General features: G+C 36.6%; 2 protein-coding genes, 1 long non-coding RNA gene, 5 other non-coding genes and 1 pseudogene across 13 annotated transcripts; 5 read left to right on the forward strand and 4 right to left on the reverse strand.

Moving 5' to 3' along the window:
- The first annotated feature begins 12846 nt into the window (after positions 1-12846).
- On the forward strand, positions 12847-12990 carry LOC145103346 (U4 spliceosomal RNA; annotated as a pseudogene).
- A 329-nt stretch (positions 12991-13319) lies between these two features.
- LOC145103331 (U2 spliceosomal RNA) lies at positions 13320-13515 on the forward strand. The gene has a single exon (XR_013706432.1). It is a non-coding gene; the product is annotated as a U2 spliceosomal RNA (small nuclear RNA).
- Positions 13516-14242: 727 nt separating this feature from the next.
- Positions 14243-14406, forward strand: LOC145103329 (U1 spliceosomal RNA). The gene has a single exon (XR_013706430.1). It is a non-coding gene; the product is annotated as a U1 spliceosomal RNA (small nuclear RNA).
- A 3886-nt stretch (positions 14407-18292) lies between these two features.
- On the reverse strand, positions 18293-22842 carry LOC145100382 (uncharacterized). 6 transcript variants are annotated; one of them, XM_079037681.1, is made up of 11 exons: positions 21881-22842; positions 21605-21770; positions 21408-21525; positions 20757-20906; positions 20504-20681; positions 20097-20277; positions 19771-19904; positions 19455-19684; positions 19224-19271; positions 18908-19022; positions 18293-18499 (listed from the first exon to the last, which is right to left on the reverse strand). In XM_079037681.1, the coding sequence occupies exons 5-8, from the start codon at positions 20518-20520 to the stop codon at positions 19633-19635; spliced, it is 384 nt and encodes a 127-aa protein (XP_078893807.1). In that variant the 5' UTR covers positions 20521-20681; positions 20757-20906; positions 21408-21525; positions 21605-21770; positions 21881-22842; the 3' UTR covers positions 18293-18499; positions 18908-19022; positions 19224-19271; positions 19455-19632. The 6 variants fall into 6 exon arrangements, with proteins under 6 accessions (XP_078893807.1, XP_078893804.1, XP_078893805.1 ...); XM_079037678.1 differs by having other exon boundaries at positions 18295-18499; positions 20553-20681; positions 21605-21712; XM_079037679.1 differs by having other exon boundaries at positions 18295-18499; positions 18995-19022; positions 20553-20681.
- A 623-nt stretch (positions 22843-23465) lies between these two features.
- On the forward strand, positions 23466-26331 carry LOC145098886 (uncharacterized). The gene is made up of 4 exons (XM_079036481.1): positions 23466-24077; positions 24431-24747; positions 25023-25189; positions 25640-26331. Exons 1-4 carry the CDS (start codon positions 23466-23468, stop codon positions 26329-26331), a joined length of 1788 nt encoding a protein of 595 aa, XP_078892607.1.
- A 34723-nt stretch (positions 26332-61054) lies between these two features.
- LOC145103332 (U2 spliceosomal RNA) lies at positions 61055-61250 on the reverse strand. The gene has a single exon (XR_013706433.1). It is a non-coding gene; the product is annotated as a U2 spliceosomal RNA (small nuclear RNA).
- A 4472-nt stretch (positions 61251-65722) lies between these two features.
- LOC145100383 (uncharacterized) lies at positions 65723-67107 on the forward strand. Its single transcript, XR_013705005.1, has 2 exons — positions 65723-66067; positions 66819-67107. It is a non-coding gene; the product is annotated as an uncharacterized LOC145100383 (long non-coding RNA).
- Positions 67108-68267: 1160 nt separating this feature from the next.
- On the reverse strand, positions 68268-68431 carry LOC145103318 (U1 spliceosomal RNA). The gene has a single exon (XR_013706419.1). It is a non-coding gene; the product is annotated as a U1 spliceosomal RNA (small nuclear RNA).
- Positions 68432-69158: 727 nt separating this feature from the next.
- On the reverse strand, positions 69159-69354 carry LOC145103333 (U2 spliceosomal RNA). The gene has a single exon (XR_013706434.1). It is a non-coding gene; the product is annotated as a U2 spliceosomal RNA (small nuclear RNA).
- Between the last annotated feature and the right edge of the window lie 2735 nt (positions 69355-72089).

The following is a 72089-nucleotide window of genomic DNA, read 5'->3' on the forward strand; positions in this document are numbered from 1 at the left end:
ATCTCAATCTAAGACAATCAAGATCGGCACTCCATGCCGTGATACCACCTCGCTCACGTACATCTCTGCCAACCTCTTCGCGGAAGAGCTCTCATTGATAGGAAGGAAATGAGCGCTCTTCGTCAACCTGTCCACAATCACCCAAATTGCACCGACACCTCTCGCAGTCCTTGGCAATTTGGTGATGAAATCCATGGTAATCTATTCCTATTTCCACTTGGGAATCTCTAACGGCTGCAACTTACCATGTGGACGCTGGTGCTCGGCCTTAACCCTACGACAGGTCAAGCGTCTCTCCACAAACCATGTGACATCCCTCTTCATACTAGGCCACCAATACTTCCTCTTCAGATCCAAATACATCTTAGTGGCCCCGGGATGGATCGAGAATTTCGATCGATGAGCCTCTTCCATCAAAATGGTACGCTTCCCGCCTACAAACGGTACCCATATCCGACCCTAAAATGTCATAAGCCCCCAGCTATCGGTAATGAATTTCGATACCAGCCCGACAACTCGCTCTCTCTTCTGGTTTTATGGCCTCGCGGCCTTAGCCTGATCCCCATGAATAGTGTCCAACACCGGAGTCAGCACTGTCAATCTCAAACAAACATCTCGCATCGGGGCGCCCTCTGCCCTACGACTCAGTGCATCAGCTACAACATTAGCCTTGTCCGGGTGGTACAGGATCTCACAATCATAATCCTTCACCACATCCAACCATCTCATCTGGCGCATATTCAGGTTGGGCTGATCCATTAGATACTTCAGGCTCTTGTGGTCTGTGTATATGGTACACCGAACCCCATACAGATAGTGACGCCGGATCTTGAGGGCGAACACCACCGCCCCCAACTCCAAATCGTGGGTGGGATACCTCGTCTCATGAGGCTTCAGCTGTCTCAATGCATATGCTATGACATGCCCTCTCTGCATCAGCACCGCTCCCAGTCCAGATATCGACACGTCACAATACACTACGAAATCCTCCATCCCCTCCGGGAGGGCTAACACCGGAGCGTCGTATAATCTCTGGCGAAGTGTCTCGAAGGAGGCATGCTGCTCTGGACCCCATGAAAAAGCAACGCCCTTCCGGGTCAACTTGGTGAGTGGCATGGAGATCTTGGAGAAATCCCCGATAAATCTCCGATAATAACCAGCCAACCCTATGAAACTCCTGATCTCGGTAGGTGATCTCGGCACCTCCCAACTCATCACTGCCTCAATCTTGGCCGAATCGACCAATATCCCTTTGTGGTTCATGAGGTGCCCTAGGAACTGGACCTCTCGCAACCAAAAATCACACTTGGAGAATTTGGCATAAAGCCTCTCCGATCTTAGGACTCCGAGGATCTCCCTCAAATGTTCCTCATGCTGCTCTCTGGATCTCGAATACACCAATATGTCGTCGATGAACACGATCACCGAGCGATCCAACATCGGTCTGCACACTCTGTTCATGAGATCCATGAACACCGCCGGTGCGTTGGTGAGTCCGAAAGGCATCACCACGAACTCGTAATGCCCATAACGAGTCCGGAATGCTGTCTTCTGGACGTCCTCATCTCGCACCCTCACCTGATGATACCCATACCTCAAATCGATCTTGGAGAACCAAGATGCTCCTTGCAACTAATCGAGAAAATCGTCGATCCTCGGCAACGGGTAACGGTTCTTGACCATTAGCTTGTTCAACTCTCGGTAATCAATGCACATCCGGTGTGAACCATCCTTCTTCTTGACAAAAAGGATAGGCGCCCCCCATGGCGAACTGCTTGGCCAAATAAACCCTTCCCCAGCAGCTCCTGGAGCTGCGAGGATAACTCTTGCATCTCTGGAGGCGTAAGGTGATAAGGTGCCTTGGCGATAGGCGCAGCTCCCGGAACCAAATCGATACTGAACTCTACCTGCCTCTCCGGAGGCACACCCGACAACTCCACTGGAAACACATCCGGAAACTCACGCACTATCGGGACCTCATCCACTGACTTCGGTCTCTCTGAATCAACCCTCGCATCCATCACATATGCCACAAATCCCCTACAGACCTGCTGTAGACTCTATCTCGCTCTGGCGGCCGAACAAAATGCTGACCCAGCACGTGTACCCTCGCCATACACCATAAGAACTCCCCCACTAGGGTCTCGTATGGTCACCAACTATCTCTTGCAGTCGATAACCACTCCCACTCTGCTCAACCAGTCCATGACCATGATGACACAGACATCCCCCATCGCAATAGGAACCAAATCAATCGGAAACTCGACGTCAAAAATCTCGAGTACACATCCTCGGATTACCTCGGCGGCATACACCGTCCTCTCTTCAGCTATGGAAATCCTCTGAGGTCGACTCAACGCCTCTCGACTAATACTGATGTGCTGACTAAAAGCCAAACATACAAAAGACCGACTTGCACCCGAGTCAAATAACACCAAGGCAGGTACAGAATTTACAAGAAAAGTACCTACGCATAACATAAAATAAACACTATATCCCAACATCAAAATAAATACAAGAAAGAATACATACCAGCCACAACGTCGGGCGCAGCGCGGACCTGCTCCGCAGTCAGCTGAAAGGCTCTCCCTCGTGCCTTCGGTACCTCGGCCTTCACTGGCCTGCTCTCAGCAACTCTGATAACAGCAGGGGCAGATCCCTGAGGTGCTCCCTGAGCTGTCCCTCGCAACTATGGACACTCTGCCTTGCGGTGTCCGGTCTGGTTGCAGTGGAAACACACTGTAAACCCCTTGGGGCAATATGTGGCCATATGCCCGTCCTTGCCACATTTGTAGCAAGATCCCGCTCTGCACACCCCATCGTGGCTCTTGCCGCACTTACCAAAAGTGCGACCCTTTTGACCCCCATATCTCGAATTAGCGGGCTTGGCCCGCTTGGCTGCCGGCTGAGACTGCGAGTTCGCCGATCCCTCCCCTGAGACTCAACCTCCTCCCTAGCCTGAGTCTCCAGCTCTATCTCCCTATTCCGGGCATTTGCCTAAAGCTCAGCAAATGTTCGGTACGTCGAGATCACCACGAACTCCCGTATATCCCTCCTCAAAATGCTTAGATATCGGCTCATATGTGCCTGCTTGGAGGACACGTGCTCTGGGCAGAACATCGCCCGCTCATGGAACATCCTCGTAATCACTGTGACAGACTCAATACCCTGCTTGAGGGTCAAAAACTCCTGGGCCAAACGCTCCCTCTCCACCTGGGGAATGTACTCATCTCGAAACATAGCATTGAACCTCTCCCAGGTTACTGCAGCAAGCTCAACAGGCGTATAATGCGCCGTCACAAACTTCCACCAGTCCTTTGCTCCCAAGCGAAGCTGGTTCAGCGCGAACTGGACTCTCAAATGCTCAGGAGATGAGCAAGTAAAGAACCACCCCTCAATGTTTGAAATCGACCTCATCGCTGCAATCAGGTCCTAGGTCCCGTCAAACTCTGGTGGTTTTGTGTTGTTGAACTCCCGGAACAGCAACGCATCACCACCCTGCGGTCTAGCCGCAGCTACAACTGCAGTGGCCGCAGCAACAGTAGCATCAGAAAGAGCAACGTATCTCTCGTCAAATGTCTTTATCAGGGTGGTCTTGATAGACCCGAACATCTCTGGAATCTCAGCGCGGATGGCAGTAGCCACCTCATCATGAATCATCTGGCGGAGCTCCTCGTCGCTCACACCCCCTCCACTAGTCCTTGGTCTGTGGCGTGTTCCCACCATGATACCTCTCTGAAATACAACACAAAATATCAAGACTCGCTCGAGCGTGCACACACTCGATACCCCCAATCCTACTTGGTTCCCAGAGTCCCACATTTCCAAGCACTCTACTATCTTAATCATGTTCTACTCATAAGTAGATATCTCATAAACACCTCGCTGCTATCTAAACACTCTCAAACATTTCTAGCAGCAAAAGCCCCTAGACTAAGGCATCATATAAGTCTAATATAGCATGCATATCATAATTCGTCATATAGCATAACATAACATATCTGATAGCACTTATTGAAAGGGTATTTTGGGAAATCATCGTTCGGGCACTGGCTGATTGTACACACGGCTCTGCTCTGTTTATCTCAAAACTCTTTTTACTCTTTTAAAAAAAGTTTACTTTATTACCAAAATTCTTCTCAAATCCTCATTTTGAGTTCAGATACGCCCGAAGATGCATCCGAATCCCTCAAACCAAGGCTTTGATACCAACTTGTAACACCGTAAAAATTCAAACAATTTTTCGCATTTTAAAAACCATGTATTTTCATTTACATCCACATTTTAAAATATTGTATCATCACTATCTCAATACAAAACCCCCAAGATCAAAACATATGAACTCCAGTTTGCGTGTGTACGAGTCATGCCGGCGCCTTCTCGCGATCATCATTGGTACATGAAACACCACACATAACACTGTAAGCATAAATGCTTAGTGAGTTCCTCAAAATACCACATAAACACATATCAGCCACTCAAGGATGTAACTCTGTTGACCCTCTGGTCGAATATCTCTGTGGGACTCTCTTGGTCCCATAACTTTGTGGACCCACTGGTCCTAACTCTGTAAACTCTGAATCATGCATATCACATATCACAATAAATCACAACACATAATATCATACAAATACACTGGCATATAACTCTAGAATACTCTGTCACATAACTTTGTTACCACACTAGGTAAAGTGTAGTGAGAAGACTCACCTCAGATGTCTCGGTATATCTCTGAATCGGTAGAAATATGATCTAGCCTCCGCCTAATCACACAAAGTATATATTCTCATAAATATAACTCTCGAGACTAGACTCAACCCCCTCTAGGTGAAACACCATTTTACCCCTCTATTAGCTCAAAGGCCACATTGTTGACCATACCCTAAAAGTCAACGGTCAAACTTTGACCCGACTCGTCAAGTGCACTTGGGCGACTCGGCGAGTCTACACGTGTCTACTGACTCTCTTAGTCCCTGTTGGCACATCGAGTCCCTCCCCCGTACTCAACGAGTCACACCTGGCATGAATCGCGGGGCCACCCTGACTCAACTCGTCGAGTCTCAAGAACAACTCGGCGAGTTCCGCCTTGAACTTCAGTCCCCTAACTCTCCTTGACTCACCGAGTTATTTCCCTAACTTGACAAGTCTACTCACTGAGTGATTTACGGGAAACCCTCACCCTACTCGCCGAGTCTGATCTTCGGACTCGGCGAGTTCATGCCATGCACAAACTCCATAGACCTCCTGAGGTCAGATCTGTTCCTTTAATCCATAGATCTGACCTTCCCAAGCATGATAATCACGTAAAGTTCAGACCTTGACACTCATATAACATCTAAATGGTCTAACTTGGTGATTTAGCCCCAAAAATGACATCCTAAGCTTATGGCTCCCAAAATAACTCATAAAGCTCCAATGGTTAAGGTCTCTGGACCTCTTTGGGTCCAGATCCAAAGCATAAACTCGAGAAGGGACCAATTGCTCCACTTATCCATCCTCTAAAGGGATTAGAAAACCCTAACTCTAAGAATCAACACCAAAACTGAAAAAGGTCCGAATAGATACCTCAATATGAACTCTATGAACTCCGAAGTCACCAAAATCGCACCTCCTTCAGCCTCGTCTTGCCTTGGTCACCTCTTTCTTGCAAATACACCAACAAAAAGATCAAGAATGGCCTCTCCTTCCTCACAAACGCTTTAGATCTCTTAGGGTTTCTCTGTGTGGTCTGGTAGCTGCAAATGACGTCCCTTAGGGCCTTTAAATAGGTCCCAAACCCAGGAAATTAGGGTTTCATTAAACAACGTGGACTCGCCGAGTCCGGCCGTGAACCCGGATACTAATCCGCGACCATACTCGGCGAGTCTAAACACCAACTCGCCGAGTCCCCTCTCAATCTCCAAAAATAAAAGGAATAATTAATATACCTGTGAATCCGGGTGTTACAAATAATCACAATGCTTAACTATATATAGTTGGACAAAAGAGGACGAAAATCTACTTGTCTACACGTTTATTTTACATAGAAAGAATAATCAGCTTGTTGGTGGAAACTAACAATTAAACAAGGATCACCTTAATTAAGTGAAACACATGTGGTTTATTTATTTAAAAACCACCACATTGTACAAGAAATTCTCTTTTTCAAACAAATTTTATAGAAAACAAATGAATATTTATTTAAGTTTCCTTTGATATTGTTTGAGTTTTTATGAAAACATGGCATAATGACAAACATACCCCATGTTTAGTTAAAGTAAAAAATGATTCTTGTGTGTGTGTGATATGGTGTTTGAGTGTGTGTTCTAATGGTGAATGTTATATAAGCATTTCTTAGTCAAAAGGTGGTGGTTGCCGCTGTGAGCCACTATCGACCACCACCGAGGTGGCAGTAGGTGGTGGTCGACCTAGTGGAACCCTAATCAACCTAAAAACCTAATCATTGGACCTAATTGGCATGTGTTGGGTTGGAAACCCTAATTACGGCTTAGAAAAGCCTAATATTAGAGACTCTTGTTTGGGACTTACCGGGACCCGCATTTTGGACCGTTGGATTGGAATAATGAACTATGTCCGACCATATTGTATGATTGACCTACTAGAATGATGGGCTTAATGTATTAAGTCCTTAATGGGTTAAGAGATTCTTACTTAGACCTAATCGTCATTTTATGTGAAACCCTAATCGTGTCTGGGCTTCAAGTTAGGCCTTTCTTTGGGCTTAAGTATTGAGGTTCTTGTTGGGCCATATGAGAACAAGTGTATAAACTAGGCTATTTGGATGGGCTTTAGGGTAAGGCCTATGTAAGGGGTTTGGGCCCAATTTGGAAAATTGGGCCATGATTGAGCCTTGGTTAATTATTTGGCTCTTAGGCCTTCAGAGTGTATGTTTGGGCCTTGGTCTTGGACCAAGCTTTGTTAGGGCTAAAATGGTCTTTTTACCCCAAGTATGGATTTATGGTTATGCATTGGAACCCAATTGTTAATTAGGTGTTGTTTTGATGTTGACAATTCATGGATCTGTCAGCCAGCAGTCAGAATTTTATCCACGAGACTTCAACAGTACGAGGTGAGTTTCCCTTCGTAGAATCCGTGGGTCGAAGGCACCAAGGCTGGCCCACTAGTATTGATATAGATTAATGATTGTCTTTGTGATAATTATTAAGATGGTAGGTATTGTTTTGATGTTTATGTGAGATATGCATGATTTTATATGGTAGTGGTAAGGGTGAAATAGACCCCGTCATGGGTTGGAATAAGACCGAAGGGTAGGTCGAGCATCCATATATGCTCGACAGGGTAGGTCGGGCACCCAAATATGCCTGACAATATGTTTGTGTTGTTATTATGTGGAAGTGGTAGGGGTGAAATAGACCGGAGGTTAGGTCAGGAACCCAGATATGCCTGGCAGGGTAGGTCGAGCACCCATATATGCTCGGCAGGTGTAACGTCCGTAGACCAGACTAGTCAATTTAGAAACGATAAGCATCAAAAATGACTTTTTAATAGAAGATTATTTAGAATGAATAATCTTAACTAAGTTGTTGTATATGTTATAAGGATTTCGTACATGTAAAGAACGTTGAAATCCGAGTTATAACAAAGAAGTTATGATTTTCTGAGTTTCAGCTTAGCGGTATGCAGCCCGAATACTCGATTTGAGATCGAGCGATTTTTAGCCGAAACAAACTAAACGAGAATTGAATATCTCGTCGATAGTAGTCCAACGGTGAAAAAACAGACGAAAACGGATGTCGGATGAAGAAGTTATAAATTTATAACAGAGTTTTCCTGTCTCGGCCTACTAAAAATAATATAATAAAAATAAATTCGAAATCATCCGATGGAGTGTAAACGAAAGTTGTAGAGCATAGTCTCACCTACGCATGGATATAAAGAATGTCGAAATGGAGCTCGTATGCGAAAGTTACGCAAGTTTGAAGTCTGCTTAATCGAGTACGCCCAACGTAATTTTGGAGTACGCCAGCATACCTGGAACCGCCTCAACTACGCATGCAATGACGTCACTCGAGTACATACGCATGCAATCGCATACGCCCAACATACCGAGATTTACACCCAGTGTAATCGAGGTTTCAGCACCCTATAAATAGATGTCGTTGGCTGTCGATTTCTTTTGTTCAAATTCTTCTCTCTCACTCGTTTTTACCCCGTTTTGCATGCAAGAAATATCCCAAAGCCCCGGTATCATTCCCGAGCCCCGAAGCAAGTCCCGAAGCCCTGAAGATCCCGAGAAGTAAAATTCTCGAGCTGAAGCTCTGCCCGCGAGAAGCCAATTTTTGTGAAGATCTTCCTGATCTACCGAAGAATACTACTTTTACAAGCCGTAATGTTGTCCGATCATCTTCTGATCAAGTGAGTGTATAGTCACTTTCATCTTACACATAGATATGAAGTATTTTATAAAATACGTGCTATGTGTGTGTGTGTATATATATATATATATATATATATTGTTATAGTCACTTTCTTCTAACACATAAATACGAAGTATTTGCTATGAAATACGTGCTATGTATTTATATATTGTTTGTCTGTTTGGGATGGGCATAGAATTGATGTTTTATATAGGTGTTAAATGATTTAAATTGTGTAAGTATTTATCTACGAAAATGTTGGGTAGAACATGGGTAAATGGGATAGTTGGTGACTATGGAGTTAGCGCCTATTGTATAAACCTTGGTGACTATGGAGTTAGCGCCTACTGTTAAGTAAACCTTGGTGACTATGGAGTTAGCACCTATTTGATAAACCTTGGTGACTATGGAGTTAGCGCCTATTATATAAGCCTTGGCGACCATGTGACATCGTGCCTATTTGATGAACCTTGGCGACTATGGAGTTAGCGCACGTTGAGTAAACCTTGGCAACTATGGAGTTAACGCTTGTTGAGTAAACCTTGGCGACTATGGAGTTGATGCTTGTTAAGTGAACCTTGGTGACTATGGAGTTAGCGCCTGATAGCTATGGATTTAGTACCTGATAGATAAACTTTGGCAGCAATGGACTTCGTGCCAATTCCTTACGTAAATCCTTAGGAATAAATAGGGTAAACCCTTAAGAAATAAAGATAATGGGGATGGGCAATTGAGTTGATTGTTTGATGAATGAATATATATATATATATATATATATATATATATATATATATATATATTATTATGGGTTGAAAACCCTATATGCTCACCAGGCTCCCAAGCCTGACCCACTTAGTTTGCTTTGCGTTACAAGTAATGGCACAAAAGTATAAGCTGGTGGACTTGAAGAAAGATTTTGGATTATAGATCAGTAGTTATAAATAACTGTTGTAAGGTTTATTTTATACTGTTTATACTTTTGGTCTGTATCGGAACACGACATCCCGAGATTTTGTTATTTAATAAAAATACATTCTCTTTGAGAAATGTTTTGATAAATGGTTATCATATTTTGTTTTATGAACAAATTCCGCATCTGTTTTCTATAAAAGATTACTCTGATTTTAAAAACAAAGCATAAACAAATCGGTCTTTTCTGAACGTGAAATTAGGGATGTCACAGCAGGGTAGGTCGGGCACCCAAATATGCCTGATAGTATGTTTGTGTTGTATGTAGTATGTTGAGGGGAACTCACTAAGTTTCATGCTTACGGTTTTCAGTTTATATTTCAGGTACTTCTGGTTCCTAAGGGAAGAACTTGAGACGACTGCATCGCACATACCACTGAGATTCCGCATATAATATTCTACTCTGATTTTTATGACATTATACAGTGGCGAGTCCACATATTACAAAGGTAGGTCACTTGACCTACCTTATTATTATTTTTTTAATAAGAAGTATAGAAAATGAAAATTGTGACCTACCTTAATTATGTTTAGTGAACTACCCTATTGTTTTGGCAAAAGAAAATATGTATAAATCAGGATTTTTAAAGCTTATATTTTATATTTCAATAGCCCAAATAAATAATCTATCCAAGGTGGAGATGAACAACGTCGGTTTTGTATATATATATATATATATATATATATATATATATATATATATATATATATATATGTCGGGTATAATTGTAAGAACTTTAATTTTTTTTTTTTGTTTATATGATTTGACCCGACCCGAACTCACAACTAGTATTTTTTTTTCTATCGATATCATTTTAATAGTGAACCATGTCGTTTTACGTTCTAGACTCGCCACTGACATTATACATCAGTTTCTTTTGAGTTGTAAGTGTGGTTTTTGAAAAATAATATTTGATCTAATTTAAAAATAAAATTTTGGGACCATATTTTTTTGGATGTTACCGTCACACTCCACATGTTGTTGGCCAACCCTGAATGAGGAGACGATGTACATCCTCATAGGAGGTATGGATAAAAAACAATGAAAATGAGGTTACAAATCATTTTCAAGTGACCAAAGTTATGAATTAAATAAATAAAATCATCAAAATCGGTTGAGTAAAAACTACAAGAACAAGAACTATAGTAACTAAATTTCATAATTAAAAACAAATAATGTGAAACAAACACTTGAACCATGATCATTGGTGGCGACAAAGTCGTACAAGTTGAAATTTAGAGTTTAAGTGGCCAATTGGTGGCATCGAGATTTTGTCTCAAAAGTCGCAGATAACAACCACTTGAAGTGACCAACAAGTGGCCAAGATGCCTATTCCAAACTTCTGTGATAATTTTCAAGGTGGTCGTGACGTCGTGTGTATATGCATGGTATATTAAAATTACAACACTCTACATTAATACCAATACACCGAAGAATAATCCAAATAATAAACAACGTGTGATCTTCTTTCTTCGGTGGCTTTCTTAAAGCTCTTTTTATTAGGAACCTATGTGAACCACATATTCCAATAATCCACATTGATACCAAAATAATTTAGTTTTTGTGGTTATTATTGTTATTGGTCTGTGATAAATGAATAAACTTCCTGGAAAATCTTCATTATCAGACTCTTAACATTGATCGTTAATTTTAAGTTGCTTAACATATGATATATTCCAACAGTCTTGTACCTCACAACTTAACTCACATTGGGTGCTCACCTTGTAAGTTGATTTCCATGTCGCATTACACATCACGCACCACATAATAGTTATGACTTGTTTTATTACTAGACTACTTGTGCGTAAGTCTCATTTGTCTTGACACTTATTACATAAAATTTCTTATGTATAACCACAATATATCATGACATACACTTTCCATAAATTTTTAGCTTAATCAAATTCCTTCCGAGCATTGCACTTTCATCTAATGGTTATTAAGGTAGCGTACCTTGGTTTATTGCTTATTCAAAACGATCGAAAATTCACCATTTACTTATTGCAATATTTTTATCTTTCCGTATACTAATTCCATGACTTTCAATCCGTTCACTCATTATATAATGCATAACATCACACTTTAATTCCCATTTAAGTATACTATTTTCAATATTTATATTTTAACTAACTCATTATCGTTTCATGCATGATTCCATGCATAATATGCAACAAACTTTCCATAAAATCAACGCTCAATACCATTCCATCATCTTATCCTTGTACATCTATTATCCTTTTTAAGCATCATACTTTTATCTCTTTGTCATCTAGACATTATGTCTTAGGTTTTATGATTATTCGTCATCCAACATTATTACTTTATGTCATTGGAAATATATTTTTATGTTTCTTATTACAATTACCATGTTTTCCATATAATGGTATGTAAAGGACAACTTACAAGTGCATTAGGCACAACTGTTTTTTAAATCCATTTTAAGGAACTTGTGATTAATCATGATAACTCCAAATACAACCATACCTAAAATCATAATTTTGTGGATATTACATCTTTTATCTCCTCATTTGGCAAGAAATAATCCCTCGTTACCAAATTATGAATATCGTAATGTTACTTTTACTATTTAAGAAATTGTGTGTTTCCATCAGCTTGTGTAAGATATGGGTATTCCATTTCATCACCAAATGTGATCGGGTGTCATAATAGATGTGTTACCCATATTTCCTATAATTACATGTTTTATGAACACAACAAGCACCGTAATATTGACAGACCGTTTCTATCGAAAATCTATCACTAGAAATATAGTTTGTCTATCTCCCACCTCCTCTATCCGCTAGGATACTTATGTATTTATTAAAGCTTTTATCACCAGGGATGCTTCTCTACTCTTATTTCCAAAAAAATTATATAAAAATGTAAATCATAATAACTTTAAATGACTGGGGCGGTTGGGCAACATATGCTTTTTTGTTAATTAGCTCAAGCCATGGGTTTACATCTCTAATGTAAAGAGTGTGGTGGTATTGGAACTTGGTGTCACGATGGAAAGCAACCGAACAAATAACACTCCAGAGGCTAATAATGAATGGTCCACACGATATAACTAGAAAAAAAGAAGCAGAGCTTGTGCGGCGTCTCCCTTAAAATCACAGTCAGTAGATATATATATATATATATATATATATATATATAAAAGAATAGTAAAAAGCTGTAAACAGAAAAAAGAGGGTTGGGAACCATAAATAAATAAACAAATAACGTTGGTTGTCAGTTAATTCTGAATTAGTTACCCACACAGGCAATAAAAAACAAATGAAAAATAACAACTTGTCATTTTAAAGAACTGTATATTGCATGTTATTCAATTATAAACCGAAAAATAAAGGATGAGGTAGGTATATGATGATGCCTGCGTTTCTGTAGAGGGACTGGGAGAAATTAAAGAGTTTTGTTAGTCCCACATCGGTAGGAAAGTAGAAGGTGTTGAAAGAGAGGGAAGAATAAAAGGTGAGGTGGAGGAGCATTAGAAGCATCTTTGCGCTTGGGGCAATGACGCAGCTAATGAGGTATTAACCGAGGCGCGTCAATTGCTGGTTGAAAACTATTTCCAAACCCCCTCTTTGGCCTTGGGTCTCCCTTGGCCATCGAGAATTTCTGGAAGGGTTTCCTTTGACTGGGAAGCCCTAAAAATTCTTAGTTTGTCAAAACTTTAGTATATCCTAATCCTCCCTCCTAATTAGATGGCCTAAGAGTAATATTAATAATCAGACAGTTTTCATGTAATCAAAAAAAAGTCTGTTAGTAATTATGTGATTTTTTTTTTGTATTGTAATTAAATATGGATAGTATTTTTGAGCAATTAAATGCATTGATGTTTGTGAAGTCTACATATACGGGAGATTAAATCAGCAAAAATGAAGGTTTGCTCTCCCACATCGGGTGAGAGAAGATTACATACAAGATGGCAGTGGCTATAGAAACCAAGCCCCAAGAAAACAAAAAGCATACCTTTCTCGGCCTTTTGGCTAAGATCAAGTGTAGTATCTGTTCTTATCAGTTTAATATCTGATATGTAGGCCATCGGCCTACTCGATATTAATCTTATTTTTTATGGGGGAGAGTCCATCACAGAGGCTTGCTGCTGGGTCTCTCGAGTGTCGCCTTAGCGTTGCACTACAGCCAGGGCGTGGCGCACCCCTCTAATCCTAGTCTAAAAGTACTTTTAATAGTTTTGAATGGAAGACTTTACTTCTTACCTTGTTATGTCTAATACTTCTATCAGTTTATTCGAACTAGGATCCAACATTCCAAAGAAGAGGTTGGAATTGTTTTTTAGCCTTGGCACACCCGTAGCTCCAATGTAAGTTTAAAACTTATATATATCGGCCTTTAATTAGTAAGATAGGAAGCAAGCTTTTCCTGTGTTCGGAAGGCATATATAGTATAACAGATCCTGCTCAATTAGTAAGATGGTGATCACTTTTATCAACGTTTCCTGATCGCACTACTGTTCCTGTTATACACTGCATCTATAACTTGACATCGGTAATACTACTACAGAACAAATAAGCATATTATGTGGAATTTGATTATGACTATTTATTTGATCCAAAGAAAACATTGTAATTCAGAAGCATGCATCAACTTTGTCTTAATCTTCAATTTTGGAATGGACTTCTCCCATTTACCACAATCAAAGATTACAATTCTCTTAAGAGGGAGAGACCGTATTGATCTAACAGGCCCAGACACACTTGAAATAATGCAATTATATAACTGCCATTTGGCTGTGCGTTTTGCCCAGAGGAAAGGGGAACTAATGGAACACTACAATAGATGATGTGAACCTGATCCCACATTGGAGGCTGAAGAAAGAAAACAGAAGCTGGGTTGTTGCATAAAAGGTGAGGGCAGGAGAATGGAAAACTCACTTACCTGGACAGGGTCTATGGGCGATCAAGAAGGTCCATGGCCTAGGTTGGTGATCTCCATTGCACATTACGGAGAGGTGCCTGTCTAAGGTCGGCCCAAGTTGGTCGAACCTATGTCATAATTTGTGCCAGTGGGGGCCTGCGTTTGTGCGGCCCCTACCAATATCCTAGTTTCAACATCTAACTCTTTTATTGCTTCTTTCATTGTTTTCAAATAACTTAAATCTGAAAATATAAATTAAAGATGATATGTTACAAAAAACGATGCTTTCAAAAAATTCAGGATTTGTCGTTCATGTTGTAGATTTTTGTCTAAATATGGAAGAACGTGTTGGCCAAACGACTCTGTGTCACATTTTTCCTTTCTCGACTTTTCAATATCAACTTTCTCTTTACATCTTAATCATGAGAGCTCCTCTTGTTACACCTCTCCCTTGCTATGTTGGTTACTCTATCTGGACCGGGCTTTTTAAGAATGGGGAAATCATAAAATACAAAAATGTGTCCCTTTAGCCATTTAAATCTAACATGTCTAAGTCCATCGTTACAATGTTCATCTTGTGAAATTCTTATTTAAAATATATTTTATTATCACAATTCTCCGATTCAGATTAATAAACATCGCATAATAACTTTCAAATTGCATATCCAAATATCTTTTATCATTCATTTCACATCCAAACATTCTTTAGTATGTTACCCCGAATTCCCAATCATGATTAGTAATCACAAATTCAAGATTTCCACTCATGATGAGAAACATGTTATCTTTCATGTTGTCATCGTCGATTGATAATCACAATTTATGTTTGTAGGTGGACACAAAGAACACACCAATATGTACTTAATTAGTCCGACTCTTTCGTATTTGCATAGAGAGAAGCGACTTGTAGGCTCAACTTTATATGTTTTTTCTAAAATTTATAGCCGGACCGTAGATTTGAAGTCTAAAAGCTTTAATCAAAACAACCAAAAGGAGCAAAATATATTTGAAACTTACAAAAAGAATCTGATTTGATGCTTTCTGTGATTGCTTATAGAAGTCAGTCGGACGTTTAGGTTCTTGACTGTGCATATTCTTTTCACATGACATCAAGAAAAGAGTGGTTCAATTCTTATGAAAAAGTGGCAACTGGAAATGTCCTGATGGGCAAGGATATGTCATGTAGTGTTGTTGGAATAGGGTCAATAACCATTAGAATGCATGATGGGACAAATAGAACCTTAACTGATATTCGACATGTGCTTGGTCTAAAGAAGAATTTAATTTCTTTAGGAATGCTAGTTTCTAAATGTTTTAAGTACAACATTGAAGATGGAGTAATAAGAGTCACCATGGGTGCTTTATTAGTGATGAAAGGAATCAATAAAGGTTCCTTTCATGTACTTGAAGGAAACACAATGGTTGGAACAACATCAGTTCAAGATTTTGAAATTATTGATTGAAGTTTGATAAGATTATGGAACATGATGTTGGGATGTTAGTGAAAAGGGGACGGTAGTTCTTAGCAAGAAAGGACTTCTTGGAGGTCATAAGGTTGGTGGGTTGGGATTTTGTGAGCATTACATCTTTAGAAAGCAAAATAGAGTAAGTTTTGCTAAAGTTGTTCACACAACTAAGTCTGCTTTAGACTATTTGCATGTTGATTGTTAGGGTCCTGCATCAGTCACTTCTCTACGTGGTGGTCGCTATTTTCTTTCTATTAGGTTCATATTGTTTATATTTGATGATGGAAAACATGTACATTGTTTTATAGTTATACTACACATTATTAACATACATTCTTGACTAAGTGTGAATATTACAACTTAGCAAGCTAAGCTGTTAGGCAGCCAAGTTATCTTTATGTTGTGAGTTGTTTTATTTTTTATAATGTTGGAGTTGCCGAAGACTGAAGATAGATATATGTTACCAATCTACCAAACCCCGAAGTCCATATGTCAAAGAATAAAGACTAGATCTGTGACATCCTGAAATTTAGGGCTAATATTATAGACGACCAATTTACCGCGAATCTCGTTGTAACTTGACCTATTGAGTTTTAGTGCATCTAAAGTAAATAAATAATTTTATTTCAATTACTATATGATGTCAGATGATACCTTACTTCCAAATGCGTAAATTATCAACCAAATCAAACCGCTTAAACGACAACGCCAATAAATTTGTCTAAAAAAACTGAAATTTTGTATTAAGAAGTTTTGAGCAAAACAAACAATGTTCTATTGTTTCCGAAAATATAAAGAACAGCCAAAATGGTGTTCGTATGCAAAAGATACGACCGTTTTAAGAAAAAAGACAGTAAGGTTTTCTTTAATCGCGTAAAACAGAATCGATCCGTTGAGGCACTTACACTTTGCCCACGTGATTTCCGAGAACGTTTTTCGAATCAGACTATAGTATATTATTTAATTTCATACTCGAAATATTTTTAGCAAAAATATTTTTAATTTTAAGTTTTATTTTCTTAAATCTCCCTTTCTAATAAATAAGTAGGATGAATCTCCTAATGTCATGTGTCAACCTCTAACAACTCCTAATCAGTTACACATGCCACATGTCACACTTTTTCTATTCATTTTTACATTTAATTCATTTCAAATTTCAAATTCCAATTTCCTTTTATTCATCTACATTTACTGATATTGAATATTGATATTGAAAATTTCAAATTCCAATTTCCTTTTATTCATCTTTTTGTTATGCCATCCATTTTGAAATCCCTGAAAACTAGCCAACAATTTTGTTAACATAAACCCAATATATCTTACATCTATATAATATACCTTCCATATCAACATTACAGTATATTATGAATTATGAATTATGAATTATGAATAAGAGAATATATATTAGGAATATGTATATTAAATATAATGCAAAATTGAATGAATTTCATGTCACCAATGTTATATAAATTACAACACAGAGACCGATTTTAACACCATTGCTTTTTTTTTTTCTCTCTGCATTTTTTTCTCCTCCTGCAATTTCATACTACAAGGTACTATAAATCCATTCTTTTCCTGTTGCATAACATTTCAATAACAAAACATTAATAAAGACTATTTCAGCCATATTCAACCGATTTTAACACCTTTGTTGTTGCGGGTAGTAAGACATTTTCTTATTTTCCTTTAAAATTCCGTGAATTTGGTTGTTTTTGGTTTAAATTGTTTGTTTCTAAACAAATTTTCGGATGGATTTATGTTATATGGATGAATTTGGTGGTTTTTGTTTTAAATTGTTTGTTTCTTGAACTAATTTTCATTTATGGTGGAATGGAATCATAAATGAATGGAATGGACAAGGGAATGGATCATTACATTCCTTTATATACCAAATTAATTTCATTTGGTATTCTAACTATACATAATAAACGACACATTTCAAACTGACTCATTCCATTCCTTCACTACTAGAAAAACAGTCTTTTACAACGCGCAATGTGTGTCATAAAACGCTCAGACGACGCGCAAATGCGCGTCAAGAAAGGCCCTATCATAACGAGAGACGACACGCATTTATGACACGCAATGCATATCATTAAAATCCCTGTCAAGAAAGGCCATGTCATAAATGAAGATGACACATTTTTGCGTATGGTAAATTTAAATGTTTAAAAAAACAAATTTATATATTTATTAATTTTTAAATTAAATTTGCATTTAATTTCTCATAATAGAAAATAAAATACCATATACAAAAAATACAATCAATTGCATAATATAAAATAAAATTTCATACTCAAAAAATAAAATAAATTGCACAAATTATAATGTCATACAAAGAATCATTCAAATGTTAAACAAAAATAATACATTTCTAACATGGGTTATACATTCCTATAAAACTAACAAATAATCATACAACTTTGTTTCTTACTGGAAACATTTCAACCCATTCTGCACCACTTTTAGGGATGTTGTCATTATTAGCTGATGAGTTGTTCTCCAAAGAAGCAACACCTTCACTCTTAGTAGAAGAATCTGTGGTTTTAAATTTTAATTAATAAATGAATCTTGTTTATTAAATATAACAAAAAAGAAAGTTCACAACAATAAAGAAACATAATATCCAAAACTCTATTTATTTGGCAATGGAAATGAAAAGAATTACCTTTTTTAGTTACTGCATTTGATTGCATGGGTAAACCAGAGATCCCATCCACATATCCAAGACAGAGTTCATTGAGACTCTTGATGGCAGAATCTAAATCATTTCCACTCTTTTCTAGTGCTTTCTCTGGTAGCTGAAAACACAGTTTGTTTCTTTTCAAATAACATTCATACACCATAACATAGAATAAAATTAATGTGATTTGAAGTTTGAACATCACTAGACATCATACATCATAATTCACAAATATTATAAAATGTATTTAAGTGAAGTGGATCTGATTCAGGCCAGACAACAAACACATACAAAGAAATTATGCATCTCAAATGCCACCATGGGAAGGAACTTGAATATAAACCTTGTGCTTTATATCTATCAGTAATGTTATATATTTTGGAACCATATTGGAAGAGAACAATAACATATATTAGGTTAAAGGAAGAGAAAGGAAATGAATCCGTAATATTGTATTTTCTATTGGGAAGAAAGTATACGAAAGCCAAATTTTTAAGATTAATAAGTAACTTGAGGGCCAAAATACCCTTGTGTACATGAAAAATGAGTGGTCTTAACGACTGTTATGGTGAAGGACAGACAGTGGTCTTAACGGCTGTTATTCGTTCCTGACCTTCATCTGCATCTGTTGGACTCATGCCCTGAAAAGGGTATTTCAATATTCACCTTCTTAAAAGTTCAAGCATGCATGTGTTATGTGTAGTATAATTATTAGGAAACTAAATGGCAACAATTCTATAAATAAACATTGGGATCACATGAAGGAAGTAAGTTCAAGACACATCATGTGCATGGTGGTTTTTTGATTATACAACATCAAAGAAGAAGTCTGATGCCCTTACCCTATCTTGCATCTCCTGCTTAATCTGCCCTAGTTCTGGCCTCAAACTCTATGTGCAAGATGCGAAAAAATCAATACTACTTTCGAATAGACTATTATTAACAATAAAGAAGATAACTCAATCACATGCAACCACACAGCAAAAAAGATAAAAATAAAATCACGAGTCAAAGAAAGCCAAAAATAAGAGATGGACATATATATATATATATGTAGCCGGAATAGAGCTCACAGATAACTTTAAGGTAGCCTTGAGCTGATTAATCATGAGTGGAATTGACAAGGTTCTAATTGTGGTGATGAACCGAATTAGATTATACTGTGGGTTCCTCCAGTAAGACCAATGTTGTTTCCACAAACAAGCTTTACATTGTATGATAAACAATGTACTTGGTTTGGAAAAAGAGATCCTATGAGCCACTTGGGGGCATACTAAGCTCCCTTATTAGTTCTTGGTTGTCTCTGAAAACATCACATAACATCCATTAAAACATATTAGAAATACACAAGGAAAACAATCATATGAGAAATAAAGATTTAGAACTTACTGATAACAGGTGGAGTTGGCATAAATCTGAGCATAGTCAACATTATGTTGATTTTCGACTGAAGAAGAAGTCACCTCCAAAACCCATGTAGCAGGATTATAACCATTCTTGATCCTTGGAACTCCTCGAATAGCCTACAAGAAGTAACTTTGGTGAATGAATATCATTTTGTTCACAATAACCACTAACACGAGCAAATGTTGCAAGTTCCCTCCAAAACAAAAATGATTAGCAATGATAGCCCATTGCAGTTTACATGCAAGAAATCATTTTTGAGACAAAGGAAACAGAAGTCAACTAGAGTCATAGAAGATAGAAAAATGTACCTCATCCAACATCTTCTTAAAAAGCTTAAGAGCTTTTTTAGGGCCTACAGAAGGTGACAATTTGGCAGGTATATTCGACCCCTTCAAGTAAATAGTATCATTGAGCACATTTGAGGTAGTATCTTGAACTTTGCTTCGATCATGTATGACTCCTACTGTTCCCACAACCTTTTCACTGTGCCTATAATGTATTATAAATGAGCATTAGCTTACATGAATTTTCTAAATAAAAGAATTATGGTAAGTTTGGTGTTAAAGTTGATCGTTGTATAAATTTGTCTTTGTGTTCATGAATAAGAGACAAATAGGAACAACACTGGGAAAAGTTCATTAAGTTTTTATGTGAGGTAAAAAAGAAACATAAACTTAAAAGAAAATAATATATAGACATAGGGTAAGTGTCGAACCATTTACATAATGACATCTAGAGCATATCACCACCTTTTTACTACTTACCATAGCAGTACACCTTTTAACTGCCTGGTTATAAATTCCATTCTTCCTCAAATGGTCCAAATTTGGATTTATGATCCTCTTTAAGAAGTTTACACGTTCTGTCTCCACCAACAGTATGCAAGAACAAGACTGAAAAGGAAAAACCATGTAAATGGGGAAGAGAAGGGGAAAGGGAAAAGCAAACATAAATTACAGCTACAATACCTTGCATATGCACTTCAAAATGTCCACAGCATGAGACATATATCCAACATTGTAAACTGGCAGCACAAGTGGCAGGTAACAAAAGTGACTAGGCCAAGTATGAGAATCCCCATGGCATGTCTCACATGTGCCGAGCTTGTTTGTAGGACCCTGAGATACCAAAAAAGATGCTTTTCTTAAACCAGCAGCCAATTAGAAGATGCATGGACCATTGTATTTGGAACCCAATGGATCTACATAAAGAAAACTACAATTGTCTTATTTTTGGAACATAATATTGGACACCATAATAATTTTAGGAAGTAATAAAAAAGAAAGACTATATATGGAACAGAAGGAAATACTAATCAGCTGCAAATCTCAAGCATCTGTTGTGCTTTCAACAAAGCTTTGATGTAGAAATATTCACAATAATCAAGCCTTCCAAACTAGACTAGTGTAGTAATGGCACGAATATACATCTAAAAACCCATTAGTTTAACAGATGGAAACTCTTTTTAATTGTTACCATACAAAATCAAGCTCATGGAAATAATTCACAAAAGAGCCATTATATGTCCTTAAAACTCCAAGCAATCAATTGAGTTCTTGTAGTCTAAAAATGATACTTAAATAACTTTGGAAAGATCTATATACAGTCATAGTAGGTACCTTGAGTTAGAAATTTCTCATCATCCAATGGGATGTAACCAAGCACCGATCCATTATGTAGAAGGTTCCCTGAAATGGAGAATTTGACATTGATGTCCTAGTCCACGGAGGGCCAGAGCTACAAACAAAAGGATTTCCGAAATTAATTCTCCAATACATTTATTTAATTAATAGAAAAATTAGAGTCTTAATTTTACATTTACAGAGAAACGACATGGTTGAATACTTCAGTGAGCGATTTTCCGAGTTTTCTTTGAGTTTCCTTCGATTAACTCCAATTTGGAGTCAAATCGATATCGATTCAACTAGATAATACCAATTTCAATTTCAATTTCATGTACTCTGTTGTTTACTTATCCAGATCTAGTTATGATGATGACATGTTAAAAGCCATGTCGCTAAGAAATTGATGATACGAGCATCATACCAAAATTTACAAACAAAATTGATAAAAGATAGAGATCGTAACAGACCTCGAGAAGTGAACAATTGACCGTCTGATTGAATTCATCGAATCTTCCTTCTCTTTCTCTGATGAAATTTATTAGGTCAAGAGCTTGAATGCGAACTATCATCATAGTCGTTGGCATTGGGCGGTGAATCGCCATCACAGTTCTCCATAGGTTAGCAATTTTAGGATTTGGGTTTGCTGCAGCGGAAGCATGGAGGAGTCGACTTGTCATTGGACAAGAAGGTAATAGCCACGCTCTGCGTAGGGTCAAGGAGCAGAATGATGAGAAGAGGGATTACCGATGATATTACTTGTGTAGGTTCAAGGAGCAGAACGACAAGAAGGTAATAACATACGACTAGGGAAGGAAGGATGTGAAAGCATAAAAGGTAAGACCTAGGGTTCTGGTGGGTTTGCTAAAGTTAAAAGGCCAGATTGAGTGAATGAAGGTGAAGTGTTGATTGAGTTTTTAAGGTTCAATGGCGGTGGCGGTAGCGATGGCTTAGGGTTTATAGAGAGAAGGAAGGAGTGAATGAAGGGAGATACTGAGGAGAGAGGGTAGACGCGGGGTTCTTCAAAATTTTAGAATTTCAGACAATTTTGTTTTCCCCCTTTAAAAACGCGCGTTTAAGAAAAAAAAATATAAAGTGACATTTGAAGAAGATACACATTTAAGATAAGCGCCCTCCGTGTTTGTATTTTTTTCTTTGACACTAATTTCAGGGCACGGACAAATGCGTGTCCTCTATCCTTCAAATTTTAGAAGAGATGACATTATTTTTAGGGCGTGCTTTTGCGTATCGTAAATCACTGCGTGTCATTGTTTGCGCGTCGTAAAAGGCTGTTTTTCTAGTAGTGTTTCAACCCAACATAACATGATACTAGACCATTCCATTCCTATTTGTAATTCCATTCTATCATACTAACTCATCGCTTAAACAAATGAATGCTTTCAAACCAAAAACTATAAAAAATATGGTATTTTTACCTAACCGAATTATATATTCCGAGTTTTTATCAAAACATGAAAAGTTTTTTTTTTTGGAAAATTTGATACCATGACATATTGTATGCATGAAATTATCATGATATCACATGTTTTAGATAGAATAATAAAACATACAAATCCCTTTCTCAAAATGCAAGTCTATGCTTTAGAAATGTTTGCACATCACTTGTATAATGCTAGTGGGATAAAGGATACCTAACCATTAGTATCATCTTTTGAGGGCCAAAGTATTTTTTTTATTTCTATAACCAAGTTATAGGCGAATTATACAAGTTTCTCTAATTGGATGACGTGATTGGAAACCTCTTGTGATAAAGGTCACCTAAGCAAGAGTGTTCCAAGGCATAGATGAGACCAAACATGTCAAATTAACAAATGGATTGTTGAGGGTCTCATAAATCTAGGAATTACAAATTAATTAATACAAGCTATTTACCTTACTAAAATCGGGTAAACGGGATAAAGGATACCCAACCATTTATTTGATTTGTAACTTGGATCCTAGACTTTAAATAAATAATGTTTTTTTTGGAAACAAAAGGGCTATTGTTATTTAATGAATTAAATACTACATGAAAACTTTGTTAAGCTTTTGTAGATGGCTCTACCAATTACTGTAACACATCACCCAATGAACATTTGGTTAATTCTTGACAAAGAAAAGATCAACCACTCCAACTTTTTGGATTGGCACGGAAATTTAAAAATCGTTTTGAAACAAGAAAAGAAAGACTATGTCCTTGAAAACCAAACTCCTAATGAACCACCTGCTCTCCCAAAGGTTGCACATGATGCATGGCTAAAGCATATAGATGATTCACTTGATGTTTCATGTCTTATGATTGCCTCTATAGTTCTCGATCTTTTGCGGGATCTAGAACACTACACTTCCTTTGATATGATTGAACATCTCAATGAGATGTTTGGTAAACAAGCTAGAACCGAAAGGTTTGACACTATGAGAGCAATTCATTCCATGAAAATGGAGGAGAATGGGAATGTGAGCACACATGTTCTCAAGATGGAAAGTTACATGGATCAATTGGAGAGATTGGGATCTCCATATCCACAAGACTTGGCTATAGATATCATTCTGAACTCTTTGCTAAAGTCTTACAATGCTTTCATCATGAACTACAAAATGAATGGGTGGGAGAAACCTATCTCTGAGTTGCATGGGATGCTGAAAATTGCAGAAAAAAAATCCCAAGTAAAACATCCCAAGTGCTCATGATTATGGAAGGAAAAGTCAAGAAGAACAAAGGCAAGAACTTGAAGGGAAAGCCACATGTTGGAAAAGGCAAAGGAGAGAAAGTTTCCTAAAACCCACTACCCAAAAAGAAGGAAAAGGTTGCCAAAGATGACACATGCTTTGAGTGTGGAGTTGTCGGACATTAGAAAAGGAATTATCCTAAGTATCTTGCAGAGTTGAAGAACAAGAAGGTCGGGGAAGGCCATTCATGTATATCTATTTTCATGATTGAAATGGGATTATTTACTTTTTCATCAAACACTTGGGTATTAGATTCTGTTTGTGGAACTCATATTTGTAATTCATTATAGGGGCTCAGAAAGAGTAGGGAACTGAGGAGAGATGAGATGGTATTGTATGTGGGAAATAGAGCATGGGTTGCAATCCTAGAAATAGGACATGTGGATTTATGTTTACCATCTGGTTTGTACTTAACATTAAACAGTGTGTGTTTGATCACCTCTATTACTAGAAATATTGTATTAGTTTCCCGTTTGAGAAAATCTGGTTATGATTTCAAATTTGTTGATGATAACATTCACTCCATCTTGAAAGGAATCTTCTGTTTTGAGGCTAGACTGATAAATGGAATTTATGAACTAAACCTAGATGAAACCTCAAACAATAAGTACCTTTATCATGTTAACACCAAAAGGCTCAAACCATATATGAACTAAACATATCTATGGCATTGTCGCCTTGGACATATAAACAAGAAAGGCATATATCAACTCAAAAAGAGTGGACTTTTGGGGGGAAATGACACTGAGTAATTTGACATATGTGAATCTTGTTTGTGTGGCAAGATGACAAAATCCCCTTTCTTTGGAACAAGTGAAAAGGCAAGTGTTTTTTAGGCCTCATACACATTGATGTATGTGGACCTTTTAAAACAACGTCTAGATATGGTGAGAGATATTATATCACTTTCACTGATGACTACAGTCATTTTGGTTATGTGTATTTGATGAAACATAAACATGAAGCATTTGAAAAGTTTACATTGCTTCAAAGTGAAGTTGAAAATCAAGTCGACAAAACAATCAAACTCCTTCGTTCGGATAGAGAAGGTAAGTGCTTGAGCCAGGAGTTCCAAGACCATCTAAGAAGTCGTGGGATTATCTCACAACTCACTCCACCTAGAACACCACAACTTAATGGTGTTTCTAAGAGGAGAAATCAAACCTGACTTGATATAGTTCGATCTATGATGATTCGAAGTACCCTTCCTTTATCATTTTGGAGTTATGCTTTACTCACTGCAATCCATATCTTGAATATGGAACCAACTAAGAAGGTAGAGAGAAAACCTTATGAGATGTCATATGGAAGACCTTCATCCTTATCTTACATGAAAGTTTGGGGATACGGGGCTTATGTTAGACAAGAGACTTCCAGCAAACTTCATCCTAGATTTAGCAAATGCGTCTTTGTAGGATATCCTCAAGATTGTTTAGGATATTACTTCTGCATCCCTAGCGAGAATAAGATCTTTATTTCATGAAAAGGTGAATTCTTAGAAAGCAAGTTTCTAATGGATGAGGCAAGTGGGAGGCGTGTGGAACTTGAACAAGATCAAGAACGTCAACCCGATGCATCTTTAGTTGGCACTAGTACTAAACAAGAGGTTATTGAAGATGAACAGATCACTATCCTTCAACCTACTGAAACACAAGGTGTTCGCAGATCTAGTAGAATTGGTCATGAACCAGAGAGATATGGATTTCTCATTGATGAGTGCTTCATAATGATAAATGTTTTTGAGTCGTTCAGCTACCATTATGCAATGATAGATTCCGAAGTTGCCAAAAGGCTTGAAGTCATGAACGTAGAGATGCAATCCATGAGAGAAAATCAAGTATGGGACTTGGTTGATCTTCCTCCTAATAGCAAGACTATTGGAAGTAAGTGGGTCTTTAAGAAGAAGACTGAAATGGATGGCAACTTACACACATTCAAAGCAAGATTGGTTACTAAAGGATTCACTCAAACTCATGGGGTTGATTATGATGAAACCTTTTCACCAGTCGCTATGATTAAATCAATTAGGATACTACTTGCCATAGCTGCATTTTATGACTATGAGATATGGCAAATGGATGTCAAAACCACTTTTCTAAATGACTACTTGGACGAAGATGTCTACATGGATCAGCCCGAAGGTTTTGTCGACCAAAAGCGTCCTAATAAAGTATATAAGCTCAAGAGATGAATTTATGGGTTAAAGCAAGCATCTCGCAACTGGAATCATTGTTTCGAAGATGAAATCACAAAGTATGGTTTTATTAGAAATGAAGATGAATCTTATGTTTACAGGAGAACTAGTGGGAGCTTGGTGACATTATTGGTCCTATATGTGGATGACATATTGATCATGGGAAATCACATTCCAACTTTACAAGGTGTAAAGACTTGGATTGGAAAGTGTCTCAATGAAGGACCTAGGTGAGGCACAATACATTCTTGGAATCAAAATATATAGAAATAGATCAAAACGATTAATAGGTCTAAGCCAAGGTACATATATTGAGAAAGTATTGAAACAGTTCAATATGGAAAACTCTAAGAGAGGATTTGTACCCATGGAACATGTAATTGTACTAAGTTCATCTCAATGTCCTAGCATAAAGGTTGAGCTAGACAAGATGAAAGATATTCCATATGCTTCTAAAATTGGATCCATCATGCATGCCATGAATTGTACAAGACCTAATCTTTCTTATGCTATGAGCATGGTAAGAAAGTTCCAACAAAATCCATAGGAGAGTCATTGGAGAGTTGTGAAGAGCATCCTAAAGTACTTACGAAGAACTAAGGATTTGTTCCTCGTCTATGGAGGTTAGGAAGAAAGCTTAAGTGTAAAGTGCTACATTGACGCTTCCTTCACACCTGATCGAGATGATTGCAAATCGCAATCAGGATATGTGTTCATTATCAATGGGGTGAGGTATATTGGAAAAGCTCCAAGAAAAGTGTTGTTGCACAATCCACTACAAAGTCAGAATACATTGTTGCTTCTGAAGTTGCATAAGAGGTTGCTTGGATGAAGAAATTCATTAGGGGTCTAGGGGTAGTCCCTACCATTCAGGACCCCCTAGACGTTTTTTGTGACAATAAGGGTGCTATTGCTTTGGCAAAAGAACCCCGAGCACACAAGAAGACCAGGCATATTAGCCACAGATTCAACTTCATTTGGTATAAAGTTGAAGAAGGTGAAATTAGTATTCACAAAGTTCACACTGATAAAAATTGGTGGACCCATTCACGAAGCCTCGTCCTCAAGAAAAACTTGAGGTACATGCTCGAGGAATAAGACTTTGCTACTCTAGTGATTGAATTTGATCTATGTATTAGTATTGAATACTAGAACATTATGTTACAACATCTATTGTAATGACTATGATATATATGGCATATGATCTTTTCATTAAATATTTGTTGTGTTAATTATTAACATGTTTAATCCTTGAGTAAATTTATTCACTCTAAAACTCCATAGCCAGTTATTATTGTGGGAGAAATAATGAAATAAGACTAATATGAAATGGTATGGTTGACAAAGCGTTGTAACTAGTTTCATAGATACTTACTAGAGAATAAGTATTGGAGTGACCCATTCAAGATCAATTCATGGATCTTTATCATGAATGATACTTTTTAAAACGTAATATCTGAATATCCTTAACATCTGAGATGCATATATGGGACTTGAGTATGGGGAACGTTATGCCTTGATGTAGTTAAAAGGTGTTCTTTTATTAGGCAATTATAAAAGTTATTATCAAGCATGATTTAAACCATACAAGAGGAATATGTAGTCAAGAGGGGATTTTCTCCTCTTATTTGTTGAGAGTTAGACAAATAAGGCATGATATAAAGTTGAACACTTATATGAGATTAACTGCGATCTATATCTCATGTTCAACAAAATGTCTGTAGAAAATGGATTAGTGATAAACTTACCTTACTCACCAATTATAGCCTTGGGGCTTATTAGTAATTGGGAGTTTATGGAATGGCACTATATCATATGTTGTTGGGGGCAGTGAAATATTGCTAGCCATTCACCACTGTCTATATCAGTTTGATATGAGTCTTGAGCAAGTGGGAGATTGAAATATCTAGTCTGATCAAGATTCATATTAAAATGATATTGCTAAATGACATATGGTCCTAAGAGTCTTTTGGCGTTTACCTAAACACAAAGATTATATTTTATAAACTTAGGGTTTATAAAATTTAAACATTTTGTCTTCTTTTTATGGGCATAGCCGAAACTAGTGTAGACTAGTTAGGTTATGGCCTTTTGTATTTGTTTAATGTAAAGAATACAAGCTAGAAGAAACACACTCATGACGTAGGGACATGCTTGCTTAAAGTGTTAAGATCTAGTGGTTATTGACTCTTCTTTATGGCTATATAAAGGTTGCACTCTTGCAACATTCTTCTTGCACTTCTTCTTGCAAAAGGCCGAGAGCCTCCTTCCCTTCTCCATCCTCTCTCTAAGGTCTTGCACTTTGAAGATATAAGTTGCTTCCATCCTCTCTTTAAGTCATAATCCTGTTTTGACATAAAGCTTAAGAGTTGTAACTAGCATTACATCAAGTTGGTACATTGTTGGTGTCTCAAGGGTTCATCCTCACTCCATCAACTTCCAAGCCTCTCCTAGAGGACTCAAAGTGCTTCAAAGGTTATTACCACTTCTTCCTTCTATGGTTGTGTTTTAAATATTTCTTTTACTTGCAAGATGATCCTTGGTGGGTAATAAATTGCTTATGGTATTTATAAAACTCAAGTCTTCCATTTGCCATTATTTGTAGTTTTTGAAACTAAGTCTTAAATAAAACCCAACAATTGGTATCAGAGCCTTAAAAGTTTTTGTTTTTTTGGAAAATTTGATACCATGACATATTGGATGCATGAAATTGTCATGATATCACATGTTTTAGATAGAATAATAAAACATACAAATCCCTTTTTCAAAATGCAAGTCTATACCATCCAACTTTAGAAACGTTTGCACATCACTTGTATAATGCTATTGGGATAAAGGATACCTAACCATTAGTATCATGTGACAACCGTCAATTTCTGGTCAAGTCAAGTTAAAAAAAAGTCAACAAGTCAAACCGGTCAACTCAATTAACCCTTGTATATTAGAGTTTACCTAATGTTTACTATTGTACAACGCACCATCTTAATACAAAGCATCGCTTAGAAGTTTCACGTGTTCAAAAAATCTACACCCAAATTAGGGTAAGTGATAAAACTACTTTGTAAAACACTATCCCATACCCTTTGAGGGCGTATAACGATCATAACAAGGCAAAACGGGGTTTACACACCTTGCATAGCAAAGCGAAACATCCAAAAAGGTCTCAAACGAAGTCTCTCTCAAATCTCTCTCGCTTTATCTCTCGCTACCACAAATCTCTCCCAAATCTCTCTAACTATGTGAAATCTCTCACAAATCTCTCTATGTATGTGAAATCTCTCCTAAATCTCTCTAAGTATGTGAAATCTCTCCCAAATCTCTCTAAGTATGTGAAATCTCTCTCAAATCTCTCTAAGTATGTGAAATATCTCCCAAATCTCTCTAAGTATGTGAAATCTCTCTCAAATCTCTCTAAGTATGTGAAATATCTCCCAAATCTCTCTAAGTATGTGAAATCTCTCCTAGATCTCTCTCAACTTTTTATAATCACTCGGGGCATCCCGACCCTTGATTTAGTCAAAAACCGCTCGAAAACGGAAGTTTATGCGAAAAACAGCCTCTTGGAGCCGAACCCTCTTAAGGAGCCAAACCTTCCCTTAGGGACCGAACCTACCCTGTGAGAGCCGAACTTGGCCCCTTCTAAACCGAACTTAGCATCCGAACCGAACATCGCATGGACCGAACCCAAGCTTCGCCTTCGCTTCCTTCCTATGTTCGCATGTGAGGCTTATCAAGACCGAACCCTCCTATCGGTTCTCATCAGACAAGCGAGCCTTACCTTCGGTTCCTCCTCCCTACCTTCGGTCCTCACCTCCTAAGAACCGAACCTTCGACCCTAAGCTCGAAATTTTGCAGATTTCGCCCTTTTTTCCTGGTTTTGCATCCTTTTAGCGTTTTGAGCATGTTTTTCATGATTTTGACGCGGGATTGTCACCCAAACTCGTATTTTAACATAAAAGACCCTAAATATTCATTTTTTTATCATATTTTGAGGGAAATCCTTGTCCAAGAATAAAATCTATTAAGTTAGATTTTGTGATAGGGTGTTGACTCTTCCATGGAGTTATGACACAAGGAACCTCCCATACCCACTCCATGTCACTATTCATTCTTTATGTCACAATTCCCATCAGCCCTCGTCAACTATTTGTCCTTTCACCAGCCCTCTCCAGCAAGATTCAATACTCAAAGATAGAAAAATCCTTATCTCTCCTCCCACTTTATTCACTCTTTCTCAAGAAGAACAAACACATCTCTCTCTCTCTCTCTCTCACTTTCTCTCTCTAAAATTCAAGATTCAAAGGCTGATCTTTGGTTTTTCCTCCACATTTGGTAACTATCTTCCTCCTACACGTAAATATTCTACTATCCTTCATCCAAATTATGGATTGCTTACACAAATATCATCATATTTGTTCATAGAACCTTCAAATCTTCAAGCATCTCCCAAGTGTTCTAGACTTGGACACTCCTTTTCTCCATCATCCATCCTAAGAGATCACTCAAGGTGAGTTCATACCCCTATCTTTTCATGTTTTTATTAAGTTTTAAGTGGGGGGAATACAAGTTAAAACACCAAGAACACAACTAAACTCATCAATCAGCCTTCATCAGAAAAGTTTAACTCCATTCACGGACTGTTTTGAACATCTTAAAGTTTTTAGTTTTAAAAACTGTTTTGGGTGAAAATAGTTCAGGTTCATACCTTTAAAATGAATACTTGCACATCTCCATATGATTTGTCTACCATTTATGGTGATTTTTACAAAACTGCCTATCATTTCATAAACGAATTCGGACCAGTCTGTAAAAATGAACATTATCACACAAGTTAGAGACTTCTACAAATCATAATAAAAATTATGGACAAACTAGACACATTTTCTAAACCCACATAATTTATGGAATCAGTTTTCGACTCTTATGATTTTTCTATAATTATTCCAAGAACAGGAACAGAAAGGATAAAACTAGCAAATTGTTAATAACTCATTTACACCTTGTAACTTGCTGAGCAAGGTGTGTAATATCATATATAAATACATTTTGGTTATATTACTTGTCTTTTTCCTCATTATAAAGGTTAACATCATATACAAAGAGGATTTCTACCATTACAAAACGTTTTCAATAAGCTATAATAGGTATAGTTTATGATTCCATTAACACAACAAACATATTTCGAAAGGTTCTATTCCCACAGAAAAAGGTTTTACACTCACGCACACTACACGTAAACTTGTTAACTTAAATTGTGAGACATTCTTCTCGGTACTCCTAAAGTACGTGATAAATTTTTTGGTAGTTATAACCAGAGTCTCTTGTAGGGAGAACATGATAGTTGTGTATAGATCTATATTGGGTTTGAAAAAACACACCCGAGCTGCATGCAACAGCTAGATCGGTAGGTCTAGGATGACAAGTGTCACTATCGTTTTCGACGCCTGAGAAATGTCGTGGCAGGTTCATAAGTCATAGTATGGTTATAGCGACTCACATAGGGAGTTAACAACACATAAAGTTTACGGGGATTTTCACAAATCAAAAAGGGTTTTATGTCGACTAAAAAACACTTTTTATATCAATAAGTATGGATATTATTGTACACTTTCGGTCATGGAATTAAAGACTACACATCACTTTTGTAAGGAAAATATTGGATTTTTCTTGGTAATACACAACTCATTCAAAGATCGGTTTCCAAACTCATCATCTAAAAAGTTTATGAACTCACCAACTTAATTGGTGACACTTTTTCAAAACTACTTGTATTCTCAGGAAATCAACGAAACCAGGTAACCACAAGCTTTTGAGGATGGGACGATACGTCGTTGAACAACTATTTTTTTATATCATGTTGTAATGAATCATTGAAATATGTAACACTTGAAACCATGTAATTCTTTTCCGATTATATTTATGATTGGTTGTATTGCTTTGATCACTATTATACTATTGTTATGATACTATACATGAAGTTTGCCACCGCCGGATGTTTCCGCCATCCTTGGTTTGGGGGTGTGACAGATTGGTATCAGTGCGTTGTTTATAGTGAAGTATGTATATCAAACCACATAAGATATACAAACTATAAATGCATTGGGACTAAAGTCTCTGATTTAAACATTTTCAAATAACTATTCTTTTAGAAATAAATAGTTTCTTGTTAAAAGTATAAGTACATACATGCATACCGGTTCAGTGTCACGTCTAAGGAAAACACAAAAGCAAAATGAGGAATTGGACACTACGAGTAGACCTTGGGATATGTAATCAGACTTGGGATGAATATAGCCTGATCAACTATATTTATCTGAGGTGTGACTAATGTATGTCGGGGTATGGTCGTGGCGAGCAACAAGCCTGAAAACTTCCCATACAAGAAAATTACTAAGAACCAAACATAACATTTAAAATACTATAGGAGTATTTTGTAATATTATAACTTATGTGAAAACTAAACAGATCCTTAATAATAGGTCTAAAGTCACTAAGTGGATACTCTAAAGTTATATATAACTTAGAGATCATAGACTTAGAATCTGTGGTCAATGCCTTACTTCCTTTTCCTTGTTTGGATGTGGACCTAGGGTAGGATCACTTATTCGAAGGTCTATCATATCTTTGTTATATGTAATTAGTATGTACTATGTCATTATAGAAGTAACTAATGAGGATCAAACCCCTATATGTAATTCTAGGAATACGACTAATATATGCTTCATACCCCTCCTATTCTCGCACGTATAACATGGAAAGATTTTACTTACCAGGTGACCCCTACTTTCCCAACCAGGGAAATGATGGACGGTTAGGAGAAGAACCCGAGGAAGACGAGGAAGAGGAATCTGAATAGGAAGAAATTGAAGTAATGATGGGTGAAGATGAAGAATCAAAAGAGGAACTGGAGGTGATCAACCCTCCGTACATAGCCAAGGTTCCCACGAACCGTCTCGACTACATCGGACCTGTGCCCCGTTGGGCAACCGTGATCGGGGGTTGGAGTCAACAACAACGACAACGATCACCATTTGGAGACCAACGAGGTTGCTATGACCTCAACCACAGGGGACCGACTGACAGAGCCCTCCCAGCGAAGATCCGGCAGATCGCGAACATCGGGGATCAAAACAAGGAGACTGCAAATCGAGATCGGAAACTACACCCTACTAAAGACACTACCATCTCACGTACCCGAAACTTGGAAAGAGACTACTATTCCAGAGACCAACTTCTTAAGAACTTTATTGCCGCACGGGCAGAGGCAAAAGAGTAACAGGGTAGACGTACGACACTCGAAGAGAGAATGGTTGTAGCCAAGCGCCGATTGGCTGAGCTGCAAGGTGCATTGATTTTGTCTCAGGCATCGTAAGGGACGGGTTGTCATGAGTAGAGTTCATACTGCTCACAAGACCTTGTAGGTTAGGTTCATGAGTATGCGTTTGTGCTACTCTATTCTACGTGTAAGCTCAACCCTGCGATTTAAGTGGTTATTCTAATCGGTGGATTTAATTGCTGTCAAAACTTTTCCTTACAATGATGTGGTGTAGACCTGCATCGAGGTCAAAATTTTCTTTGAAACTAAAATTACTAGAATCATATCAACAAAATGGGCTTGGAGCAAACCCATCAGACTCAAAGGTCTATTAAGTCTTAATCATACCACTAAGCATACATCAAATGATCGTAAGAAGGACCTAGCTTGTATCAAATTACAACGTTTCACTTGGATACATAACTACTAAAATACATGGGTTTAGTATATAAACACTTTCATTAGGAATTTCTTTCAGAACACCATAAAAATCGAAATACAATACACTTAGAACTAAGATAAACTTAGTTAGATAACTCATGACGCATAGCCCTTTCTAACGACTCATTGTCGTCTCACCATTAAACATTTTGGTTGAAAGGTGCCTTCTTCGTGGACCAATAGGGTGCGATCATACCAGCACTAATGCACCGGATCCCATCAGAACTCCTCAGCTAAGAGTGTATGGGAAAAGATAGTAACTAGGATGAGTAAATTTAACATTCGTACAAAACCTACTTCTACCCATTTTCGTAACTCCATCTCAGGAGTGTTTAGCAAAAACACTAAGAATAGTACAACAATGTGCGAAATTTATATATATGAATATAAATTGTATGAATGCACTTGAGGTAATCATCCCCACTCACGAAGTTGTTTTTCATCATAAAATAGAATTATGTCTTCACCAAGAAGTAACCAACCAACTAGCAAGTCACCAACCCTACAGATAGACTCTTCTACCTTTCAAGCTGCAGTCACGATAGCCGTGGCAGCCGTCATGGCGTAGCTCAATGCTAACCATGCCAGCGGGCGCGGAGATGGTGCCGGAAATACTAACCGCAATAACAACCAAGGACATCACCGGGCGTCTACCAATGAAAATACCTCAGACCACAAACCTAAGAGCAAGAAACGAAAGTTTTGGGATAGAAAGAAGTGCGACCCATCTCAAAAATTCGCTAAGAGACAGCAATCCGTGGTTGCCCCTACAATTACGACAACAGTCACAACACATGCCTCGACAATAGCCACAACATTTGTTACTCAAGCACCAAACAGGCAATATATGGGAACACTTCCAAAGTGTAACAAGTGTAACTACCATCACATAGGAGCTTGTCGGATTCCACACTGTTTCAACTGCAATAGGAAAGGACATACCATCCGCTTCTGCAGGACCCCGACCCAGCACATCGCTTCAACCACCAATACTGGTGTAAGTCCAGTATGCTTCCTATGTGGTGAAACAAGACAATTCAAAAAAGACTGTCCAACCGAGAAGAATGACGGCGGAGCAGGAGGAGTGTGACAACTGAACCAGCGGAAGCAACAAGGAAACTTATTAGGACATTTGTAATGTTTCCAACAACGAAAACGTTTAAGTACCATATGTTTGTAATGAATTCGGTGTGTTCGCTAAAAAGTATCGTCTTTCAAAAAAAGTAGTTAAAATACCCTCTCGTTAAATCAAATCAAAGACACTCATATATGACCTTAGAATCATTATCGGTGAGCTGTGATGAGTTGATGTATACATCAGGATTAATTATAATCAAAATGCTACAGACTTAAAGTGAATAATTCCGTCATAATTCTTGTTCCGTGTCTAGTGGTGGGATTAGGGTAGAGCCATTGACTCGTTGGTTTCATCAATATCAAATGACGTACGACTTGCATATACCGATCGATCATAGAATGATCGGTTGGGGATCACGATATAAAGTATCATTACTAGCTATCAGAAAACACTTACTACCAGCACTAGCCACTGTGGTATAAATCAGTTGCAGTAACAATAACATCGATCAAAACGGAAAACATTAAAAAGAAACACAGGATGCACTATCACTCTAACGAATACCTCTTATGAATACAACTTAATACATGTGTCAGCGAGAAAATCCGGTGTTGTCATTCGATATGGATTGGTTTGGATCATCACCTTATCAATTGCATTTGTTACGAGAAAACCCTCCAGCTAACCAACTGAATATCGAAACCCTCGTCTCTCATAACCCTAAATCTGACTCTGACTCTCTGGTCATCCTTCATTGCGAAACCCCGAAACGCTCTATGGAGGTATGTTATACCTTCTGTAACCTTTTCAAATTATCCCTATTAAACCCTTCGAGAATATCACTCGTATAGCAGGTCAAGATCAAGCACGGGAGCTTGGGACGAATACGGTTAGTCTATCACTACTATGTGTACATGAGAGGAAAATATATAATTAAGATTCTATAGACATTAGATGTGTGCTTCCGCCCTATTTCATGTTCCTTGTCTAGTTGTGGACTTGGGGCAGAGTGACCCATCCAACTGTCTTACCAACCCTAATTACATACGACCTTTATGTGCAAGTTAAAGATAGATGGACCAGGTATGAGTGCTACCAGGAACTTCGGGATAAGGCTACCCAAGAGTGCGAGTGAACGTTCTACCATCCGAATAAGTTTAGTCGTGTAAACTAAACCCATATGCTCCCTACTGATCTAAATGATAAACGAGAAACACTACAGCAGGCCCTATGCAGCTATCCGAGGAGAAGTTATTACTTATGAATTAAGACAGCTAAAGACGTAAGGTCGGCTAGGTCATGCATGACCTCGAACTAGGAGCAGTAGCATTCACCAAAGAGATCTGGAGGCACTATCTCCACGACACGAAATGTACAATCCTCATCGATCATAAGAACCTAGAAGGCAAGAGCTTGTGTGATTGGCTTCAGTAAAAGAGTGGCAAAGCCACTTACCACTCATTAAATTTTCACATGACGACAACTATCACCCTAACATATGGTCGCTCCATTCGAAGCTTTCTATAGCCGCAAGGGAAGATCACCACTACGTTGGGCTGAAGTAGGAGATACACAGCTAGCGAGGGATGAAGTCCCTAACAGCACCCTCAACGGCCCTGAAATCATAAGAGAGACAACGGAAAAGATCATGCAAATTCGATAAAGACTGAAAGCATCTCAAAATTGACAAAAGAGCTACGCAGATAAGCGATGCAAACCCTTGGAATTCCAGGTTAGTGACCATGTACTATCGAAGGTCTCACCGTGGAAAAGAATGATACGTTTTGGGTAAACGTGGGAGAACTAAATCAAGAATACGTCGGGCCATTCACAATCCTTTTCAGGATTGGCCAAGTGGCATACAAGCTTCGGCTACCACAAGAACTTAATAACGTAGATCTAACCATCCACACGTCAAATTTAAAGAAATGTATGTCTGGAGAGACTCTTGTGATACTACTCGGCGAAATCAAAATCAACAAGAGTCTCCATTTCATAGAAGAACCGGTTGAAATCATAGATCGGGTAATCAAGAGAACGAAACAAAGTCGCATTCCTATTTTGAAGGTTTGTTGGGACGTAAAATGAGGACCTGAGTTCACCTGGGAACGCGAAGACCAGATGAAACACAAATACCCACATCTTTTCCCCAACTCTTGAAGTCCCAGTCGAAACGTTAATTTCGGGACGAAATTCCTTCTAACGGGAGATGATGTGACAACCGTCAATTTCTGGTCAAGTCAGAGTAAAAAAAAGTGAACAAGTCAAACTGGTCAACTCAATTAACCCTTGTATATTAGGGTTTACCTTATGTTTACTATTATACAACGCACCATCTTAATATAAAGCATCGCTTAGAAGTTTCACGTGTTCAGAAAATCTACACCCAAATTAGGGTAAGTGATAAAACTACTTCATAAAACATTATCCCATACCCTTCGAGGGCGTATAACGCTCATAACAAGGCAAAACGGGGTTTACACACCTTGCATAGCGAAGCTAAACATCCAAAGGGGCCTCAAACGAAGTCTCTCTCAAATCTCTCTCACTTTATCTCTCGCTACCACAAATCTCTCCCAAATCTCTCTAATTATGTGAAATCTCTCCCAAATATCTCTAAGTATGTGAAATCTCTCCTAAATCTCTCTAAGTATGTGAAATCTCTCCCAAATCTCTCTAAGTATGTGAAATCTCTCCCAAATCTCTCTAAGTATGTGAAATCTATCCCAGATCTCTCTCAAAATCTCTCTCAACTTTTTGTAATCACTCGAGGCATCCTGACCCTTGATTTCGTCAAAAACCGCTCGAAAACAGAAGTTTAGGCGAAAAACAGCCTCTTAGAGTCGAACCCTCTTAGGGAGCCGAACCTTCTCTTAGGGACCGAAGCTACCCTGTGAGAACCGAACTTGGCTCCTTCTGAACCGAACATAGCATTCGAACCGAACCTCGCATGGACCAAACCCAAGCTTCGCCTCCGCTTCCTTCCCATGTTCGCATGCGAGGCTGCTCAAGCCCGAACCCTCCTATTGATTCTCATCAGACAAGCGAGCCTTACCATCGGTTCCTCCTCCCTACCTTCAGACCTCACCTCCTAAGAACCGAACCTTCGGCCCTAAGCTCGAAATTTTGCAGATTTCGCCCTTTTTCCTGGTTTTGCATCCTTTTAGCATTTTGAGCACGTTTTTCGTGATTTTGACGCGAGATTTACACCCAAACTCGTATTTTAACATAAGAGACCCTAAATATTCATTTTTTTTTATCATATTTTAGGGGAAATCCTTGTCCAAGAATAAAATCTATTAAGTTAGATTTTGTGATAGGGTGTTGACTCTTCCATGGAGTTATGACACAAGGAACCTCCCATACCCACTCCATGTCACTATTCATTCTTTATGTCACTATTCCCGTCAGCCCTATTTGTCCTTTCACCAACCCTCTCCAGCAAGATTCAATACTCAAAGATGGAAAAATCCTTATCTCTCCTCCCACTTTATTCACTCTTTCTCAAGAAGAACAAACACATCTCTCTCTCTCTCACTTTCTCTCTCTAAAATTCGAGATTCAAAGGCTGATCTTGGGTTTTTGCTCCACATTTGGTAAGTATCTTCCTCCTACACGTAAATATTCTACTATACTTCATCCAAATTATGGATTGCTTACACAAATATCATCATATTTGTTCATACAACCTTCAAATCTTCAAGCATCTCCCAAGTGTTATAGACTTGGAAACTCCTTTTCTCCATCATCCATCCTAAGAGATCACTCAAGGTGAGTTCATACTCCTATCTTTTCATGTTTTTCTTAAGTTTTAAGGGGGGGGGGGGGAATACAAGTTAAAACACCAAGAACACAACTAAACTCATCAATCAGCCTTCATCAGAAAAGTTTAACTCCATTCACGGACTGTTTTAAACATCTTAAAGTTTTTAGTTTTAAAAACTTTTTTATGTGAAAATAGTTCAGGCTCATACCTTTAAAATGACTACTTGCACATCTCCATATGATTTGTCTACCATTTATGGTGATTTTTACAAAACTGCCTATCATTTCATAAACGAATTCGAACCGGTCTGTAAAAATGAACATTATCACACAAGTTAGAGACTTCTAAAAATCATAATAAAAATTATGGACAAACTAGACACATTTTCTAAACCCACAGAATTTATGTAATCAGTTTTCAACTCCGTATGATTTTTCTATAATTATTCCAAGAAAAGGAACAGAAAGGATAAAACTAGCAAATTGTTAATAACTCATTTACACCCTGTAACTTGTTGAGAAAGGTGTGTAATATCATATATAAATACATGTTGGTTATATTACATGTCTTTTTCCTCATTATAAAGGTTAACATCATATACAAAGAGGATTTCTACCATTACAAAATGTTTTTGATAAGCTAGAATAGGTATAGTTTATGATTCCATTAACACAACAAACACATTTTGAAAGGTTCTATTCCCACAGAAAAAGGTTTTACACTCATGCACACTACACATAAACTTGTTAACTTAAATTGTGAGACATTCTTCTCAGTACTCCTAGAGTACGGGTTAAAATTTATGGTAGTTATAACAAGAGTCTATTGTAGGGAGAACGTGATAGTTTTGTATAGATCTATATTGGGTTAGACAAACCACGTCTGAGCTGCATGCAACAGCTAGACCGGCAGGTCTGGGGTGACAAGTGTCATTATCTTTTCCGACGCCTAAGAAACGTCGTGGCAGGTTCATTAGTCATAATATGGTTATAGAGACTCACATAGGGAGTTAACAATACATAAAATTTACGGGGATTTTAACAAATCAAAAAGGGTTTTATGTCGACTTAAAATCACTTTTTATTTCAATAAGTATGGATATTATTGTACACTTTCGGTCTTGGAATTAAAGACTACACATCACTTTTGTAAGGAAAATATTGGATTTTTCTTGGTAACACACAACTCATTACAAAGATCGGTTTCCAAACTCATCATCTAAAAAGGTTATAACTCACCAACTTAATTGTTAACACTTTTTCAAAACTACTTGTATTCTTAGGAAATCAACGAAACCAGGTAACCACAAGCTTTTAAGGATGGGACGCTACGATGTTGAACAACTATTTTTTTATATCATGTTTTAATCAATCATTGAAATATGTAACACTTGAAACCATGTAATTCTTTTCCGATTATATTTGTGATTGGTTGTATTGCTTTGATCACTATTATACTCGTTGTTATGATACTATACATGAAGTCCGCAACCGCCGGATGTTTCTGCCATCCTTGGTTTGGGGGTGTGACATATCATCTTTTGGTGGCCAAAGTATTTTTTCGATTTCTATAACCAAGTTATAGGCCAATTATACAAGTTTCTCTAATTGGATGACTTGATTGGAAACCTCTTGTGATAAAGGTCACCTAAGCAAGAGTGTTCCAAGGCATAGATGAGACCAAACATGTCAAATTACCAAATGGATTGTTAACGGTCTCATAAATCTAGGAATTACAAATGGTTTAATTAATACGAGCTATTTACCTTATTAAAATTGGGTAAATGGGATAAAGGATATCCAACCATTTATTTGATTTGTAACTTGGATCCTAGACTTTAAATAAATAATGTTTTTTTTTAGAAACAAAAGGGCTATTGTTATTTAATGAATTAAATACTAAATGAAAACTTTGTTAAGCTTTTTTAAATGGCTCAATTACTGTAACACATCATCCAACGAACATTTGGTTAATTCTTGACAAAGAAAAGATCAACCACTCCAACTTTTTGGATTGGAACAGAAATTTAAAAATCGTTTTGAAACAAGAAAAGAAAGACTATGTCCTTGAAAACCAAACTCCTAATGAACCACCTGATCTCCCAAAGGTTGCACATGATGCATGGCTAAAGCATATAGATGATTCACTTGATGTTTCATGTCTTATGATTGCCTCTATGGTTCTCGATCTTCAGCGGGATCTAGAACACTACACTGCCTTTGATATGATTGAACATCTCAATGAGATGTTTGGTAAAAAGGCTAGAACCGAAAGGTTTGACACTATGAGAGCACTTCATGCCATGAAAATGGAGGAGAATGGGAATGTGAGCACACATGTTCTCAAGATGAAAAGTTACATGGATCAATTTGAGAAATTAGGCTCTCCATATCCACAAGACTTGGCTACAGATATCATTCTTAACTCTTTGCCAAAGTCATACAATGCTTTTATCATGAACTAAAATTTGAATGAGTGGAACAAACCTATATTTGAGTTGCTCGGGATGCTGAAAACTGTAGAAAAGAATATCCCAAGTAAAACACCCTAAGTGCTCATGATTAGGGAAGGAAAAGTCAAGAAGAACAAAGGCAAGAACTTCAAGGAAAGCCGCATGCTGGAAAGGGAAAAGGAAAGAAAGCTTCCCAAAACCCACCACCCAAAAAGAAGGAAATTAAAAGGTTGCCAAAGATGAAACATGCTTTGAGTGTGGAGTTGTCGGACATTGGAAAAGGAATTGTCCTAAGTACCTTGCAGAGTTGAAGAACAAGAAGGTTGGGGAAGGCCCTTCAGGTGTATCCATTTTCGTTATTGAAGTGGGATTATTTAGTTTTTCATCAAACACTCTGGTATTAGATACTGGTTGTGGAACTCATATTTGTAATTCGTTACAGGGGTTTAGAAAGGGTAGGGAACTGAAGAAAAATGAGATGGTATTGCATGTAGGGGCAATGGAGCACGGGTTGCAGCCCAAGCAATTGATTTTCGGTCAAACAAATGAGATGGTATTAGATACTGGTTGTGGAACTCATATTTGTAAGTCGCACACCATGGGTATCTGTGACAACTCGAAATTTCCATTCGGTTAAACCCTAAAAGTCAACCACTTCATATTATAAGTCAAGTTTACTTATACTTGTTTTAGGGAAAAATAAGTTCGTTTCATTATTTTAATATTATTTTTAAACGAACAGGTGAAAGAAAGTGTCGTCTCGGGTTTTGATTTTTATAAACCGTAAACACTTCACGTCTTAGAAACACCCGACCAAACTTTTATGTTTTGGGTTGATAAATCACCCAAAACTGTGAACTCATACCTATGTATGAGTTTACTCCACAAAAAGTTAGTCATTTGTGTTTACTCCCCAATAGTCAAAAGAGTAAACTCCAAAAATCCTTTCAAGTATCATCCAAGTTTTTATTCTAGATCTTCAAACTAGTAAGTGTTCTAACCCTTTCAAGTTAGTATATCACTTAATCTAGTGATTGTACATCCTTTAATCCATTCATTTATGTGTTTTGACTAGTTTTTCCAAAACACCAAGAACACACACTAGTTTTCTTGGACTTAAAGTTCATTTCAAGCTTCCACAATGTAAGTACTTCTATCCTAGAGTCATTTTAAGCTAGCTATACATGTTTATACCAAGGAAAAGTCCCAAGAACACCAAGTTAAAGGTGTTCACGGTTTTGGGAGGTCCCAAAACCGTAAACACCAAGAATAAGGCCAAAATGGTGTGTTAAGGTATCTAGATGCTTCACAATGCCTTAGGGACTTGTCTAGATCCATCCTTGATGAGTGTATCACACAAAAAGCACCAAAATCATATATTTTTATGTGTTTACGGTTTGGGGATCTCCTAAAACCGTAAACACCTCAAAAGTGGTGCAAATGTCCCATAAATGGCCCATGGTTGTTCCTTATGCCTAGAATCTAACCTAGTCTAGTGCCATGTTTGAGCTAAGGACTTGAAAACCGCCAAATACCAAACTTAGGAGTTTAAGGTGGTAAACTCATGAGTTTAAGGTAGTAAACTCATGGATAAATGGTACTTATATCGTAAACTCCATTTAGGAGTGTTTTGATGCCACACAACACTTCCTAAGGCTAAATCATGAAGTAGGAATGCTTGGAATAGCTTAGAAGACTTCAAATCATCAAATGGTCAAAAGGTTAGGAGTTTACAACCGTAAACTCAAGAGTTTATGACCGCAAACTCAAGGGGTGTTGGTCCTTAAGGAGTAAACTCATTTTAAGAGTGTTCCGTGAACCCCAATCATACTAGCCTTTCCCTACAACACATAGATGCAACCCTTGAGACTTATAACACTTGTATAAAGTGTTTAGCATGTCCTAGAGTGTCTTAACTTTATTTATTAGTTGTTTAAAGACTAATTGTTTGTATACATATGCCCTCATATGTAATTAGGATCTTTGTGCGTGTCTAAGTCTTTACATGACACCAAGCACTTATCCGACACATCCTTCCGATCCACTTGCTACAGGTGAGTTCATACCCCTTAATCAATGTTTTAACTGTTTTTAAATGTTTTATGGGGGGGATACAAGTAGAATTATGCTAATTATTATATCAATCACATGTGATTAATAAGCAGCATTCAAATGATTGGCTACTCATTAGTCGTTTTACCAAACAATTTCCATCAAATGTTTTCTTAAACATTTTATATGTTTAAAACTCCTTGTTAAACTGTTCATTTTACTCTACATGTCACATTTCAAACTTATTTACAGTTTTGTTTTAAAACAAATGTTTCCTTATACTAAACTGTTTTATCAAACCCATGCCTTCAAACCGTTTTATAGATTGACATCATGTCGATCTTTTCTTAGATAACAATTATGTTCAAAGGTTTTACAAAACTTATTTTATGCTTTTATATTATAAATTGCATGCCTCTATATGTATAGTTATATAAGAAATGTTTAAAAGACTTAGGAAGGCTATCCACCCTGTTTCCTTTTCCTCGATTTGGATGTGGTCTGATGGGATATCAGGTACTCGTCTGAAGGTCGTTTAAATATTAGTTATATATCATGTGTACATATATAGTCACAAAGGTCCTTCCAGTTCATCACATGCCCTTGGGTAGCAAGGGTATACATCCATGTCCATACGTATCAGTTAGATTACTAGTAAACTACCATATTGGTAGTTTAGGAAGATGCTAGAACTATTACTAGAACGCGATATCATACAATGAGTCAGTTCATTCATGAGTCAATACTTTCTAGAACATTACAGTACATTACTATACTTGCTAGATAAAGAGAGCATACATTACAGTACATTACTATACTTGCTAGATAGAGAGAGAACACACATTACAGCTAGCACATGTAGAACATTTCAGTACATTACTGTCACACCCCGAAAACCGAAGGCGGAAATATTTCCGGGGTTGACTCCACGTTGAGTATCAGATCCAATGCACATAGTAAGTAAAGTAAACAACCATTACATTACATAAAAGAAGTTTACATTTGTTTCAAAAGTAAAGTTGTACAAGTGTGATACATAGTATATATGAACAAAAGTAAGACGAGTCTTCAACGCATTCCATCTTCGCCAAAAGGAATTATCGGGTACCTGTCTAATGCGGACCTGAGAATACAAGCAGTTTAAAAATCAGCATAACGTTGGTGAGTTCATAAGCGGTTTTGTTTTCTGAAAATGTACAAGTTCCTTTTCTGTTTCTGAAAATGATACACACCAAGAAAATCCCATATTTTCTTAAAGTTGGTTATTGAATCCCAAAATGTAATGTAAAAGATGTACACTGAAAACATGTTTTACCCTGTGAATTGTAAAGTTAGTTATCTGGTTTGTTACACGTTTCTGGTTATGTACAATTGTTACCCCAGGAAAATCCCATATTTTCCTGAATGTTGGTTACCAATGTGAAAGATGTATATTGAAAACCTGGTTGTCCTTGTGAAATGTATTAGTTTTAACACATATATAAAACTAATATATACAAAGTAAATTAATTACTTTATTCATTATTACTATTTAGTAAATCTCTGTTATCCTAATTGCGAGTTCCATAACCATACAATAGAATAGATATGGCAATAAGTAGTCCACATCACCTTATGACTTTCGTCGCCCTTGAACCTTTCGGTTCGGCTGTAGCTAGCAGCCAGGTACGGGGTAGTCAGCACCGTATAGATCTATACAATCAAGTCACGCTCCCTATCTAAGAGATTATGGTTACAGACGCGGTCCTCCACTCGCGTATCTCTGTGGAGTGTTCACCGAGGACGTGTCTCTAATTATATAGGATTAACAAATTTACTGGTAATAATACAATAATCCTCCACTCGCATATCTCTATAGAGTGTTACCGAGGACAAAAACAGTGTACTAAGTTTTATGTTCAAAGTTCAAATGTCCTGCTTTTAACTGATATAATGTGGAAAAACCATTTGTGAAATATAAAACATAACAGTTTATAACCCATTTCACAAATACTATGTTTACGTGTTCTGCATGTTCATATTGTTATCTGTTGCAATTATCAGTGTTAAAAGCATATGAAATATGAAACACACACATGTAAAACAAGTTTTGAGTACAAGTATCTCTTGTACTTTGCTTGTATTCCCCCTGAAAACAGTGAAAAACAGTGAAAAAGGGTAGGGGTATGAACTCACCAGTCGAGAAAACGTGTCGGTTTGGATGCTAGGTGTCGGTTTGGGGCTTGATAACGTGCGAGGTTCCTATGTAATATGAAATGATATACAAATGTATCTAATTAGACTTTGAACCACTAATTAGACATGAATATGCACTCCAAGACGTGAAAACACTTCAATTCAAGTGTTTGGAGTGACCCGGGTGACATCTACAGACGTGTGGGACTTGGGAAATGTGTTTACTCTTCAAGAGTAAACTCCTTATGGAGTTTTCAGCCCTAAACACTTTAACCACATGAGTTCACGGCCGTGAACTCATGGTTTAGGGTTTTATGGTGTTAAATGGAAAGAAAACACTTGAGGAGGGTTGGTATGAATTTATCTAAGGCATGGAAGTGGATTAAATCACCAAGAACACCATTAAAGGAAGTTTACGGCCCTAAACATGGAGTTTATGGCCGTAAGCTCCTATACCCTTCTTAAATGGATGATTTAATTGCCTTAGACTGATCACATGTGATTTAAACAATTTTTACAAGCTTTAGAATGAATTTAAGGCACCTTTTGACTTGTATAAGTGATTTCATAGCCCAGGAACTCATTCTTGGGGATTTCACGGCCATGAACACTCAAAGGAGTGATTTCATCATGTTTAAGGTCCCAAAATTGATAGTGGTTGGTTCTAGGATTTATTCCAAGGCTAATGGTGTGTTTAAATGGCTTTTAAACACTTGAAAATGAGTTTACTCTCCATGAATGATGAGTTTATGGCCCAAGCATGTTCTTGGGCAGTAAACTAATATTTATCCTCAAAAATCATGTTTAAGGTGTTTTAAGTCTGAATTGGTAAGCCATAAAGTCATATCTAAGTCCCAAGATTAGTTTGGAGGGGTTTAAAGGCTCAAAACCCCACTTTTTATGTGTTTACGGCCCAAGCATGCTCCAGGTCCGTAAACTCATGAATAAGGTCCTTTTTCATAGTTTAAACTCGGATTTGAAGACTAATGATGCTATACTATGAGTTAGGGAAATTACCTTAGTGATTTGAAGCCTTAAATTGATGTATTTGGACTTAGATCTTTGGTTGAGGAGAGAGGTTAGAGAGAGAGTAGTGAGAGAGAACAAAAGCTTCAAATGGAAGCTTAAACCACTTTAAATAGTGTTCAAGGTTTTTACACGTTGGAATTCTACCCGATACCGACGTTAGACGTGGCTATTGGTCGCACCCGGTCAAGTTGTCGTAACCCGATATGGTTGATTCTAAAAATATTCCGATTACTAGAATGGGGTGTTAATGTGAGTTCTAATTGCGTTTGGACACCCATTAAGTCATAATAATAATTTCAAATTAAATGACTTAATTTAATAATGTAAACGGAAATGAAATCGGAAATGACGAATGGATTAACGAAAAGGGTTACAAAAAGGATTACAATTGATGATACAAAACTTCGGGTTGTTACAATTACATATACATAAATACATTGACAAAATTGTGATCCACTGTATCGGAGCATGCCTTAATTGTCATGGCCCAAGTTGTAGCCAGAATTCTCTTGGAGGGAGAGCTTGAGTTTGCGTATAGATCTATACTGGATTAACTATCCTACACCTTGCTGCTAGCTACATTCGGACCTGCAGGTCTGCGGGTGCCAAACGTCATTTCTATTTTTACGACCTACCGTTGTCGTTAATATTAGTCTATAGTATGGTACAATTAATCACATGATGCCTTAATATAAATCCGGTTTAAGGTAGTTAGTACAGCAGTAGTTCCTATAATACAACACTATAGTACTACATTAATTTACCCCTTTACACATATTTAGTGATCATTTCACTTAGACATTAGATGTAAAAACTATATTTTGTTAATGATAGTTACACTTGGGTAAATTACACACTTTTACAAGAGACGAACATAAAGAACAGTTAAGTCTTGGTAGAAGACTACATTGAGAACAGTTAAGTCTTGGTAGAAGACTACATTGAGAACAATTAAGTCTTGGTAGAAGACTACATTGAGAACAGTTAGGTCTTGGTAGAAGACTACATTGAGAACAGTTAAGTCTTGGTAGAAGACTACATTGAGAACAGTTAAGTCTTGGTAGAAGACTACATTGAGAACAGTTAGGTCTTGGTAGGAGACTACATTGAGAACAATTAGGTCTTGGTAGAAGACTACATTGAGAACAGTTAAGTCTTGGTAGAAGACTACATTGAGAACAGTTAGGTCTTGGTAGAAGACACCCTTATATAATAGTAGGAATCATAGGGATTTCTAGGGTTTTTCAAACGTTTACAGTTGTTTTACAAACATTTTTACACGTACAGTTCATATACATTTTTCCATACTTGGATCTATGTTTTCTCTATTATACATGCAAATATGAACATCCAAGGTATTATCCTAATCTAGCATACAAAACTATCAATATAACAAGATAGAATACATACCTCTTTGATGTAGAAAGTCTTCATGAAGCTTGAGTGCCTAGTGCCCCAAGTGTGACACCTCAAATGGTTCACACAACACCAAATACACTTGGAATAACTTGAGAGAAATCCACAACTCATGAAATCGGCTAGCCCTTATTTTTACACACTCTAGTGCCCAATTTTGGTCAAGAATAAGATCTTTATATAGTGTTACAATTAGGGTAAACCCTAATTGTCATGACTTTCCATTTCCTTGGATCCATGGGTTCAAATACACCATGGAGCATCCATGGACCATCCTATGGGTTTTAGCCCAACTTGATTATCCATGGAGCATTAGCCCACTATACAAGTATGGATGATTTACACAATCAACCCATATATTTAATTAGTCTTCTTTTGATCACTTAATTAATACTAGATTAATTCTTGATCAATACTAATTAAATAATCTTATTATTCTTATTATTAATATACTAGAACTTATAATATATTAATAACCATAAGTGTCTTATTTCTCTCATTATAGTCTATCCAAGTGCATGATGCCATGCAACCCAAATGGACCATGCCAGGTCGGGTCAAGTCTTACCAATTATAGTTATGGACTTAGACATTAATCCAACGGTCCCCCACTTGGATAAGTCAAACTATTATTGCGTATGACTTCAGGAACCAACTGGCAATCGTAGCTCTCAAAAGCTTCTGTCGAACTCTGACCTTTGTCAGTGACTTGTCCATTAGATAAGGGATCATATATTCCTCCATTCTAGATATCATATGGACTGAGACATGGATTATAATCATTCTCTCTGTCCATTTGTTGTTTCCTGATTTCCGATTTATGACGACTGACTAATTGAACAAATCAAATCAGTCCTGGCCCGGCCGAGCACTTCCATTTGTCATCATCAAATCATCGAGGGGCCCACAGATATCAGTTTTATCCTGAAGGTAAAAGGAATGGATAAACTTCGACTCATATGGCTTGTTCTACTACTTGTTGAATCATACACAAAGGCACGTTTTATAGCACCGAGTTACCGAATGCGTTTTCGTGCAATCAATGTACAACCAACTCATAGTAACAACTCATATCTCTAGGTTTGAAGAATATAAGATATTATCGTCTCATGATCACTCGTGATAAAATCCATGAAGTGAGTCCAATGAGCGCGGGTTGAATCCAATACTCAGAACTTATGAGCACTCATGAGTGTTGTAGCCCTTTGTCCAACACCTTAGACCTCTACAAGCCAACCCATGACAGTCTTAATTCATATCTACTTCCAACATATGACCGACTGTGGATGGTTTGAATAACTTAGTCATTCCGGAAGAATAACCCAGTTTACTCGGGAAGTCAAAACATGCAAAGTGAAACACAATAATAATTGAATCCAATATGGTATCAAAACCTATGAACATAAATAAAACACCTTTTATTTATCACCATATGATTACACCTTATTCATTGTATACTGTTTTAGCTATCATCTTTATTCTTGAATTTAAAACAATAGTTGTCCCATGCTCCAAGCATGTACACTATGTTTTCTAAACACTAGTCATGCCATACACCAAGTATGCATACTATGTTTGTCTATGATCTTTACTTTGTGAACTAGATCCATTGAACATAACTTCAATTATTCTCTTTTCACACTCCCAAATCCTTACTGCAAATACAAGAATTCCAAATTCATGTCATTTACTGAAATCTGTTGGATTCTAAACTTATATGCATTGATCCTCTTGTAATGATTATGCACAAAGTTAGAAAGACTTGACAACAATCATTACAGAGTATTCCAAAGGAGATCAGCTCCTTGGAAACATCCTTCTTGCATTAAGTTTCCTAATCTTAAACAGATTGAAAATTCTAACTTTGAAACATTTCCAGATTCCATTTTGACTATCACTTCTGAACAAGAGTTGCCTCCTTACAGACTATGTCAATATGGTCCTTCCAGAATTATCATTATACTTCCAACTGTCCTTGAGCACCCAATCTTTGGTAAACCTTAGATTGTCCTCGACAACTGTTTAATCCTTTTTAGTCACATCCAGTTCTAAACCTTTTCACTTCTTAATTCCCCAGGCATTAGGAAAATTTTAGAATGGATGAATATAGCACATGTAATCGATCCTATATCCGAAGCATATGGGACACGGTTCATGATGTCTCACATAAAGACTAAACCAGTCTTTTGCTATAACATTTCCATTTCTATTTGCCAAGTTCTCATAATTCAGATTATGAAAAGGGACGTCGTAATCATAATAGAATTTTAGAACGCAAATAATGGACCCATATACAGAATTTCCTTATGTTGAACCATTCCAACATGAAATTCATATGTATATCCTTGACTAAATGATTAAAACCTCACGATCTAAGCTTATAGATTTGAGATGAAGTATAATTTCCTCTCCCTTAATTATAGCAAAACAACTCTTTCCCAATTGAAACCTTTTGTTTTCTATAATTAACATTGCTAGCTTGCAATACTTATCATAATTATCATGCTCCCACTAACATGATGATTATTAGCATAACACTTGTGCTCCCACTAGTTTTGACATGTACTCAGAAATCAGCTGGACTTCTAGAAATCAATACTTCATTGACTTTCTTACCAAAGTTCAGATTTCTGATACTAGATTGTTTTGATAAGACTTTATCAAAATAATACACCTTCCCTTAGAAAGCACACTTGTGTATCTAAACAATTGTGAAGAGGGATGCCGTAATCATAATGGTTAGACCTTTTTGCCACTTCTCACAAGTCCAGGTTAGTGTGCCGGTAAACCACACACGCTCCACTAACGACTTTGAGAATGCAAATATCACAATTGCTATCTAGCTAAAATCTACTTAGTGAAAGTGTTTCCTCACCATCATTTTCATGCATTGGAGAGAAACCTTATGAAACTTAGATTTAATGGTGTATGTGTTCCTATCCATGTGAATTTTCAAAACCATAGTCACAAGACAAGGATAATGAAAAAATCCAAACTCATATGGATTGAACTCAATCTTAATTTCTTGCCACCTGGCAGCTCAAGGGCCTGCCATTGCTTCCAAGTTGTTATGCAACCAATTGAGAACTCTAAGAACTCATATGTAAAGCCAACTTTAACTGGAATGGGCATAGAATATGTCAGTACGATAGGTTATAAACCTCAAGTCGTGTGCTAGTCAAGAACTTCAGGTTTTATTCTTGATTAATTCTTGAGACTTTCAAGACCTTTAAGACTCCCACTGTCCTCTTGACATAGAAGACTCCCTTGTCAAACATCCAAGAGATAGTGTGGATTCTAACCAAGAAAAACACTTCACACAATTGGCCTAAGTTGGTCTTTGTTTTATCCAAAACATCACAACTTACCAATTTCAAATGTACAAGAGTAGAAAACTTTTACTCTTACATTTGACAAGTGTTTTAAACCTTCTTTAAGACATGTCACTCAAATTACAATCTTGGAGTATGACTCTAAGACTTGTATTGGAACGAAGTATGACTCATCTTCTTGATTTAGCCACTTCACCAATTCATAGCTCCTCTTCTTAGCTATAAGAAAGCACTTAGAGGATGAATTGTGATAAGGTCTCTAAATCATTAAGATGATCATAAAAACTGATACTAAAGTACTCTCCCATCTCTTCAGATTTGAGAAACTTTTATCCTTCTGCCTAATTTGATTCTTCTTATTCGCTCTGCCATACATTGGAACCTTTTCCAATGTCTTAGCGTTACACTTAAGCTTGTAAGTATAATCATGTTTACTGAGCTTTAGTAAACTATGACGAATAGTCTTATCAATCTTTTGTGGTGGACTTAATCAGCGCACAAGAATGTGTACTTGATCCCTTAGTCCTTCACTTGACTCACACATCCATGTGAACAAGTAATTCGTCTTAATTTTCCAATACTTGAAAGTTCTCATTCATCATGCTATACAACTTCCATGATTCCAAGTTCCGGTCCAATTGAAACTTGGATGGTGAGAATCTTTCCTTATTTGGTAAATTTAGACATTACCACAAATGAAAGAATCAATTTCATACTTCCACTCTTGCTATTAATGGAATCTTATAAGCAACAAAAATTTCCACATATGCCATTGTAAGGATATTTTAAAATAAATAAAATCAAAATTTTCCTTTTATTTTAAAAAACTTTGCGGAAGAACTTGACCTTACAATCCATATGAAAACTTGTTGTTATCTATTCCTAAGCAATATCTCATAACTCCTAAGAAGTAGCTCAAGAATCCGATCTTCAAGCTACGCGATAGAAATCCATCTACGCGATCAGATTCAACATATTCTTTCTTTAAGTTTCTTTACTTTTCTTTGATTCTTAAAACATCAACATGTGACCCAGTCACATCATGTATCAAGAATCTCAGATTAGAAACTTAGCAGAGTTAGATAGTGGACTTTACCTGAAGTAGAGTCAAACTTATTGACTTCAACATCCTTAGGTAAATTTGGCAGATTTGTAACCAATGTCCCTTCCTTTGGCAATATAAACATATGGACCCTTTGATAATGGTACATGGGACTACCACAGACTTAGCTTTTCTCTTTACCATTTGGTCAACCGAGTTGACTATGGCCGATCCCTTTCCATTGGGAAGAGAATGCTTTTCTTGATTTCCTGTGTCACTATTGTCAATGTCCATCAAGTTTTAAGGAAGTTGATCTTAACAAATAGATAAGATCATTAAGGGTCTTGTCATAGTCTGTTTCATAGGTGTCCCAAAGAAACTCACTATGTGACTTAGAAAGTGATTGAACCACCAGCTTTCTCAAGACTTTGACACCCAACTCTCCCGGCTTGTCAATATGTGACTACATCTCCAAGACGTAATCACACCTAGAACTTGCCTTGCCAATTGGGCTTGAGTGACCTTAAATTTTTCAAGAACTTGTGGGTTGGGGAGAATAATTGGAGGAGGTGAATGAAGTATGATTTCCAAGGGACATCATCTTCATTTAGGAAAGCTTGTTTCAAGAGATTTGGGAAGATCATAAATGTCTAAACCAGACATCTTTTGGGAGATATTCAAGATAGTTGATCTTAAGTCCTTAATATGATACCCAATATGAAATATTAAGGCTAGGACCCAACAAACTATTTTATAACTTAGAAGAGGTATGTCGTAATCAAAGCTATAAAATATTTGAAGGTAGGTGAATGACGATTCACCAATTTCCACCAAGATAAATGAAATGCATTATTAGGTTTTAATTGGTTTTGAAACTCCTAGATCTTTTGAGATTCATTGAACTGTTCAATGGCATGTTTCAATCTCGAGTGTGCCCTTCAGGTTTTGTGACTGGGATGCCGAGGATCACAAAACAAGGTGTGAAGTAACCATGCAAATTACTTGGTACCCTTGAGTGTTTACCCCTCAATCGATGTGCCGGTTAACCACACACGCTCCATCGATACTATGATAAACATTAAGTTACCCTTTGCCTACCTTGTTAAATACGAGTTAGTGTGTCGGTTAACCACACACGCTCCACTAACCGACTTAAACAAAGTGAAAAGTGTAATTTCATGGATTAGCACCTTATTCACATTTTTCCTAAGTAACTAAGATTGGGTATTATTAAGAGTTTAGTTACTTAGTATTTATCATTAATACTTTTAATGAAGGGAGAATTATAGTCCTGTCAAACCCGTTCGGCTAACGACCCTCCACCAGTCAAGCAAGCGGTGGGTGAGAGTGGACACCCATTAAGTTTCCATTTTATAGGCAAAAACCTTATACCCACCTTATAGACCGGCTTTGTGAATGAGGCGTACTAGCGGTAAGACTGACTTTACTCTTATACATATATATATTATTAACTTATAATATTATAAAGTATAAGGGTTGAATTTTAACTCTTTAAAATTCTAAGGGCTAACATGGAATTAAAGTATTCATAAGAGAAAACTTTACAAATTCCAAAACTTGAGGGCAAGTTTTGAAACTATTCAAAACTAATTAATTCCATAACTTATGTGTTTAAAGTAGTTTTAATCCAAAAACTCTTCAAGTTCCATAACTTGAGGACAAGTTATGGAAGACTTTAAACTAATAAAAGAATTAACTTTTCTTTATTTTATAACTTATGGAATTAATTAAGGTTACACTTTTTTTATTTATTTATTATTTAATGAAGAGACTCTTGGTCCTCCATAACTTGAGGACAAGTTATGGAGTCATAAAACCATTTAATTAGAACTAGACTCTTCATTTTGTAACCTTTGCCAACTTTTATGAGTTTTATGAAACTTAAATGTGACTTTTCATATAACTTGAGGACAAGTTACAAAAACACATTTTAGAATCAACTCTTAGATTAATTTGGATTGAAAACAACTATTTCACTCAACTTTTCTATTAATCTAAGCAACTCATAAGAACAAGATAATTCAAATCAAACTTTTTCATGTAATTAGTCTAAACCTTAAACTAATACAAAACATGAATCTATTGACAATTATCTTTGAAATTGGATTAGCATGAACATTACCACATCAAAAACAAGTTTATAAGTCCAAAAACATCTTAGGGTAATGTTCCTAGTCCAATTCCAGCCAAAAAAGTCGAATTTATGTTGTCTGTGGTTCCAACTCGTCGAGTGCATGAACCAACTCGGCGAGTTGGATCGATTTGATCACTTTTTAGGCATGGACTCGCCGAGTCTCCTGATGAACTCGCCGAGTTTGATGATCAGACAGCAACAATTTCGATTTTTTAAGCAGTTTTGCAAGTATAACAAGAAAACAAGCCTAGGCTCTGATACCACTGTTGGGTTTTGAGCATTCTAACACTCCTAAGTGTACATGCAACCCTAAATATCTTGGATCTATGTTTTCTCTATTATACATGCAAATATGAACATCCAAGGTATTATCCTAATCTAGCATACAAAACTATCAATATAACAAGATAGAATACATACCTCTTTGATGTAGAAAGTCTTCATGAAGCTTGAGTGCCCAGTGCCCCAAGTGTGACACCTCAAATGGTTCACACAGCACCAAATACACTTGGAATAACTTGAGAGAAATCCACAACTCATGAAATCGGCTAGCCCTTATTTTTACACACTCTAGTGCCCGATTTTGGTCAAGAATAAGATCTTTATATAGTGTTACAATTAGGGTAAACCCTAATTGTCATGACTTTCCATTTCCTTGGATCCATGGGTTCAAATACACCATGGAGCATCCATGGACCATCCTATAGGTTTTAGCCCAACTTGATTATCCATGGAGCATTAGCCCACTATACAAGTATGGATGATTTACACAATCAACCCATATATTTAATTAGTCTTCTTATGATCAATTAATTAATCCTAGATTAATTCTTGATCAATACTAATTAAATAATCATATTATTCTTATTATTAATATACTAGAACTTACAATATATTAATAACCATAAGTGTCTTATTTCTCTCATTATAGTCTATCCAAGTGCATGATGCCATGCAACCCAAATAGACCATGTCGGGTCGGGTTAAGTCTTACCAATTATAGTTATGGACTTAGACATTAATCCAACATGATGTACATCTTTTGGACAAGCATTTTTTGGCTTTCATCAGGGAGATGATTCCAGAATTTACTACACATTTGTCGCCATTCACCATAAGTGGTTCTACTCCATGTGTTTTAATCACTACAATCTTCTTTCTACACTTGATGTCGGTGTCATTCGCACTAAGCCAGTCTATCCCTAACACTATGTCGAACCCGTTTAACTTAATGGGAAACAATTCCTCGTTGAATTTATTCCCATTCAAATCTATGAAGATGTTGTTAATACAATAACTAATAGGTACGAATTTGCCTCTAGCAACTTCTACTAATAGATCACTATCTAGTTTATCTACAGGCAATGCTAGTCTTCTACCAAAATTATGTGATAAAGGAGTAATTAGCTACTGGATCAAACAATATATTGGCAGGAAAATCATTTACTAGAAAGGTACCTGAAGCGACATCTGCTTCCTCCGTAGCTGCTTCTAAAGTCATTCGGAATGCTCTGACCTTTAGCCTAGGCGGCACATTAGGCTTTGCAGCCTCCTTCTTCTTCAGACAGTCCTTCTCAATATGCCCTTCTTCATTACATCCATAACACACTCTTTTGTTAGATGTGCATTCGTTGGCATAATGACCAATTCTCCCACACTTGTAAAAGATCAACTCCGCGCCACATTTTTCCGAGTGCTTCTTCCTACACTTCTCGCACCATTTTGCTTCTCCTCAACCTCCAAACATTTTGGAACCAGATTTTGAAACTTACTCTTCTTACTGGACCTTGAAGATCCATCATTTTCTTTTCTCTCCTACCTCTATTATCTCTAGATCCTTCTCCCTTAACAGGGCCTCAACATTATTAGCTGCTCTGACGGATGTCTTCAAAGTAGTTATCATCTTTACTGTTGTACCAAAGTCCATTAGTAGTTCGTTAGCAAAGCTCTCTATCTTGGAGAGTTTTATGGGAACAAGTAGGGGAATAGCTTCCTCTTTTCAGTGAATACAATGTCATACTCATCAACACTCATCTTCCCTTTCTTCAGGTTCTAAAACTCGTTGTTCAGGTTTATCACATCCACCTCCCAGCAATAATGTATCTTCAACTGCTCCATGAATGCTTCCTAAGATATCCACAAGGCTTCTCCATATGGCATTGTATCCGCCAACAGCTTCTACCAACTTAAAACTCCAGTCTTCAGTTTCCTAACGGAAAGGATGGTTTTCTGCTTATTTCTATAGTTGCAGCTCTCAAATACCATCTCCATCTCGAAGATCTAGTCCATAATCTCTACAAGTTTTGGGCTTCAAGAGATAATTGATGGCTTGGCACCCGCAAAGTTCTTATACTTACACCCATTTTCATCATTTCCTTCATTTCCTCTCTCAAGTTTATTTCTTCTAACCACTTGGGGTTCTATTCGACTAACAGTCTTGCTATAATTTCCTTCCTCAGACTATTCTATATTCAACTCAGGTTTCTCAACATGCGTAGTAGACTCTCAACTTTTTCACGGATTAGATGCCTCATTTCCTCTCTTTTTTCGGCTAATAGAGCAATAATTGTTGCCATAGTGACAAGTTCAACTACTAGCACTTCATCGGGTGCACGCTCAATCACTCATGGCTCTGGCTGTTGGTTTCCATTAGCATTTCATATATCACTGTGTATTCTCTCCATGAAGTTCTATACACCAAAGCCGACATTATGTGTACAGTGACGAGAATTTAAGATAGGAAAGCTCCATTTACGATAGACGTATAAATTTCCTTATTACTCAGAAAAGTTATATGTCAATTCTAATATCGTAATTATACGTTTAGAAACCTGAAAACATAAAATTTCTAGTTTCGGTTGGCAATAGACCATAGATCCGATCAAATAATACCATCCTAAGGCATATAAGGTGTATTATAGCTATACCATAAATCATTTAGCATATAAAAGAAATTTTGGCATCTTCCTATAAGCTAGTGCTTGTGTATATTCAGGCATACTTCCTAAATGTGGTAGACACTCATCTGACAATCTTCACTTAACATTTTATGTTTAAGTGTATAAATCCTACAATTACTAGTTTGCTTAAACTAATTCTCTGATACCAACTGTGACATCCCCAATTTCGTGGTAAGAAAAGACCAATTTATTTATGCTTATTTAAAATCATGGTATCATTTTTAAAGAATAATATTGTGGAATTTGTTCCCAAAAAACATGATGATGATATTATAAAAATATTTCCAAAGAAATGTATTTTATTTATATTAAAAACTTTGGGTTGTTGTCGTCAATACAATATATAAGCATAAACGGAATTAATATAGGCCTTACAAACATGTATTATTCTACTTACATATAATCCATAAATCTCTCATCAATCATCACACCCGTGCTCTCATGCCACTACCTGTAATATAAGAAACTGAGTGGGCCAGGCTTTGGATCCTAGTGAGCACATATGGTTTTCAACCCACAATAATTAAATTCTTTTAATTATAGACTTTTATTAAATCATTCTACCCGATTACCCATTCCCGTTATCCGCATTTTCTATTCATAAAGCATCTAATTCGAGGAACCTATCCTAAGGATCATCTTCGGGATAGACAAATATTCTCATGGGATTCCTTAGCAATATATGTCAATAAGGAAACCGAGGGGATGGACTACACCTAGTGACCATTTAGTTAAAAAACACCTACATGTTGCGAGCCTGCTAGCGTTCCATTGGACTGTCTAGAATGGTTTGTGGTCATTGTCTATACTCTGTTAGATGACAAGATCATTTTTAAATTCAAGGCATCTCATCATCTATTTCATCATTCATCTACCCATCTCTATCCAATATATTAATACGTATAAAAATTACATAAAGTTTAAATCAAGTAAAACATGTATAAATAGTTCATCTAGCATAGCTATCAGGAACACAAATAATAGGCACATATAGCATGTAATTATCTTAAATATTTCATATCTATGTGTAAGATGAAAGTAACTACGCACTCACCTGTTAAAGTGATGACTCAAAACATGGACACCGCTTCACTTCTAGCAACCCACTTTTCCGTTTCCGTAACCTAGTATCACTAAGTCTTAGTCTAATACTCTACATGACTAAAAATAGTCTAGACCTATCAATCATTCCAATGAATACCAATAGTTCTATCAAATAAGGATCAAGCAGGTAGGACAGTTGGGAGAATCATTCCAATGAATACCAATAGTTCTATCAAATAAGGATCAGGCGTGTAGGATAGTTGGGAGGCAAGACCATTTCAGTGTATAGCCTTTTTGAAATCCAACAACCAAGCCAACATGACCGTTCTAGACACCTCTCCGATTAAGTAGATCAATCAATATTATAACTTGGATTTACTGATAGTTCTTATTTATAAATTCATAACAACGACTATGACTTTAAATATAAATTACACTAAAATAAAGTAGAGTGTAATTTAACTTACAAGGATTCCCTAGACAAAAGTCTGGAAATTGCAATGGCTGAACTTTGGGCTGATAGTTACTAGACATCGGGCGCCTAGGGACCTCAGAACTTGCCAAAAGACCCTAAACTCTTACAAAATTCCAACCAAAATGGAGAGAGAGAGAGAGAGAGAGAGAGAGAGAGAGAGAGAGAGAATAGGATTGGTGTGTGGAATGAATGAACTCATATCAGCTATTTATAGGCTGCTAATAAAATATAGTTTAAATAAGAATTTCACAATATAAATAATGTAATGGTGGACTTAGACATGTTAGAATTAAATGGCTAAAGGGACACACTTTGGTATTTTATGTATCTATTAGTCGTAGGGCCTAAACTTTTAAAATTTTACATGCCCTAGAATCTTTTGTTCGACCTTGTCCCCTATGGTGGAAAAACGTTATTAAATGCTTGTGTATCATGTGTTGATTAATTGTCATTTACACTTTCTGATCTTGGTATGTTTGTTTCTTTATATCTTAGGCATTTTTATAGTATTTATACATCCTAGTGTTTTAGCTGTTTCGTTGTTACCTTCTATGTACACTTGTTTATGTGACCAAGTGTGTTGATGTTCTTTTAGATGTGAATTTCATCGGTTGTGAAATAGGTGTATTGTTATGGTAGTTGTTTAGGCACATAATCACCAACAGTTGGACTCCCTCCAGAAAGCTGATGACGGTGTATGACGGAAGCTCAAACAGATTCCTAATAATCATTATGTGCCTTAAGAAAGATGATTAGATTTCATTTTATGTGAAAGAGATACTCTAATTTTGCATGTGCGGTAGAAATCATAGCATCTTTGTGGAATGGTATTTCCGACAGGAGTCAAACAATCCTATTTGAATTGAACTCCCAACATTAATGATCTGGCCTTTTGTTGATGCTTACTAACTAAGGTGATGCAAGATAAGCCAACACTTATGAGCTATATTTGTGTCTATACAGAAACCCTTCGGAAATCACATATTTCTTTTATGGTTACAAACAACCCAAAGTGTAGAGGAGCTCTCATGATTGAGATGTAAAGAGAAAGTTGATATTGAAAAGTCGAGAAAGGAAAAATGTGACACGGAGTCATTTGGTCAACACGTTCTACCATATTTAGACAAAAATCTACACCTTGAAAAAATCCTGAAATTTTGAAAGCATCGTTTTTTGTAACATATCCAACCTAGGCCATGGAGATCACCAACCTAGGCCATGGACCTTCTTGATCGCCCATAGACCCTGTCCAGGTAAGTGAGTTTTCCATTCTCCTGCCCTCACCTTTTATGCAACAACCCAGCTTCTGTTTTCTTTCTTCAGCCTCCAATGTGGGATCAGGTTCACATCATCTATTGTAGTGTTCCATTAGTTCCCCTTTCCTCTGGGCAAAACGCACAGCCAAATGGCAGTTATATAATTGCATTATTTCAAGTGTGTCTGGGCCTGTTAGATCAATACGGTCTCTCCCTCTTAAGAGAATTGTAATCTTTGATTGTGGTAAATGGGAGAAGTCCATTCCAAAATTGAAGATTAAGACAAAGTTGATGCATGCTTCTGAATTACAATGTTTTCTTTGGATCAAATAAATAGTCATAATCAAATTCCACATAATATGCTTATTTGTTCTGTAGTAGTATTACCGATGTCAAGTTATAGATGCAGTGTATAACAGGAACAGTAGTGCGATCAGGAAACGTTGATAAAAGTGATCACCATCTTACTAATTGAGCAGGATCTGTTATACTATATATGCCTTCCGAACACAGGAAAAGCTTGCTTCCTATCTTACTAATTAAAGGCCGATATATATAAGTTTTAAACTTACATTGGAGCTACGGGTGTGCCAAGGCTAAAAAACAATTCCAACCTCTTCTTTGGAATGTTGGATCCTAGTTCGAATAAACTGATAGAAGTATTAGACATAACAAGGTAAGAAGTAAAGTCTTCCATTCAAAACTATTAAAAGTACTTTTAGACTAGGATTAGAGGGGTGCGCCACGCCCTGGCTGTAGTGCAACGCTAAGGCGACACTCGAGAGACCCAGCAGCAAGCCTCTGTGATGGACTCTCCCCCATAAAAAATAAGATTAATATCGAGTAGGCCGATGGCCTACATATCAGATATTAAACTGATAAGAACAGATACTACACTTGATCTTAGCCAAAAGGCCGAGAAAGGTATGCTTTTTGTTTTCTTGGGGCTTGGTTTCTATAGCCACTGCCATCTTGTATGTAATCTTCTCTCACCCGATGTGGGAGAGCAAACCTTCATTTTTGTTTCTACATTATCCTCTACCGTTTTTTGTTTCTACATTAACATATTTCATTGATGTTGTTTGTTCTCCCGTGAAATGATTCCACACACAACCACCTATGCTTTTCCCACATCACCATTGATGTTTCTTCCCAACACTACAACCTCTTCACGCTAAGTTCATGCATGGATTTTCGATTTCCTAAACACTCTCACCATCACCACCACAACCTCTTCCTCCCTTCTTAAATTTTTGCTGATGAATTGATTTTCATAAGGGAGTTATATATAATCTTCTTATTTCTTGGTCTTTTAACTTCTTTTTTTCTATGGTATTTTGGTGGTTTATGATTCTAAGTATTTCTTGTTATTTTTTCACCCACTTCTCCAATCTTTGCAGATTCTCTTTCTTAAAGACTCCCACAAGTTACTTAAAATCACGATATTTCTCAATCTGGTGACCGAGTTAACTTGAGAGTACCAATTCATCTCCATTGAGTTTATGTATTCAATTATTTTTGTAGTAGTTGAATAGAGGCAATAATCTATTCAAATTCCTACATATTTACTCACCAAAGGCAGAAGTTGTGTATCCAAGTCCGTTGTATGAATGTATTTGGTTATTCTTTGTCTTTTATTTCCTTTTGTATTTATGTATGTCTTTGATTGTAACCTGTTTGAATTTAAGTCTTTAGCAATGTCTTGTTTAAAGTTGGTATTGTGCTGGATTCAGAGAAGACCGGGTGCTCCATGTTGCACTCTTAACTTAATTAATAAATTTTGTTTAGTTAGGTTTTATTTTCATTATATTTATCTGTTTATGTTGATGTGAAATTATTGGAGTATATTCGAATGTGCAATTTTGATAACCAATTATCGATGCTTGTTTGTATTTGGTAAATGATGATTGAGTTTTAAAAAAAAAAAGGCATATGTTGCCCTACCGCCCCCATCTTTTAAAGGTGTCCCTGCAACTGGAGCCCATCGTTTGATATGTGGAGTCTTATATTGTTGGTGTTGGCATTAGAACCCATGCATCATCCCTTGCTTGTTTGTGTTATGTGACGTATCTCTCATGTGATGGTCACGTGGCGTGTGTTACATGGGGAGCTACGGAATTTAAGACTTGGATACTCTAATACCTCATTTTGGGTGTCAAATAGAGAGAATTCTTCTGTATGATGTGTCTACTTCGCTTTTATGGGGACTGTGGGATTTAAGAAATTACATTATCGATAAATCCTTTAAAAAGGGTGTGTGGAGAAATAGAGTATTGTTTTAGCAACATGTTAGCTAAAATCAGTCACCATTGCAAACTATTTTCACACATTTTGTCATTGTTTTACATAAAAATCTTGACAAATACTAGCCAATAACCACGGTAGATAATTGTGACCGTAAGTATTTTAATCTGAAATGAAAAAAAAAAAACATGTGACTATAATTGTTTAATGATAGTAGTTTAAGTTCATACGAGTGTCTACAATTAATTATTTTGAATATTAAAGAATGACAACATGTGACTGTAAGTGTTTTATTATGACATTTAAGAAAATAAAACTTATAATTAAAAATATTTTATAGTTACATTATAATTTTTATGGTATTAATTTAAAAAATAGTAAAGATAGAAGAAAAAAACATGTGACTATAAATGTTTGTATGGTGACGGTGTTGAAAAGTGAAACTAGTATTTTGAGGGATTACAATTTTTTCTCCATCATCTATAAAATTTTCAATTTTCCCTCTTTACTAAAATTTTAATATTTTTCCTTCTTTTAACGAAAATTAGATTTCATTTCACTCTGTCTCTAAAACATTAGATCTAATCGCTCATCCTATATTTTTCTCTGACCGTCGTCTCCAAAACAGTTGGATTCACTACTTTCTTTCTCATACCCAATTACATCCATAACAACCCTTATCAGAACTGCTACACATTCGACGCCAATCATCAATGTCGACGCCGAAACCACCATCATACCCTGAAGCGATCATCGATTATGTGTTCATCTTCACCCTTCAACCAGATAAACGATTCCATCGATTATTTCGTCGTTCCTTCTCCTCCGACATCCTTATCTCCTCTGAAATCCCTCTCTGACATCAAACCTTATCCTCTATTGGTGTTCGGTTCTACATCAACACATTTCGTCGACATCATTTGTTCTCTCGTGAAACGATTCCACACAACTACAGGTGCTTTCCCACATCACCATCGACACTGCTCCCCAACACCACAACCTCTTTACGCCAGGTTCAGGCATGGATTTCGATTTCCTAAACCATCTCACCGTCACCGCCACAGCCTCTTTTAGCTTCTTTTCTTTTTATGGTCTTTTGGTGGGTTAACGATGCAAATAGTTGTTGTTAATTTATCACCATATTCTTTAATATTTGTAGATTCTCATACTTAAAGACTCCTAAAAGTTACTCCAAATCAAAATATTTTTCAATCTGGTGACTGAGTTACCTTGGGAGTAATGATTATTCTCCGTTGAGCTTATGCATTCAATTATTTTTGCATTACTTGAATCTAGGAAATAATCTATTCGAATTCCAACATATGTAATCACTAAAGGAAGAAGTTTGTGTATCCAGGTTCGTTGTATTACTGTATCCAGTTAGCCTTTGTCTTTTCCTTTTTTATTTCTTTATATATTTGATTGTCATGTGTTTAGATTTAAGTCTTTAACACTATCTTGTTTAAAATAGGTAATGTGTTGGATTCAGAGAAAACTGAGATAACTAGAACAAAAGGAAATCAATTGAAACAAGGTATCGAGTGTTCGTTGTTGCTTTCTTAACTCAGTTAATCGAGTTAGTTCATTTAGGTTTTAATTTTATTCTAGTTATCTGTTTATGTTGATGTGAAAATATTGTAGTATTTTTAAATGTGTAATTTTCATAACCAATTATCCATCATTATGTGTGTTTGGTGAATAATGGATGAGTTTAGGTTGTAAAAAGGAGCATCTCTAGTCAGCATTGCTTTTTCTGTCTGTAGGTACTATAAATTTGTCAGATTTTCTTTATCTCATATTGTTCTGACAATCTGATAAATAACGCTCACCATGTGTTTAAATAGATGGCATGATCATGCTAAATTACATGAGTTCCCAATGTAAATGAGTTTGATAGAGAGATTTATTAGTTCATTTTGATCCTTATATTGGTTATTATTCCACATATGGACATGCATATAAGCTAGCTGAAGAGATAAAGAAAAGGGTTGCATATGTTGAATGGTTGAACCCAATATATGGCAGGTAGGTAATCAAATAAATATATTTCTTAATTTTAACTTATTGTAACATCCTGAAATTTAGGTCATAGACTACAAACGACTAAATTACAATAAATATTTTTGTAATTTAACTCATTCAATTATAGTGCATCTAATGTAAAATAAATGAGTTCATTTCAAATATTATAAGATATCAAACGATACCTTACTTCCAAATGTGGAAAATGTCAAACAAATCAAACAGCTCAAACTGTAACACTGGGTAATGCCTCTGGGGAAAACTGAAAATTTGTATTAAGTAGTTAGAAGCAAATCAAACATTAAAATCTTATAGTACGTGTTACTTTATTTCTGAAAATTTAAAGAACGTCCAAAATGGAGTTCGTATGAAAAATATACGATAGTTTTAAAAAAACAGAAAGTAAAACACTAATTTTCTTTAATCGTGTAAAACTGAATCGATTCGTTGAGGCACTTACACACCTCTGATGGAAATTCCGAGTGCTTTTCTCGGCTCATGTTATAGCCTAATATTTGATTACATACTCAAAATATTTTTAGCAAAAATATTTGCAAAAATCGAAAAATCGAGCATTATGGGCTATTTAGACGCAAAACTTTAAACGCGATTTCCTGGAGTTCCGTAACTCGATAAATTAATTTGTATGAGTTTTTGAAATCCTTGAATTAAACTATATCTATCGACACGTTCCAAAAATTTCTTGACATCAGACCCTGACGCACCCAATTATGTGTGTTTTTGGGTATTTAAAGAGTGTAACCTCATGTGGGGCCCATATGGCTTTGCTAGTAGAAAGAAAAATCAGCTCTTTTCCCAATTTCTCAAGCCCACGTGCCTCTCTCCGTCCACCACTCCCTTCCTTCTAGAGATGCAAATTTTACCCATCGATTCGGGTACCCGGTTTAGCGGGTAACGGGGCGGGCACGGGCGCAGATTTTTATACCCGCAGTGGGGACGGGTCGGAGACGAATATGACACTATCCGACCCGTTTAAAACCCGATTATATATATATATATATATATATATATATATATATATATATATATATATATATATATATATATATATATATATATATATATATATATATAGTGTTTATGGAAAATTGATTCGTGAATCACAGTATCAAGACGACGCTTCGGAATTGACTCCTCGTTTCATCAAGCCATTAACTGATCTCACTCTCTCTAATCTCCTTTTCTAGAATCAAAATTTTTTATTTCATTATAAAAGATGCGGCCACCCTTCGTCTTTGATTCTTAGTTCTTCACAAAATCACGACATCAATCTTTCACCTTCAAGCTACCTTGCTATCATCACCGATTCAGCGCTCATGGAATCAAGAAGTTCCAGCTACATCCCAAAATCCTAAGCCCTAAGTTTTCAATTTTATTTTCTTACCCTCGATTTTGGTATTATCGATTTCTGGTATAATCGATTTCTTGTATAGTCGATTTCTGGTATAATCGATCCTGGTATAATCGATTTCTTGATTGAATGATTTTTGGTTGTATATGTTTTGACTGATGCTGGTTATAATCGATTTCTTAATCACTAGATTACTTACACTCATTTTTGTTATAATCGATTTCATGACTTAAACTTGATTACAACCATTGAATCTTTTCTCCTGTATCTTATTTGTTACATGCTTTTGATTTTATTTTATTACACTCGATTTTGGTGTTAACCTATTAAACTAATGGATTTGTATCTTTTTTTAGTGATGTTGGTTACAATCGACAACTTAGTCACACGATTTCTTACACTTCATTTTGTTATAATCAATATCATGCCTTCAACTTGATTGCAGCCACTGAATCTTTTGTTGCTGTAACATATTTGTTAAATGTTTTGTCTAGAAAGTAGAAACTTATTAAGTCATGAACCTTCAAATTGACTTTTGAACTCATTTTTTTTATCAATTTGAGTGTTGACTAAAAAACTTATTTGATTGAATTGACTTGTTCAATATCAACATTTTTTTTTCTGTTTTGGTTGTAACTAAAATATGATTTCTAGTAAAACAGAAATCTGATTGTTGCATAAAGTGGAACTGATTTCTAGCAAAGTGCATTGTTTTTACAGTATCTTTTTTACTGCATATATGTAACTGTTTTTTGTATTATCAATGAATTAATCTAATTTCTAGCAAACTACATCTTTTTAGCAGCATCTATGTTCTATCAATCCGATTTCAACCATATTTTTTTGTTTTTTTTGCAGTGACACTCAGGATAGATAACCCCCACAACCAAGTGTTGATGTTGCTGGAACTACAGATGGGCAGGTTGTTAGAGCAACAAATGGACAAGTTATTGAAGTTATAAAAGATGATGAAGCCGGTCCAAGCTTTGTGGATTTTGATATTTAGTTCATGAAAAATTGTTGTTTTTATTTTAGTTATTTAACAAACATGAGGATGTGTGCGTATCTTCTTCTTTTTGTTTTTACTATTTTGTGTACGAGAATGAAGTATGAATTGTTGAATGTTTAGTTATCATGATTATTACTATGTCTTTTTTATATATATATCTCAGATTTATTAAAAAAATGATTGGATCTTTTTTACTTAACGGATATCCATCGGGTTCCCCGTATCCGACGGGTTTTCTTTTACCCGAATCCGTCGGGGATTTGGCGGGTCGGGGGCGGGTACGGGTGTTGGGGTCGGAGTTCGGGGGCAGGGATGGGTATTGTAGTATCCGACAATATCCGCCCCAGTTTGCGTGTGCATGGACTCGACGAGAAGAGAAGAGATTACAAACCTCCTGTTAACCAAACATACATGCCAAATAAATGTTTCTAAACCCATTCTCAAAAAATTTACAAATCTAGTCCTAAGCTTTTAAACTTCATTTTAAAATGTCCAAAATTCACCCCTCTCCTGGAAATATTTCAAAACTAGTCCTAACCATTTCAAACTTCATTTTAAAAATGTCACAAACTACCCTTACTTGAAAAATCTATGAATATAAGTCCAAGATTTAAATCTTAAAAACTAAATGACCCATTTGTAGTCCTTATTTGGAAATCATTTACAAACCAAGTCCATTTAATTTATCTAAATTAGTATTGGAACCTATACTTTGGTTAAGTTACCAAATAACCCTCCACATATTAATTTATATTAATATTTCCTTAGGAAACTAAATTTATCATACTAAAGAATGTTTGGATGTGAAATTTGAATGATAAAAGATATTTGGACGTGCAATTTGAAAGTTATTATGCGATGTTTATTAATCCGAATCGGAGAATTGTGATAATAAAATATATTTTAAATAAGAATTTCACGAGATGAACATTGTAACGGTGGACTTAGACATGTTATATTTAAATGGCTAAAGGGACACATTTTTGTATTTTACGATTTCCCCATTCTTACAAAGCCCGGTCCAGATAGAGTAACCAACATAGCATGAGGAGCTCTCATGATTAAGATGTAAAGAGAAAGTTGATATTGAAAAGTCGAGAAAGGAAAAATGTGACACAGAGTTTTGGTCAACACGTTCTTCCATATTTAGACAAAAATCTACACCTTGAACAAATCCTGAAATTTTGAAAGCATCGTATTTTGTAACATATCCTCTTTAATTTTTATTTTCAGATTTAAGTTATTTGAAAAAAATGAAAGAAGCAATAAAAAAGTTCAATGTTGAAACTAGGATATTGGTAGGGGCCGCGCGAACGCAGGCCCCCACTGGCACAAATTATGACATAGGTTCGACCAACTTGGGCCGACCTTAGACAGGCACCTCTCCGTAATGTGCAATGGAGATCACCAACCTAGGCCATGGACCTTCTTGATCGCCCATAGACCCTGTCCAGGTAAGTGAGTTTTCCATTCTCCTGCCCTCACCTTTTATGCAACAACCCAGCTTCTGTTTTCTTTCTTCAGCCTCCAATGTGGGATCAGGTTCACATCATCTATTGTAGTGTTCCATTAGTTCCCCTTTCCTCTGGGCAAAACGCACAGCCAAATGGCAGTTATATAATTGCATTATTTCAAGTGTGTCTGGGCCTGTTAGATCAATACGGTCTCTCCCTCTTAAGAGAATTGTAATCTTTGATTGTGGTAAATGGGAGAAGTCCATTCCAAAATTGAAGATTAAGACAAAGTTGATGCATGCTTCTGAATTACAATGTTTTCTTTGGATCAAATAAATAGTCATAATCAAATTCCACATAATATGCTTATTTGTTCTGTAGTAGTATTACCGATGTCAAGTTATAGATGCAGTGTATAACAGGAACAGTAGTGCGATCAGGAAACGTTGATAAAAGTGATCACCATCTTACTAATTGAGCAGGATCTGTTATACTATATATGCCTTCCGAACACAGGAAAAGCTTGCTTCCTATCTTACTAATTAAAGGCCGATATATATAAGTTTTAAACTTACATTGGAGCTACGGGTGTGCCAAGGCTAAAAAACAATTCCAACCTCTTCTTTGGAATGTTGGATCCTAGTTCGAATAAACTGATAGAAGTATTAGACATAACAAGGTAAGAAGTAAAGTCTTCCATTCAAAACTATTAAAAGTACTTTTAGACTAGGATTAGAGGGGTGCGCCACGCCCTGGCTGTAGTGCAACGCTAAGGCGACACTCGAGAGACCCAGCAGCAAGCCTCTGTGATGGACTCTCCCCCATAAAAAATAAGATTAATATCGAGTAGGCCGATGGCCTACATATCAGATATTAAACTGATAAGAACAGATACTACACTTGATCTTAGCCAAAAGGCCGAGAAAGGTATGCTTTTTGTTTTCTTGGGGCTTGGTTTCTATAGCCACTGCCATCTTGTATGTAATCTTCTCTCACCCGATGTGGGAGAGCAAACCTTCATTTTTGTTTCTACATTATCCTCTACCGTTTTTTGTTTCTACATTAACATATTTCATTGATGTTGTTTGTTCTCCCGTGAAATGATTCCACACACAACCACCTATGCTTTTCCCACATCACCATTGATGTTTCTTCCCAACACTACAACCTCTTCACGCTAAGTTCATGCATGGATTTTCGATTTCCTAAACACTCTCACCATCACCACCACAACCTCTTCCTCCCTTCTTAAATTTTTGCTGATGAATTGATTTTCATAAGGGAGTTATATATAATCTTCTTATTTCTTGGTCTTTTAACTTCTTTTTTTCTATGGTATTTTGGTGGTTTATGATTCTAAGTATTTCTTGTTATTTTTTCACCCACTTCTCCAATCTTTGCAGATTCTCTTTCTTAAAGACTCCCACAAGTTACTTAAAATCACGATATTTCTCAATCTGGTGACCGAGTTAACTTGAGAGTACCAATTCATCTCCATTGAGTTTATGTATTCAATTATTTTTGTAGTAGTTGAATAGAGGCAATAATCTATTCAAATTCCTACATATTTACTCACCAAAGGCAGAAGTTGTGTATCCAAGTCCGTTGTATGAATGTATTTGGTTATTCTTTGTCTTTTATTTCCTTTTGTATTTATGTATGTCTTTGATTGTAACCTGTTTGAATTTAAGTCTTTAGCAATGTCTTGTTTAAAGTTGGTATTGTGCTGGATTCAGAGAAGACCGGGTGCTCCATGTTGCACTCTTAACTTAATTAATAAATTTTGTTTAGTTAGGTTTTATTTTCATTATATTTATCTGTTTATGTTGATGTGAAATTATTGGAGTATATTCGAATGTGCAATTTTGATAACCAATTATCGATGCTTGTTTGTATTTGGTAAATGATGATTGAGTTTTAAAAAAAAAAAGGCATATGTTGCCCTACCGCCCCCATCTTTTAAAGGTGTCCCTGCAACTGGAGCCCATCGTTTGATATGTGGAGTCTTATATTGTTGGTGTTGGCATTAGAACCCATGCATCATCCCTTGCTTGTTTGTGTTATGTGACGTATCTCTCATGTGATGGTCACGTGGCGTGTGTTACATGGGGAGCTACGGAATTTAAGACTTGGATACTCTAATACCTCATTTTGGGTGTCAAATAGAGAGAATTCTTCTGTATGATGTGTCTACTTCGCTTTTATGGGGACTGTGGGATTTAAGAAATTACATTATCGATAAATCCTTTAAAAAGGGTGTGTGGAGAAATAGAGTATTGTTTTAGCAACATGTTAGCTAAAATCAGTCACCATTGCAAACTATTTTCACACATTTTGTCATTGTTTTACATAAAAATCTTGACAAATACTAGCCAATAACCACGGTAGATAATTGTGACCGTAAGTATTTTAATCTGAAATGAAAAAAAAAAAACATGTGACTATAATTGTTTAATGATAGTAGTTTAAGTTCATACGAGTGTCTACAATTAATTATTTTGAATATTAAAGAATGACAACATGTGACTGTAAGTGTTTTATTATGACATTTAAGAAAATAAAACTTATAATTAAAAATATTTTATAGTTACATTATAATTTTTATGGTATTAATTTAAAAAATAGTAAAGATAGAAGAAAAAAACATGTGACTATAAATGTTTGTATGGTGACGGTGTTGAAAAGTGAAACTAGTATTTTGAGGGATTACAATTTTTTCTCCATCATCTATAAAATTTTCAATTTTCCCTCTTTACTAAAATTTTAATATTTTTCCTTCTTTTAACGAAAATTAGATTTCATTTCACTCTGTCTCTAAAACATTAGATCTAATCGCTCATCCTATATTTTTCTCTGACCGTCGTCTCCAAAACAGTTGGATTCACTACTTTCTTTCTCATACCCAATTACATCCATAACAACCCTTATCAGAACTGCTACACATTCGACGCCAATCATCAATGTCGACGCCGAAACCACCATCATACCCTGAAGCGATCATCGATTATGTGTTCATCTTCACCCTTCAACCAGATAAACGATTCCATCGATTATTTCGTCGTTCCTTCTCCTCCGACATCCTTATCTCCTCTGAAATCCCTCTCTGACATCAAACCTTATCCTCTATTGGTGTTCGGTTCTACATCAACACATTTCGTCGACATCATTTGTTCTCTCGTGAAACGATTCCACACAACTACAGGTGCTTTCCCACATCACCATCGACACTGCTCCCCAACACCACAACCTCTTTACGCCAGGTTCAGGCATGGATTTCGATTTCCTAAACCATCTCACCGTCACCGCCACAGCCTCTTTTAGCTTCTTTTCTTTTTATGGTCTTTTGGTGGGTTAACGATGCAAATAGTTGTTGTTAATTTATCACCATATTCTTTAATATTTGTAGATTCTCATACTTAAAGACTCCTAAAAGTTACTCCAAATCAAAATATTTTTCAATCTGGTGACTGAGTTACCTTGGGAGTAATGATTATTCTCCGTTGAGCTTATGCATTCAATTATTTTTGCATTACTTGAATCTAGGAAATAATCTATTCGAATTCCAACATATGTAATCACTAAAGGAAGAAGTTTGTGTATCCAGGTTCGTTGTATTACTGTATCCAGTTAGCCTTTGTCTTTTCCTTTTTTATTTCTTTATATATT

The sequence above is a fragment of the Lactuca serriola genome, chromosome 4 (assembly GCF_051521515.1).
Source record: "Lactuca serriola cultivar US96UC23 chromosome 4, Lser_US96UC23_V15, whole genome shotgun sequence".
Taxonomy (NCBI): domain Eukaryota; kingdom Viridiplantae; phylum Streptophyta; class Magnoliopsida; order Asterales; family Asteraceae; genus Lactuca; species Lactuca serriola.

What these genes read in the sequence shown, in the direction of transcription:
- LOC145100382 (XM_079037676.1), bottom strand. Translation starts at nt 20,593, where the DNA reads ATGGAATTTATAACCAGGCAGTTAAAAGGTGTACTGCTATG. An exon ending in TTAAAAGGTGTACTGCTATG is followed by an intron (nt 20,278 to 20,552) that starts GTAAGTAGTAAA and finishes AATACATTATAG; the next exon opens with GCACAGTGAAAAGGTTGTGG. An exon ending in GCCAACTCCACCTGTTATCA is followed by an intron (nt 19,685 to 19,770) that starts GTAAGTTCTAAA and finishes TGATGTTTTCAG; the next exon opens with AGACAACCAAGAACTAATAA.
- LOC145098886 (XM_079036481.1), top strand. Translation starts at nt 23,466, where the DNA reads ATGGCTCTACCAATTACTGTAACACATCACCCAATGAACATTTGGTTA. An exon ending in GATGAAACCTCAAACAATAA is followed by an intron (nt 24,748 to 25,022) that starts GTACCTTTATCA and finishes AACAACGTCTAG; the next exon opens with ATATGGTGAGAGATATTATA. An exon ending in CCTTCGTTCGGATAGAGAAG is followed by an intron (nt 25,190 to 25,639) that starts GTAAGTGCTTGA and finishes GTGAATTCTTAG; the next exon opens with AAAGCAAGTTTCTAATGGAT.